At 43.3% G+C, this 59,162-nt stretch overlaps 6 protein-coding genes and 1 long non-coding RNA gene across 12 annotated transcripts in view; 2 read left to right on the top strand and 5 right to left on the bottom strand.

Moving 5' to 3' along the window:
* The window catches only part of LOC111860016 (BLOC-1-related complex subunit 6-like), a 4,009-nt gene extending 2,522 nt beyond the window's left edge, over positions 1-1,487 (bottom strand). Inside the window, exons 1-2 of one of the 4 annotated variants that reach the window (XM_023843258.2) lie at positions 1,366-1,487; positions 90-439 (exon numbers count right to left, since the gene is read on the bottom strand). In XM_023843258.2, coding sequence (XP_023699026.1) covers positions 90-428 — 339 coding nt within the window. In that variant the 5' untranslated portion in view covers positions 429-439; positions 1,366-1,487. Of the gene's footprint in view, positions 1-89; positions 440-1,020 lie in introns of those variants that run through there. The other 3 variants (XM_072715590.1, XM_072715591.1, XM_072715593.1) reach the window with 3 other exon arrangements.
* A 6,598-nt stretch (positions 1,488-8,085) lies between these two features.
* On the bottom strand, positions 8,086-11,983 carry LOC111860004 (transforming protein RhoA-like). The gene is made up of 5 exons (XM_023843241.2): positions 11,828-11,983; positions 10,112-10,269; positions 9,463-9,583; positions 9,224-9,354; positions 8,086-8,795 (listed from the first exon to the last, which is right to left on the bottom strand). The coding sequence occupies exons 2-5, from the start codon at positions 10,265-10,267 to the stop codon at positions 8,622-8,624; spliced, it is 582 nt and encodes a 193-aa protein (XP_023699009.1). The 5' UTR covers positions 10,268-10,269; positions 11,828-11,983; the 3' UTR covers positions 8,086-8,621.
* LOC140592303 (uncharacterized) lies at positions 11,969-15,788 on the top strand. Its single transcript, XR_011992672.1, has 2 exons — positions 11,969-12,047; positions 13,268-15,788. It is a non-coding gene; the product is annotated as an uncharacterized lncRNA (long non-coding RNA).
* Positions 15,789-17,000: 1,212 nt separating this feature from the next.
* On the bottom strand, positions 17,001-27,004 carry LOC111860003 (cytokine-inducible SH2-containing protein-like). Of its 2 annotated transcripts, none has more exons than XM_023843240.2 (3): positions 26,940-27,004; positions 19,415-19,641; positions 17,001-18,755 (listed from the first exon to the last, which is right to left on the bottom strand). In XM_023843240.2, exons 1-3 carry the CDS (start codon positions 26,954-26,956, stop codon positions 18,274-18,276), a joined length of 726 nt encoding a protein of 241 aa, XP_023699008.2. In that variant the 5' UTR covers positions 26,957-27,004; the 3' UTR covers positions 17,001-18,273. The 2 variants fall into 2 exon arrangements, with proteins under 2 accessions (XP_023699008.2, XP_023699007.2); XM_023843239.2 differs by having other exon boundaries at positions 26,542-26,983.
* Positions 27,005-27,826: 822 nt separating this feature from the next.
* On the bottom strand, positions 27,827-43,148 carry LOC111860002 (twinfilin-2). Of its 2 annotated transcripts, XM_023843237.2 has the most exons (11): positions 42,927-43,148; positions 38,434-38,511; positions 34,923-35,101; positions 34,528-34,623; positions 34,214-34,318; positions 33,767-33,781; positions 33,229-33,270; positions 32,868-32,993; positions 31,425-31,575; positions 30,973-31,094; positions 27,827-29,727 (listed from the first exon to the last, which is right to left on the bottom strand). In XM_023843237.2, exons 1-11 carry the CDS (start codon positions 42,949-42,951, stop codon positions 29,560-29,562), a joined length of 1,107 nt encoding a protein of 368 aa, XP_023699005.1. In that variant the 5' UTR covers positions 42,952-43,148; the 3' UTR covers positions 27,827-29,559. The 2 variants fall into 2 exon arrangements, with proteins under 2 accessions (XP_023699005.1, XP_023699006.1); XM_023843238.2 differs by lacking the exons at positions 33,229-33,270; positions 33,767-33,781 and having other exon boundaries at positions 42,927-43,146.
* A 3,826-nt stretch (positions 43,149-46,974) lies between these two features.
* rpusd4 (RNA pseudouridine synthase D4) lies at positions 46,975-51,408 on the top strand. The gene is made up of 7 exons (XM_023843236.2): positions 46,975-47,316; positions 47,414-47,579; positions 48,219-48,423; positions 48,525-48,618; positions 48,854-49,004; positions 49,757-49,854; positions 50,431-51,408. The coding sequence occupies exons 1-7, from the start codon at positions 47,059-47,061 to the stop codon at positions 50,626-50,628; spliced, it is 1,170 nt and encodes a 389-aa protein (XP_023699004.1). The 5' UTR covers positions 46,975-47,058; the 3' UTR covers positions 50,629-51,408.
* A 5,177-nt stretch (positions 51,409-56,585) lies between these two features.
* LOC140592302 (E3 SUMO-protein ligase ZBED1-like) lies at positions 56,586-58,248 on the bottom strand. The gene is made up of 2 exons (XM_072715586.1): positions 58,112-58,248; positions 56,586-57,638 (listed from the first exon to the last, which is right to left on the bottom strand). Exons 1-2 carry the CDS (start codon positions 58,115-58,117, stop codon positions 56,991-56,993), a joined length of 654 nt encoding a protein of 217 aa, XP_072571687.1. The 5' UTR covers positions 58,118-58,248; the 3' UTR covers positions 56,586-56,990.
* Positions 58,249-59,162: the final 914 nt, after the last annotated feature.

Below are 59,162 nucleotides of genomic sequence, written 5' to 3'. Positions count from 1 at the left end.
GACAGCTTAACTGACACATAGCCACACAAAAATAACTTTAACTTGTTTCCCAGAAATAAATACCCCTAGTTACTGAATGTAAACATTACCTCCTCTTCTGCTCCATCCTCTTCACCTGCTCTCATACCTTTATCAAGAAGGGGACACCCCAGAGTGTTCATGGGGGTAGAGTTAGTTGATGGGTGTGGCATCTCCAAGGCCCCTCTCACATACTGCCCTTCACAGTTCTGGACTCCATTCTGCGGGAGTGCTCCATCCATCTGTGCCCTCATTTTGCATTCAGCTGCGGTCCTAGGGATCCCCACCTTGCTCTTCAGGGGTTGCTGAGTGAGTGGACAGTCTTCAGCACTTGGAGGAGAGGGTTCTGGCGTTTCCATCCCGTTTTCTGCCTGCTGGAGGTTCATGCCAGTCCCTGAGCAGTGGCTCATCCCTAAGCCAGCTGAACAAAAACATGCCAACATCATCATCATTTTCACAAAATAGTTATATATTCCAAAATAATCAATAGCTAACCAACATCTACCTGATAACCATTTCACTCAGTGGGCCTTAATGATTTGTATTTGTGTAAGTTAGATGTTTTGTCAGTTATACCATTCAAACTGGTAGTCATTCAGACTCATTCAGTCATTCAGAATGGCATCTCTCGTATAAGACAACACAACCGTGTGAATGAATCAACTTCACTCTCTTATGGTGACAATGAATCCCTTCGCAAGTTTATTGAAGAAAACACTGACGTTAGTCGATTGCGCTTGTTTTCCTCTGATCTTACACACTATACTATTTACATATTTGATATTAAATAAAGTATTCACCAATGTGTTACAACAGCGATATGACTTCATAATTAAGCTAAACTAACGACACAGGATACAAACAGAACTGACGGAAATAAGTCAATAAGCAAGTGTGATGAACAGCTTGGTCTTGTCTCTGGGTGACATATTAACTAAGCATCTACATGAGCAACTTAAAAATCGAGCCATAACGCTCATGTCTACAGCGAGATGAGCTTACTCTGGTGTTTCCTTTTTCTAATAAAAATTGTTCAGCTCTTCCGTGTCCGCGGCACACAAGTTTAGGTTGATGCCATCGGTAATATCATTGCTAATGTAATCAGGCGATGTTTTATTTTAATAACAGCTAGTAGATTGCATTACTAAATAGCAAGTTACCGATAGCTACACAGGGTTCCAAATTAAAAGTTCCCAATTATGATATTTAGGCATACTGAATAAAAATGTCACTGGTCTAGATTAACTCGCTTGTTTTGAGGAAATCAAATGATGTGAGATCCCTGCGAAAAAATATACGAAATTACTCGGCAGGCTTTAAGGTAAACATAAAGAAACACCTAGCTACCACCGGAAGTCTTTTCTGGGTGAACGTTGCCAGGAGACGAAGTCCAACCTAAATAACTTCCGGAGAGTAACAATTTCTTCACAACATAATTCCGCTTTGGACAAACATGGATGTAGACCCGCTGTATGTTTTATTTAAATTTGAGCACCGTCACTTGCAAACTTCTACGAGTAACGTTAATTTGAACAAAAAAATCATTAAAGAACAGCATTTGACCCTTATATATGCATATGTGCCGTGAAATGTAACCTATCCGGAGAAGAAAACAGCGAGAGAGAAAGAAAACGCGTTCTCACTTTCTGTTAGAAAGAAGAGATTACAATAACACATTCAGTCGTAACTCAGGCTAACCATGCTTGAGATCATATTTCAAAAATTCTCAACGCACTGCAGGATATGCTAAGCAAGGCGAGCCGCTGCTGTATTATCAAGATCTGTGGATAATATTTGCAGAACCACCTATTAAATCAGTAGATCTATCTCTACTCTCTATGTTGTTTATGTCACACTAATTATAGGCCTACCGCTATGCCAACAAATACATAGGAATAGACCTGAAGCATATAGTATCGCCACCCTAGTTATAACACCACTTTAAGTTCGGATATTCAGGAATAAAATGCAGTTTAACAAGACACACACAAGATGGCGCCATAAGACTGTATTTCGGGTGCATAACTTAGGTTGGACTGGGTTTATTTCACGCGCTTCATTACTGATTCAGCCACGGTGGGGAACAAACGTAACAGGACCTAATGAAAAAGAATTAATATTTGAAATTATAAATCACAAATATCAAATGTAGCTACAAAGGTGAATACAAACTACAAACCTGTCTCGGCTATAAAGGAGCCTAAATCAGCACTTTGATGTGAGTTTCCAAAGCGACACAAAGCAACTGAGTTCTAAACAATCTAAAGGGCTGGTGCATGAATTGCAGGTGCCTTGGTCACAAACACTGCAAAAATAATTTAATCTTTCAAGGGGAATAATCTCAATAACCCTGACAAGATATGAAGCTGGGGAACAATCGTCTGGTAGGTGAGGAAAAAAGACTACTTGCTGGTCACCCACACAGTCCTTCAGTTCCGGTTCCACCTGTTCGGCCTGAACTGGAGTGAAAATGCACGGAATTTCCAGTTATTCCTTTTGGGAGACCTTCCCAGTCCGAATAACTAGAAATCCCTTGCATTTCCAATGGTTCCTGGGAAAACAGCAAAATATTTCTGTCAACGAAAATGTCTTACATTTCATTGTGAATAATGCTTTTATTAAAAACATACAAACCATATAAAATATAATGTATAAAAGAGATACCAAACTGGAATTAACCTGCAGTAAAAATGACCCCAGGGATGTAGACCCTCTGGCACAGCAGTACCTTTTCAGGACGATGCCCGCCTTGGTATTGGTGCCTGCCTCTGTATCCAGCTGCACACCGTGCATGTCCTGGATGCACCTGGTGTGGCGTTTCTGCACCTACCAGATATGCTTCCTGCGCATCTGGTCCAGCAGCGGCACCCCCCTGAGGTCTCTCCCCTTCCGCCCCTCCAGTTCATGCAGCAGCTTTCACTGAGGTGGATGGCGGCCCCCTCGCCACGCGTCCGCCTGCAGCAGTACTGGCTCAGTTCCTTCTTACTGAATCTCTTGTCCACCAGGAGATCAGTAAGACCTGGTACACCCTCCTACCTGAGCTGCTCTCTCTTCGCCCGCCACAGCAGAGTGAGGTCCCCTGCATCCCACCCAAAGATGCAGGCAGACAGGTGCCCATGAACGTGTGGTAGAGGGGCTGAGCTTCGATGCAAATTCACTCACAACACCTACACACAGTACCATGTTGGGGAGGGTCTTTTGGGGTATAAAGGGGGGAGAAGAACTGCCCTTAATTTGTATCTGACCTGCTTTTCAGTACCCGGTGTATGTCTACACTGTATTATATTGTATTATTTTTACTGTTCAATAAACCATCGTTTTGCTGAAACTAAATTCTGCAAGTGGATTCCTTACAATACTCATGAGTACAATACTGCACTGATTAAATGTTTATAGCATTCAGCTACAGTGAAGACGATTAGTAGCTGTTATACTTAGGTTCAGGTGGCCTAATAAATTACATTATTCTATGTGTACTTCAAATGTATGTCATTAGCTGACTAGACAGATAACTAGTTAATATTTACAGTAAAACAGTAGGTACCCATAATAGCTCTTGCCAACAAGTGAATGTGAACCTGCATTGACCACTGTGACCCTGCAGCCAATAAGCACATATAACGTTACACACTTAAAATATTTTTGTAGAGTAATTTTCAGTGTGCAGACATATCGGCGCCTGTGACCACGTTTTTACTTATTACCGGTGGGTGCTTGTGACATAATGTTATAAGTTTAAACTCTAAGATGCAAAGTTTAATAATCACCGCACATAGCATTTCCCGACATGTTATATGGGTTACTACCGAATAGACAGAATATATACTGTCCCTTATCTATGTTCATGCGCATGAGTAAAGGGTGGCTGCGCATCCCCGATCGAGGATGTTTTAGCGGCGCATGTTTTCAGATGTTGAATTAGTGTAAGGTCGGAATAAAGAGACCTGTTTTTTTTGGCACCGAGTTTGTGTCAGTTGCCTCTTTCCTGTTTTGCCGCACCGCTCCTCCGCAATGTACTCATCATTTCTTGTGGAAGCACAACCACCCAAGTACCACAGAATCGGACACTTCTCAGCAAAGTCATATAATGACAGAGCAAGCTAATTAATTAATCGTCACTAATTAATTAGAGTGAAAATAAAGACATTTTATCAGTGACTTTGATAATTGTCCTGCATGCAACGCACGATGCGCTCACGCTCACTTTATTATGATCATGTTTGATAATTGTAAATTGGAATACGGCAGCTTGATAGGCCGTGCAGATTGGAATACCATAGTGTGATTAGACAACAAGATTTGAACTTTGGGCAAAAGGGGGTGTGTTTTGGAATTAAGTTGTAGCAAACTTATATGATATGTATACAGGCTCATTATGGTGGGTGTCATGAGACAACAAATATTTGGTACAGTTCTTAAAATAATGCTATAATGTAATAGCTTGTAAAGTTTAGTCAGAATATCTCAGAGGCGTGCATTTAACGAAAATGTTTGTGGAATTTGATAGCTACTTCAGTGTATGATGGGCATGATATGTAGCAGCAACTTAAATTTCATCATCCGCAACTGCTGCACCTGGCGTAGGCAGGCCCTAGGTATGAGTTTAGAAAGGGTGGGGGGGGGGCATGGTTCATATTTGCTTCAGGAGCCAATGTACAGTTGTTCCGCCACTGAGTGTGACACAGCTGTCCTAACCTCTGTGTCACTGTGCCACCACATCAAGGTGGTCAAGCGGATAAATTATATACATAAAGTATTATGCCTAGTGCAGGTGATGTGCACAGTGCATTGCAGTGTGCTAGCAAATGGTTAGATTACCGGGGAATGGAGATGGAAGAAAATAAAATTTAAAAGTCAGTCATAATAGATTAACCTCTTGTTGGAAGGGAATGTTTGGGAAGCTCCACACCCAGGGTGGGAGGCATCAGCTGCCATCTTTGTTGCTGGCTTTGTGGTCCCAGAGGTGTGCAGGTCCTGAAGTGATGGCAGACTGCAACCAATCACCATTAATAATGAGCTTTTTCCTGATTCGTCCCTCTTAGTGGCAGCAGCGAACCAGACGGTGATGGAGGAGGTGAGGATGGACCCATTGGTTGCAGAGAAGAAGTGCATCATCATAATTAGACATGATCCCTTTGTATGAGAATAGTTTTAATGAGTGAAGCTTAGGCTTATGGCAGTGTGCCACATTTTGAAATATAACTTTCTAATATAATTTCATTTAACTTAATATGTTCAAATAGCATTTTCATCTGACAAGTAGGGGGTACAACAGCACTCTCTGCACCCCCGGTAAAATGCCATGAGTTTCCTGGGATAAATGGATAGATGGATGGATGGATGCATGGATGGATGGATGCATAGACAGATGGAAAAACATTTTGCAAAATGGGTAATTTGTAGTGTTGCAGTACTCAAGACCGGTCTTGGCCTCGAGACTTCTTTTTTGCAGTCTTAGTCTCGTCTCAGAATCAACTTTATTTTGACTAGGTCTTGTCTCAGTTTCAGTTATTACATACAATGTAATAAGCCTAAAATCAAATGGATAGAAAAATGCTCAAAAATGAATTGGATTCTAAGGGTTAACACTGCCATGGTCTTGGTCTTGTCTCGATCTCACCCTGCCTTGATCTTGGTCTTGACTTGGTTTCGATACACTCTGGTTTTGGTGATGACTTGGTCTCAGTTTAGGTGGTCTTCACTACATCACTTGTAATTTGTACCTATATGAATCTAAACATTTCCATGATTTAGCCTTTGTTTTATTGCAATTACATTTTTACGAAGCTGAACTTCTGTTATTTTGGTTCTTCAAAACAAACTACACTTCTTACCAGTCAGTTTACAGCTGCAACAATGTGATTACACTTCTTTTAGGAATTTTTGTTGTTTTCTGTTATGGAGCATCAGCTATGACTGTGGGGTTTGGGGCCATATTCCTGTATTAATGTATTATTTTGGAAATTAAGTGTCAGTATGTATAGGCCTATAAACTAATAAAAACAAGAATCTCGTCTGATTTTGATCACTATATCTGGTATCCAGCATGACTTTTAATCACAAGTGCGATCAGATTACCATCCATACCAAAGAATATGCCCATGTCTTAAATGGCAGTACATATTGCCCCTCTGTTGCATCATAAAGTGACGCATTAGTCATGAAAAGCCTCACTGGAAAATCCTTCGATGTCCGAAACTTGAAAACATAAGTTCATTGTACATGATTCATTGTAAGTGAATACCCTTTATATCCACAAATCACCAAATCGTTACGGAATAAAATGTCTGTTAAGGATTTGCCCCTGTTACTCGCCTCTGCGGCGGTTTATTGAAATAATTCGAAGGGCAGAAAACCCGAATCATCTCCGAACCGGACGTCCAAACCACCACAGCTGAGACGTGCGGAACCTACGGCCTCGCGCTCGCCTCAGCCTCCCAAAGGTCGCGCGCCCTCTCGCGACTGGTCCCGTCAGTTACTGACTTGCGCGCTGTTAGCCAGTCAGATGAGCTCATTTAGCTTAAAAATAGCTCCAGGCGCAGCGGCTAAAAATAGGCAGGTATATAAAGCCACGATTTGTGGAGCGTTCCACTGATTTCAGCACAAGCCGGAGCAGGGGAAGGATCGCTGTAGCTGAATGTTGGCTCTGGTGGGGGCTGGGGGGAAGGGAAAAGAAAAGAAAACCATTAGTTTTCCGAGCCTCCTAGTCACGGGACATCTTGGTAAAGGCAATGCGCCGGAGAGAAAAAGCGTGCGAAGAGCCCAGATTACATTTCCGTCACTTTTTAAATCCAAATAACGAGTAATCTTGTCGGAATTCCTGTTTCTTTCCTTCGGAAATTACTATATACAGTGCAAACGGACGTCGCATGATAGCGATCGAATCGTCGGGAATATTAGTTGGGGGTTATTAGTGTTATAGCGCGAAATATCCTGTCAAATCGAGCAATAGTGTTAAGAGTAAAAGATACACGATGGTATTATGTACAATTTTAATGTGCCACGAAAGCATGTACATCCGCCAACAGAGTTGCAAAAATTCAACGCTTTTATTCCATTGGATCGCCCAGTGTACCAGCTAAGGTGAATTATTTAGGGTGACCAGATAATCCATGTCAGTGAGGACACTCTGAGCTAGGACAGGAATTGTAAATTACCATTTCAATTAAACGGACCTGGATTTCACTTGAGCACTGAGTTCTTGCTGTGTGCTGATTGGTCAGTCTCCTATAATCATGCATGTGTCACTAATGTTAATGTGAAACAGCTGGATGAGTCTTTCAGTCAAGGAAATAAACCAGTCAAAGCACAAGAAGAGCTGAACTAATTAGCCGAGCACAGGAGCCTTTCAATTTGAAAGTAGTTTGTAAAACCTGAAGTAGCTCAAAGTGTCCTCCCTGACATGGATTATCTGGTCACCCTAAATTACTAATCACTTGTAATGCAACTTAAAAAATATTTAATGAATGTATGATTGATTACTTACTTACTATACACTACTATAGCGTTTCCCTTTAAAATATTTGGCGAAAGAAAACGATTTTCCTTAACCCCGTTTTAAATTAATTGTACTAACATCATTCTCAAAATGAATGAAACCATTTCCTGCTTATTCAATTAGTTTAGCTGGCAATCCTTTGGATATTTCATGATTGACGGTTTGTTTGAACGAAACGGACTATAAGTGAGATCGCAATGACATTACCTTACATAAGCCCGTGTTTTCAGTAAATTACTCAATTAGTTACTAATCTGGCACATATCACGGGAAACGGATAATAAACCAGGCTATACAACACCTGGGGTGAGTATCCATCTGAAGGGACCAGAGATAAATCAATTCATATTGTATTACTAAGATGCACTTCTAGTTAACCTTAAGCGCCTTGTGCATGATGCCGCTCAACTGAGGTACACACAATAGAGTATGTATCCCAAAGAGCACAAATTATTTGCAAGAACCAGCCATTGGCCACAAAGGTGGAGTGGTTCAATGGAAAAGCTTCAGGCTGGCATTCAAAATGAAGTGCACATGAAGCCATTCCCCCTTAAATCACAGATACACAGTTTCAAAGTCAACACACATTTAAACATTTATTACACCAAGCAAATGTAGATTTAATTAAAAAAAAACTAGATTCCAGTCAAGTCCTTATGACAGGCATATGAACAGAAACATGCCTTTTATATACATATCTTTTTTAACACCATTTGCTTAGCAACCCTTACCCTGAAAAAGAGTTTTAAAATCTCTGTACACATAATATAGGTGAAGCAGCCGGGTTACCCAAATTACAGCTGCATTAAGCAGCACCAGAAGGGCCAGTGGCCAGAAGCCTGGGCACCCAATTGGCACTTGAACCTGTCAGCGATCCTCCAAGGACAGGTATGGAGTGGCACTTGAGTGAATTTGCATTTTATTTCTGTTTCCCCTTTAAACACTGGAAGGTTTACCTCGACCATCATAAAAACATAAAACAATACAGTTCTAAAGTGAATCCTCGATAGGAGTATATGCACGTGGGAAACCAATGGAGCAGATTATCAGGTCACCGTCAGCTGACAGAGCCCAACCACTGTCTCCCAGAGTCCTCTAGTAAAGTTTACAGTAACAGGCACTTGTTGGTCTTCTTCCCTCTCCTCGCTTGCAGTGCTGCCCTGGTGGCCAATTCAAACACCTCCCTGACCCCATCATTCATCTTTGCAGAGCACTCCATGTATCCAAATGCGCCAATTCGGTTCGCCATGTCACGCCCATCCTCTGGCAACACAGGCTCCTGCGGGGGAGAGGCAGTCATGGGAACAACTTGAGTGGACAGTAATCACGGGGGGGGGGGGGGGATCATCTATGAAGAGAGCAACATTCTCCACCACCCAAAACACTCAAGCAAGTCACCTTTGTGCCATTCCTTACTAACTTTCTTCCATAGCTAGTTTATGCTTACCTTTCAGTATCAAAGGATATTTCAAATAAAAGTACCATTTGCAAGCTTAACAGTGAAAAGATTTTTTTACATCTCGATAAACGACATTATTATTCAAGATTCTTTGTCACATACACAGTTATACAAGTATAACATGTAGTGAAATGTACCAATCATTTAAACTACTGACTGATTGTAGTTATATCCACACTGCAATCCAGGCAAAATAAATCACAAAGGGCATGGAGACATTGTGGTTATACAGGGATGCGCCTTGATACCTGCTTCATCTTGAACAGCTCCCGGCGTGTGTGCTCATCGTTGCGCAAGTCTTTCTTATTGCCTACAAGGATTATGGGTACGTTGGGGCAGAAATGCTTCACCTCTGGGGTCCATTTCTCTGGGATATTTTCTGAAAACAGAGTGATAACATTAGAGGACACGTGATCAGTGGAAGAGGGGGAAAAAATGACACTAATGATCACTCACAATGTAGGGAGGAAATGGCCTGAGTGCTTACCCAAGCTATCAGGGCTGTCAATGGAGAAGCACATGAGGATGACATCAGTGTCTGGATAGGAGAGGGGGCGGAGCCTGTCATAGTCCTCCTGACCTGCTGTGTCCCAAAGTGCAAGCTCTACCTAGGAGGACAGAGTTAGTGTCACACTGGGTTTCCATGGTTTACAACAGTACACAATCTCTTACATTTGTAAAGTAGTAGCCTGCATGTAAGTGGCCTACAATCATTCTCTTAAAGTCATGCCATGAAGGAAGAGCCTCAAGTTGACATCTTCTAAAACTTAAATTTCCCTGATTTTATAACTTGTGCTGTGTGGGCCCACTGAAACATTTGATAAATGCTGTAATGAGACAAACATTACATTGAGCACCTTGGGCAACAAAGTCTGTACTATTAGAACAAGCAGTTTTTCCCAACAAACTACGAAAAACTGCCTCAGTTTTCTAAGCTGGAATCAGAGTTAGTGTAATATGAAAGGCGCACACATTTGGGTTCTAGCCAGGAGAATTACCTTCCAAGCTTCAAATGAACTGAAATAATAAAATGTTTGCGTTTCATTATCCTAACCTGAACCAATAAAGCTTAGATGGGTGCTACTCAGCCCTCAAAACCGCACCCTGTAACAGAACAACTCACAAATGCAGCTCACCTGTTTACCATCCACCTCGATGTCTGCCACGTAGTTCTCAAATACAGTGGGCACATAGACCTCAGGAAACTGATCTTTGCTGAACATAATGAGCAGACAGGTCTTCCCACAGGCACCATCTCCCACAATCACCAGCTTCTTTCGGATGGCAGCCATGCCTGCACCAGAGTGATACACACAATTAGAAAAGTAAGAAACAGCAGATTACAGATGTCCTGTCCTCTCATCTTGAGGCGTTAATACATGTGTGGGACCAGGGGGCACTTCCAAAGGCATCTATTTAAGCCAACATATCTAATAGTCCAGACAAAAAAAATCTTGCTCATACAGATCACTCATAGTAAAGTTTTATGAAAATTTTACAATACGTTGCTTTCTAAAGTACATAAACTGAATGTCTTTAGTAAAACTATCCCCCAGGAATGGAAAGTTAAATTGTCACACCTGAGGTTTATCCCCCCCCCCCCCCCCAAGTCAGTAACAGAAAAGTACTAAAAAAAAACGGTGGAAAGAGTGTTTTGGGCGGTTTTGGGGAAATCGGTCAATATTTCAGCTCTACGAACGGTCTCCTCTCCCAGTAGGAGTGCTATCGGCGGTGCAGTCTCAGCGGGCGGGGACCCGCAAGATGGCGGCAGGCAGCAACAGATGGTAGCCGGAGGACGAGAGCTTGCCCCGGGAAAAGGGCATTAGACAGCGCTCCGCTACTACCGGCAAAGTTTTAATCAAGCTTGGCCACTGATATAAGCAAAACCGAAATTAATACTGCGTTAAAGCATTTCAATAGAAAGTTACCGGTGTCCTTAACGAGTACGTCCCCGTCTGCTCATAGACCATTATCAAGTTGTGAATCTTTAACCACCTACGCTATGTATCTAGCTGCAGTTACTACTACTAACCCAGTCAGAATAACACGACATTAACTAAAATTAGTCATTAGTTATTTTAGTTACGATCGTACATTTACCGCAGTTCTTCTCTATGCAAACAATATCGTCGATGACATCACTTTATTCCTTAGTACCTATTTCACTTTCACAACTGGATAGCTAACTATGGAAGTCGGGCACAGCTTCTTATTTACTAGATAACTAAGTGAACGTCTAAATTTTATGTACTTTCAGTCATCATTAACTGCTACCAACAAGACAAACTGTCGTTTGACTATCTAACCAGCTTCATAGACGTTAATGCGTTCTTAACTCACCTAGTTGTTATCTGGCGAATATCCATTTTCTCGCCAAGACCTTTGTTAGGTAGTACCCTAGTTTGTTGTTACCACTGGGTGATGTAAATAGTAAATCTATGGGAGCATTCAGTTAATTATACGTGGCCACCGTTAAATGTTATTTCCACAAAACGCAACAGACATTATTAAACTGATAACGGGGTCGGTCTGTGGGGAACAAAGTTAACCCGAAGAACTAGATAGCTCGTCAATAAAAGTTACGGTAAAAATTTACCAAAGATCTCTGCCCGGGTGGCTAAATTGGGTCAGGAAAATAACTACCCACAAAACCAAACGGCGGAGGGACGTTAACCGACGTCTCAGGGCGGAAGCACTACAGGCTGCGGTCACCGAAAAGGAATCAGCCGGCGCCCCAAACACAGAAAAACGAGACACTAACAAAACCTTCTTCTTGAAGGCTCTAATTAAAGCCACAAACACCCACTAACGAGCGACTTTAACCAAACCGAATAAGACGAAGAGCAACGTACCTGCAGCTTCGCGGTGATGACTTCCAGCGGCTGAGATTCCCTCCGATTAGATCCGCCCGCCCCGAGGCGCGTTCCCTCATATGTGTGTGTGCGCGCAGCGGACGGTAGCGCGCGGTGCGTGCTTGTGTGCGCGCAGCGGACGGTAGCGCGCGGCGCGTGCTGATGCGCCTGCCCAGTGGGAGGCGTGGATGGGAAAGGAAAAAGGAGGGGGAGTTGAGAGGTGAGTCAGGCGGTTATAAAATAACGGGGGGGGTGGGTTACACCCACTTTAACAGAAATTAACGTTTTTCCTGGTAGACGTTGGGTAACGCTAGAAATATGAACTGAAATGGCACCAGATTGCCAATTTGTGCTTCTTTACGACAGTGCTGTATGGACGACTCTCGGATTTAAAGTTGATGGCTTGTACAGGAGTCCTGCAGTTTTAAAGAATACATTTCAAATACTTGTTTTACACCTTACATAGCAAGTTAGGTCCACGAAAGATTCTTAGAGCCTGCGCTATGTGAAAACCAAACAAACCGGCAGATTTCAGTTTATTTCTAAATGATGGCCATGTTCTGTGGCCTACCTATCGAGACGTGCTATCGAACCTTTTTGCGCATGTGCAGTTCCACCGTTTTGGGATTAGGGTTAGGTTTTAGGGGTTAGGGTTAAGGTAAGGGTTTTAGGGTTTTTGGGGGGTTAGGGTAAGAGTTAGGGCTATCGATTAGCACTACGGTAGCATTTTTCGACAAGGCAGCATATATCGACAGAACAGCCATTTCAACCGAGATATTAAATAATGTTTAATTCGATTTAAGACAATAGCTCAGTATGGTCTTCAAGGGTTTTATCCGTCACATGCAAGGTACAGTCAGACCGTAACATGAAGTGTTCAATTCTGCCATAAAAACAGTTAAAGCAAAAAAGACATTAAAAGTAATAATATAATAGTCAAAAATGAGTACAATTATATTGTTAAAATAAATAGACCAAAGATGTGCAACACAGACCAAATAAAGTGTGAGGTGCATATGTAACGATACAGGGGTGTGTAACAGAAAGTACTCAAAATACAATATTCAAACAGAACGAAATAAACACAAAACTTCCCTATTAACTTACAACCAAATGACAATAATTGACAGCCAAAACACCATGTTAAACAGTAATACCTCTCGAACATAATTCATAACCTACCTAAAGTAAACGGAGCAGTCAGTGACGTACAGCCTCTCCTCAGTTTACACTAATCGCGGGGAAAGGAAGAAGTTTATTACAAATTTTACCAAAGTTCCTTTCCATATACTAATAAATTATAACGTGTTGGGGGGGGGTGGGTGGTATAATCAATATAACCTAAGGAGATTTTATTCTAATAATTTAAACAACAGGATTTACAAATGATCAATTTTTTGGGTTAATGTTGGCGCTGAGCTGAACTGCATGTCTTACCAGCGCCAGATCCAAGCGGATTCTGATGGGTGTTGCTGATTGCAGCCACACCTACAGTGCTCAAACAGGAACCTTTGTGGCGGAACCAAAAAGTACAAACCAAACCAACGAAATACATATGTAAGTATAAACAGTCACAAATAATACACGTCATAAATAACAAGTACATTTAAAATAAGAAAAAAACAAAGGACTGGAGGAGTTAATAAGATCAACAACTATACCTTAACATGGCTACATATATACAGATAAGGAGGAAATATCACCTAGAAATATATTAAGTGTTAAGCAGTCTGACGGCCTGGGGGTAGAAGCTCTTCCTGAGCCTCACAGTTCTCACTGGGAGGCAGCAGAAGCGCTTACCAGGTCTCTTACCAGCCTGCTAAAGAGGTCGTTGTTTGGGTGGTTTGTGACCCTGCAGATTCTCAGATCAGACTTACAGATGCATTCGGTCGAACTTACCAACCTCTGCAGAGCTTTGCGCTGCAGGGCGGAGGTGGCTTAATGGTTGAATTGAAAATGTGTTATACATAGGGAAAAAAACGAATTTTCCTAATATGTTTAAAGAATTGCAGGTTCAAATCCCCGATCAGCAGGGCACCACTGAGGTACCCTGAGCAAGGTACTGTCCCCGAGCACTGCTCCCCGGGGCGCTGAATTAGTTGTCCCCTGCTATGTCTCATATGGGTTAAATGTAGAGAACACTGTGCTGTGGTGTGTCAACAATAACGCTAAATTCTAAATTCATTTACCAAAGCAGGCTGTGATTCCCGTAATGAGGATGCTCCCTAAGGGCAGAAGGCTCCAAGATAGTACAGCCAATTCCTGGCTTTAGCTATCCGAGTCTGTACGTGATTCGACCGGGTGAGGTAATCAGAGATATCAGATACACTCTGAGATATCTAGATGTGTTTCTTATTGCCGCATTATTGCCCCCTGCCCCTAGTTTCCACTATTCTTTCTGCAGTTTGTATTCTAGCTTAAAGAAACATGTAACTCTGTGTAGACACACGAATAATTTGCTTTGTACACTTCCATAGCCTTCAACAGAAACAGTAAAAATGTGTGCCAGTTTAATGTAAAACCCTCAACACATCCCAAAATGTCAAGTACACTCATAGCACATATGGCACATATAATCTCAACCATATTTGGCCAATAAAGAGATTTGATAGCACATGAATAGTTAAAGTTGTTTTTACTGGGGTGTACTTGTCACCGGCCAACCAAAAACCAGGTTGTTAAAGTAAATTTAGGAACGAGTTGTACTTAGCATGTGAAAGTGAATGTGTTTGTCGACACATTAAAAAGAAATAATTAGAAAAAAACCCCGGTTTGATCCACTAGGGGGCTGTATTTCTGAAGAAAAGCAACGGGAACATAACGCGTCTTCCTCAGACTGCTTCTGCTGGAGAAACATCACATATTTCCAGAAGAGTATTTTTAATATTATTCTGTTTGTGTGTGAGAACGGATATTTAATGAGTAAAGACTTGATGTTGCGTAATCATTAAGCTAATGCCAATACTGCTAATACGCTTTCAGAGCTGCAGCAAATGTTAAAACCAGTGGTTCTCAGTGCTGTTCCTGGAGGACCTCCTGACAGAATATTTTCATTGCAACCCACACTGCTTTCAGCCTGCCACATTCAAACTTCATCAAAGCCTTTGAGCGGGTGGGTAAACAAGCTATTCTGCATCTTTAAGGTGGAGCAAGGACTTTGACAAGGTGATTTTTTTTAACAATACGACTTTAATGTGAGCAGAAGTGCGAAGAGAGGCATCAACAAGATGAAAGATCACTTGAAACCAAGGGATAGCATTCTCATCAACAGTTAAGTATGCAAGTACTAAAACTGGTGATCTGGTTAGTAGTGCTGTAGTTCTCGAGACCGGTCTTGGTCTCGAGACCGGTCTTGAGACCAATTTTTTGTGGTCTCGGTCTTGTCTTGGTCTCGACTCTATTTGGTCTCGGTCTTGTCTTGGTCTCGACCCTATTAGGTCTCGGTCTTGTCTTGGTCTCGGACATAGTGGTCTCGATGGGATGAGGAAAAAAAGAGAAAACAGCACATCCTCACAGAACAGTATCATTATTCATTACGTGCCTCAATTCAAATGCAACCAGTCAGATGCATCTACTTTAAAAATGTTACATTGTATACATTTTCTCAATGGACACTGCCAGTGCACAGTCCACACACTTCATACACATCGCATGATATCGAAGTCGGCAAAGAAATGTTCCAAAACGTCACCATGAGTCACCATGTCACATGGTACAAAATCCTCGCGAGAGCAAGACGACTTGAGACAGACCGTGCAGCACAAACTGGAACCGCCTCCATGACGACACAACTTTGCCCTTATTGGCTGAAGATTTTAGTCACATGCATGACGCTTGTATCCCAGGAAGTTCCATTGCTTTATCTGCTATTTCTCCCGAAAAGCACATAAAGCAGTGAGAACTGGTTTCAGTTCATTTACCTGGTAAAATAAAGTTTAAATAAATTACATAAATGCTCTAACAGTACAAGTAAGTTAGTGGTTTATTTATTGTTAGTTACTGTAATGTTGTGCTGCTTTATTTGTTTAATCGTCCAATCTGTGAAGAAGGCATGCAGGTGATATTTGTATAGATTTATCTACACACTTCTGGAAGTGCTGCCATTGCAGTCAGGTCTCACAGACTACGAGGAGTAGAAGTTGTCCGACTTGGCTGCAGTCAGTTTATACTCCACCCTTGCAGCCGCCGGCAGATCGCGCTCCATGTTGCGTCAGCTGCAGACAGACCTAAGCCCAAGTCGAACGCACCCATTGCTTCTTTAAGGGAGGATGGGCAAAATTACAACGTCGTCGGTGATTGGCTGTTGTGCTGGCGTTCAGTAAACCTCTGCTCGATAAGCCATCGAGTTGTCTGTCTCAGCGCATTCTCTAAAACGGAGAAAATTTGGTTGATCGAGTTTTATAGTCTGTGTGTATCAACGTGATCGTCCTTATTTTTTATCGATAAAAAAATCGAGATCGTTTTATCGCCCAGCACTAATAGCATTCTCTTCAATTCAAAGCAGAGGATCATTACATAGCCGTATTCATAGCTTACCCGAGGTCTCTCTCCCTGGTATAAGAGACTTAATATGAACATCTTTCTGGTACATCCCATCTCTTTCCCTTGACGAGGTCTGATAAAATGGTTATAGGAGAGGATTGCTGAGAATATTATTTTCCATCAGGCCTCGTAACTATGACAAATCTGGGAGATTTTAAATGAGAGACATATGGACATATGGACAATATAATTGAAAAGATAACATGAATTTGATTTAACGAGTAATGACACTTTACAGCAATGCCTTTTTTCTCTACAGTTGATCTGAGTAATGTGATGTCCATTCTAGCCCTAGTCTGTTTTCGGTCTTGGTCTTGGTCTCGACCAGTCTTGGTCTTGGTCTCGCCTTAGTGTGTCTTGGTCTTGGTCTTGGACTTGGTCTTGATCTTGGTACCCTCAAGTCTCGGCAGTGTCTTGGTCTTGATACCCTCCGGTCTCGGCAATGTCTTGGTCTCGGTTTAGGCGGTCTTGACTACAACACTACTGGTTAGGGGCTTTCAGTTAATACAGCTTCTGTTTTTTCTTTGAGGAGCATAGGGAAGTGAATGAACATTCATTTCAGGAAATATACAGTGAAACTGGTAGTCTTTGAAAGCCATGTGATTTACAGTAGAGGTCTGATTAAATTCAGTTTAATTCAAATCACTTTATTTATACCCAAGGGTCAATTTAAAAAGGCAGGTGGAGTAGCATAACAACCATTCACACATAGCAATAAATACTGAATAAAAGGACACACACACACAAAAGGCATTAATGCTGTGTTCTAATAAAGTTCCATTAAAAGGTTCCATTAAAAGTCCCATTAATTCCTCTACAAGCACCATCGCCTCCATTTCTGAGTCTTCGGGATGCAGAGTTCTTCTGTAAACTATTAATGAACATCTGAAGGATACAGTCTGAGTTTTCAGAGGGGCTACTGAATGTAGAGCGGAGTTAATGATCATCTGTTTGACACAGGCAGAGCTAGACTCCAGAAAATAAGAGTTATTAAGACCCTTGAGATTATTTAATTGTATGGATCATCTAATACACCAGAATGAAGAGTGAGATTCTTACAAACAATTTTATAATTGGACTCCAGAAAATCAGATTTATAAAAATAAGAGAGAGGTGCATTTTAAACTAGTAGATCAAGGGTTTGTCCTTTCTTATGGGTAAGAACTATAATATCATGTATCAGATTAAAACAGGAAGTTTCACAATTTCACATTAAGGGATTTTCTAGGGTTACTAGCATGAACCTGCAATATCATAGACATTACTAACACAGAAAATTAAGTTGGAGAATCTGAGAATTCTTCTACAAAACCAGAGCTTGGTCTAGGAGGACAACGATTAAACAGTATTAGAAGAAATTCTCTAGTTATTTTCAGGGCATTGGATTCAAATGTCTTAGCAACAGGAAGAATATGGTACAGATGAAGTAAGGCTTGAAAATGTTTGGCAGAGAACAGCAAGGCTGCCCCTTCGGCCCTGACATTCCCATTAAAAGGACCACGCCCTGGCATTAATTCAGACCTAAGCAAGCCAGTTAGTGCATCCGTTAGTGAGCTCACCTTTTATTTGATCTAAACATGCCCTCAGATCACAATGCAGAGGGGAAATGTTTTGTCATGCTGACTGCGGACTATGCAGTGAGATACCCAGAAGCAGCAATATCTCAATTCCATTTCATTTTTTTCCTCCTGGGTTGGAATCACAAACGAGAGAACAAGGTACATCTCACACTACATTTCCCATAATGCTGTATATAGTAAACTGGTTTTCTAGGTATTGTTTATTGCAGACTTCTAAACCAGTTAGTAATACAAATTCGTACAAGATGCTTCTTATCCTTGCTGCGGCCACTTAGGAATCAGGCCTTTGACTTCTGCCCCCATCGCGGTGAAGCCCTGGCAAAGTTAGAGTTGGAAAGGGTAGTCCTGTAAGTATTGTACCAGCAGACGTGGCAGGGGCAACTGTGCGGGAGCAGGGGCAGCACGGTTAATCGCGAGGCGTGCGAGGTGCTGCAAGGAGGGACAGGTCTCTCGTATCCGCAGCGGACGCACCAATCTGAGTGGCACGGTGGCGTCACTGAGCGTCAGGCCAGGCGGGGCCATATGTCCTCCAATGCTGAGCGGGCGTCGGGGCCTGGCATAGCTCTGCACCAGCTCACCTACGCTGCCAAAGCCAGGCAGAGACTGTTTGCTCTGGCAGCTGGAGTCCAGGCAGAAGTGGCCGTGGCTGTACTTGATGCGCACGTTGGTCGGACCTCGGGCCGTCTTAAGAGACAGAGTCAGCATGTAGAGCGGGTGGCAGCTGTCCCGCACCAGGAAGGTGCCTTCCAGCTCGTCCCGAAGCAGCGCCTGGGCCTCACCAGCCGACACAGGCCCCCAGTACCAGCCTACAGGAGAAGACAGGCTCTAATGGCCTTGTTTCCATGGTCACCTCCATTCCCATTAAATTGCACCAACCAGGAAAAACCAAATATATTAAACTGCAGGAATTTGTAGGTGACACAACATTTTGTGCTAACAAAAAGAAGATTCATAGAATGACCTCAAAACTACGCCGAGATAAAATTGGCCATCATGAAGCTATCTTCTGCATGCAAATTATTTGTAGTGTGTGTCCGGAACACCTACAGAGGCAATCTGGTCCTCTGTACCTTATTTATACAATTCACATGGAAGGTAGGGCACTATTAAATCTCTTATGGCATTTACATGCAACAAGGTGCCCGAACAGATGCTTGGGTGTGAGGAATCAAGAAGTGCAAGAACAGCAACGGTAATGGACCCTGAGGTTAAAAGGCTGCTATAAAAGATTGGTCCTGAGCAGCACTCATTCAAGAACCACTTACATACGGAGACATATATACAGGTCATGAACAACCAGAACATTTCTGTACATTTGGCAGTGGCTTCCGAGCATAGGATCTGCAGTGTAATTAGATTTATTTAGGACAGCTCAGTAAAATAAATTTTTAGAATAACTGTGAATTTTAGCCAACACAAATTCAATATGCCAATGGGCGTGGTAGCCTCAGGTTTAAGGCCGTACCTGAGTCATGAAGCTGGTGGAAGGTTCGAGTGAGGCAGCGGAGGTCCTCTGTGGGGTCCCAGAGCAGGAGGTTGCTGTCTAGTGGGCTGTCTGGGGTGTCCAGCTGAGGTGCAGGTGATGGTGTGTCACGCAGCATCTTAGGTTCTCCTACCCCATCGCTGTGATTAAATGTGCTCACTTCCTCAACCGCTGGCTTTGGGTATGTGGTCTGCAGCAAGGTTCTCAGGCTGGGGACAAGTTAAAAGTCAAATTACTTTTAATGTACTGCCCTTCATAACATGGTGGCTCTATGTCACTTAAAATATCTAAATAGATGAAAGAGAAATTGAGGATTGTCAGGGTCAGTGCCCATCCATCCCTGTGCTATGTATTTTGTCCCTGTTTGGCCAGCAGGTGTTGCTAGACATCCTGTTCCCCCTGTCTTTGTACTAGTCCCTAGTGTGTTTTCTGGGTTCCTGGTGTTGCTGCATAGCTCAGTGGGTTGGGTGTGTAGTACAAAGCCCATAACCTGGCAGTTGTGTGTTCAAGGTCACTCTCACTCATTTTGTTGTTTATTGGTTTATCCTTAGTTTAATATTGTTTATCCATATGTTTAATTTGTCTTCTTTATGGCTCTCTGCCCCTGCCTTGGTTGTTCTGTTTTACTTGTTTCTTGATTTTCTCCTGGTGTAGTATTTCCTTCTGTTTCCTTAGTGTCAGGTCTTGTAAGTTCCTTAGTTCTGTGTTCATTAGTTTCTTCACCTGTGTCTTGTTGCCCTGTGTCCTTGTTTGGTTGTTTTGATGATTCACACCTGCCTTTTTTTAGTCCTCATTATCATTGTATTTAAGTGCCTGCTAGGGGTGAGCAGTACACTGGTGTCATAGTCATTACTGGTGTGATTCTGTGCCATGATATGGATTTGCACTATATTGGTAACTAGGGCTGCAACAACTAATCTATTTAATCGATTAAAAATCGATTATTAAAATAGTTGCCAACTAATTTAATAATCGATTAGTTGGGTCTACGTTATTATACACAAGTACAGTGGCAACCTCCTAATTTGGGAGCAGTAAGCTAACCAAAGCCGCGGTGGCAGTAAAGTACCATTAAGCTGGATGCTGACCGCCATAAAAGAAAAAAGTAAATGCACATAAACGCCATTTACGCACCTTTTAAATTTACAAAACAGCTTTTACTCACCTTTTTTAAGATCACTAATGTTAATGATATAGTTACCCACCGTTTTTACTGCTGTGCATATAGTTTACCCACCTTAAATTTCTTGTTACCACTACACCACTGCTTCATTTCTTCACGATAGAAATTTATAGTAATATCAAATGTTGTAGTACTCAAGACCAGTTTTTGAAGGTCTCGATCTTGTCTTTGAATCAGCCGTATTTGTACTCGTTCTTGTCATGGACTCGGGATTTTATTTCGAGACCATAACTCTGAGAATATTCTTATTAATGAGCCGTTTACTACATGTCGGATTGGATAACTAATAACTGCAACCAATGGCGTTACTGCCGGCCGCGTTACCCGCCCCGTCCCTTCACACACGCACATGTGTTTAAATGAACGCAGGGGAAGTCGTGGTTGTCAACACAATCAGCTATTATGTGGCTACAAATGTGGCTACATATACCACAACGTGTTTACCCTACCATTCTATTAGGTGGGCGCCCCAAGTTAATTTTATTTAATTTCATTTTCTATATAGCTCCAGATCGCAACAGAAGTCATTTAAGGCTACCTTTCCGATAGAACAGGTATATATCTTGTCCTTTTATTAAACAAACTAAATAGCCTTATGTTATTTATCTAATTTACAGTTCATCACTGTAGTATGCTGAAACAACCGGACACGTTTTAAAACAAAATTTGCCGCCTGCCGTTCACGGGTTTTTCGTCACCAATCGTCTTATTTGCGTTGCTAAGTAATTTTTAGCGTAAGATGCGGAAAAGGCTTTTTCTTCGCAATAAATGTTTACTTTATTTGTCCGTAATAAATGCAGACAGACTCGCTGGCGTGCTCTCTCCCCCTGTCATATATGTGTATCAACATTAAATAACATTAGACAATTATTTAATAATATTCTTAGTAGCAGCAGCGGTAGTCTGTGCTTTTACATTAAAAAAACTGGAGTACTGAATACATTATCTAAAGCACCATGCTGTTTGCACTTTATAAAACAAGATTTTGTGTATTTCATTACGTTTATTCACCTGCTACAAATTATTAATTTTTTTTGTATACTCTTAATGTAGCATACATTTGTTTTTTATGTGAGTTGCTGGAAACAACTTTTGTACAAAGACAGACTGGGTTATTAAAACTTGCTGGAAATCAAATTGTTTTTTGCCCCCCCCCCATCCGATTAATCGATTAATCGAAAAAGTAATCGACAGATTAATCGATTATCAAAATAATCGTTAGTTGCAGCCCTATTGGTAACACCCTGAGTCTACAGCCTAATTATACAACAGCCTACTTATAAAAAATAAAGTATTTTGTTTTCTTCAAAGCTTCAGTTGTAATCCGAATACTTGTCTTTATATAGTATATGTAACCAGTTTATCTGCATTGTGTGATTTTTTTTCTATTACTCACAAATTAACAAATTCAAAATAAACAGATTTTGTGTAATTATAGGAAAAGAGCTATATAGTGTCAGCACCCATCCAACCCTGCCTCTCATGTCTCCACCCCGTTTGGCCAGCAGGTGTTGCTGGTCATCCTGTCTTCCTCCATGTCACTCTCCCTTCAGCCCCTATGTGCTTCCTTTGTTCCCTGGATGCCACATAGCTCAGTGGGCTTACCATGTGGCTCAGATGGTGAATCTGAGTTGTGGATTCAAAGCTGGCTAGAAACAGGTCTCATCTGTCCTGCATCTGTTGTTATGGGTTATCAATGCTTTCCTGTTTTTTTGTATTTCAGTCGGTTCGTTGTTTTTTGCTCCTTGTCCCCTGTTTACCCAGTTTTCCTTGCTTTAGTTAAGTTATCAGTGTTTTTTCCCCTGTTTAGTTCTGACCCTTCATGGTCCTGTTGTTTTGTAGTTTACCCCAGTGTGTTCCGTTTACCCCCTTTGTCTTGAAACCAGCCTGTGCTCTGCCTCGGCATGACAATTATACAAATTAAACAAAGTAATCTGGTTACACAAATGAGAATAATTAAGAATTATTAAATTAAGAATAGCTACATCAAAAGCATTGGAGTAGTTTGTAAACCCTAAAATTAAAATCTATTTAGTAGTAGTAGTGATTGTAGAGTAGTAGTTATTGTCATCTCAACCATATACCTTAAAGCACACAGTGAAATGAAATAATGTCCTCCAGGAACCAAAGGTGCAACATACAAGACATCAGGACAACAGCACACTCAGACAGATCAACAACGCAGAAAACTGGGGGGGGGGAATAAATAACACCTGTACATATATCTCTAAATATACATATACTGTACCTAAAAAATAAGATAAAACTATCTAAAAAGACTTTTAGGAGGGGGAGCACATCAGAGGGGCTGTGGCAATACAATATACAACAATAGACTATGGACTATGAAAAACAGTGCAAATATGCTGGCAGTATAGTTAGTGTAGTTAGTGTACCGCTGTGCAATTTCCTTGTGCAATTACATTGTGCAAATATGAGCAGTTATGCAAGTATGCAATGAGAATAAAACATTTGTTTGGTATACGGGGAGTTAAGGATGTTAAGGAGACAGCCCAGTGTGGAAGGGGGCAGCATGGTGTTCAGGAACTGGTCTGCTTGGGGGAAGAACCTATTGCATAGTCTAGCAGACCTGCTAGTGATGCTGCAGAATCTTCTTCCTGATGGAAGGGGGGTGAACTGCATCAATGGCGCCACAGTGGAGACAGTGAAGAGTACCAAGTTCCTTGGTGTTCACATGACAGAGGGCCTCTCCTGGACCATCAACACCAGTTCCCTGACAGAAAGAGGGATGTAAGGGTCAGCCATGATGCTGGTGGCCATATAGATGCAGCGGGAGGTGTAAATGTCCTGCAGGCTGGGTGGAGAGCTACCGATGATGCACTCAGCTGTCCGCACAATCCTCTGAAGGGCTCGACTCTTCAGTCGACGCAGAAAGTGCAGGCACTGCTGGGATCTTAGGCCCTCGGTCATGTGAACACCAAGGAACTTGGTACTCTTCACTGTCTCCACTGTGGCGCCATTGATGCAGAGCGGGGAATGGCCAGCCTTGGTCCTTCTGAAGTCAACAATCAGTTCTTTTATCTTACCAACATTAAACAACAGATTATTGTCCTTGCACCTGGCTGCTAGCCGTCGCACCTCATCTCTGTACAACATGTCATCATTGTCCTTGATGAGGTGGTGTCATCTGCAAACTTGATAATATGGTTCTGGAACTGGAGGTGCAGTAGTGGGTCGGCAGCATGAAGGGCAACGGGCTCAGCACACAACCCTGGGTGGCACCCGTGCTCAGCGTGATGGTGGTGGAGCTGGTGTTGCCAATCTGGACCGTCTGGGGACACTCAGTGAGGAAGTCCAGAATCCAGTTGCCGGTAGAGGTGTTCAGTCCAAGCAGGTCCAGCTTACCGATCAGCTGCTGAGGGATGATGGTGTTGAATGCTGAACAGAAGTCGATGAACAGCGTTTTCACATGGGGGTTATGGTGTTCTTGGTGAGACAGGGCCAGGTGAAGTGCAAGTGACATCACATCATCTGTAGACTGGTTTGTGCACAAATTCTAGTGGGCCCAGTGTGGGGGGAGCTGGTTCCTGATGTGGCGCAGGACTAGCTGCTCAAAGTACTTCATGATGGTTGGTTTAAGTGCTACTGGGCGGTAGACGTTGAGCTCTGAAACTATAGCCTTCTTTGGAACAGGTCTGATGGTGGTGGCCTTGAAGCACTGTGCGACAACAGCCTGGCTCAGGGAGGTGTTGAAGATGTCCCTTACGAAGACAGTCAGCTGATTAGCACAGGCTCCGAGCACTCGACCAGGTATCTTGTCAGGTCTGGCAGCTTTGCGTAGGTTGACCCAGGCGAGAGTCATTCTCATGCTAGCTGCTAACAGGGACAGCACCTGGTTGTGTGGAGGTGGGGTGGTCTTCTGCGCTGGCTCGGTGTTCTGGTCCTCAAACCTGGCATAGAAGGTGTTGAGTGTATCTAGTAAGAGGTGTTGGTGTCCTGTAGTCCGTCATGGCTTGGATGTCCTGCCACATGCACTGCGCATCTCTCGAACAGGAGAAGCGGTTATTCATTTTCCGCGCATAATCACGCATTGCCAACTTGATGCCCCGGGACAGGCTGGTTCTTCCTGCTCTGAGCATTATGTCATCATTCGCTCTGAAAGCAGCCTCCCAGGTTTTCAGCAGTTTATGAACTTCTGCTGTAAACCACAGCTTCTGGTTTGCTCTCTTCAGCAGTGGGCTGTATGCTGGAGTCAGCATTACTGTAGTGTGATCAGAGAGTCCTAGGTGGGGACGGGGTGTTGCTCTGTATGCGGATCTGATGTTTGTATAGACCAAGTCCAATATGTTAAGTCCTCTGGTCGGAAACTCAACATGTTGGTGGAGTTTGGGCAGTACAGTCTTTAGGTTTACATGATTGAAGTCCCCTGCGATGATAAAAGATCCATCGCATTGTGCATTGTGTAGCACTTCCTTAGCATTAGCTTTGGGGGCAATATACGATACAATACAATAATAATGAAGGTGAACTCTCGTGACAAATAATGTCTGCAATTCTCTGCCACGAATTCCACCAATGATGAGCAGTGTTTGGAGATCATACTTGTGTCTCCACACCATTCTGTGTTGATGTAAACACACAGTTTTGAAGGATGATTCAAACGTCATCTTGGTTCAGACTGCTTTTATCCATAAATAATTTATGAAGTTCTGATGTACAGCTTTAACAGAAATGCTAAGGTACCCCTTGCAGTGAAGGGAGACCCAAAACTCTTATTCTGTAGCGATCTCGCGGACCGTGGTCTTTGCGATGTACCTGGGCAATAACAGACGGCACCCCTATAACCCAAGTCAAACGGAATACGAGCCGCTTTCTGACTTCTTTAGACCAACACAAATAAAGGCAAAGATAGACATATCCGTGGAACTAGCTGACACTCAGGGGCACTAACAGATGACCCACAGACACGGTCGTGTAATTCTATATATGACTCATTTTAAAAGTGTTGTATGTCCTGTGGTTTACCAAGAACTGAGACTCTAACGGATGCCCTCAGGTAATAATAAAGTTTTCTAATATGACACAGGCCAGAGATTCCTGCGAACCGCTCGAGTTTATGAGCAACTGAATTCCGATCTCATTCTGCGGATAGTTCAGGGTGGCGTTCTTTCCAAGCTACATTAAAACTGAGTATGAATTCCAATAAACAAACAGATAAATAAATAAATTAATCCAAACTGATCTCAATACAAATTAGCATACTTTGTATAAATATTCGGAAGCATAATATTCTAAATGTTGTCCAAATGTAGGAAGGCAATCTGTTCAACAAAACGGTATAATTGGAAAAAAATCTGCAGCACCTACGTTTGGCAAAAAATCGCACTGTGAACCATCAAAATACATATAATATAAAAAGCAGTAACTCTTATTATTTAAAAAATTAAATTTACTTCCACGGGCCAGAAAATGTGCTATATATTATCTTAAAATTAGTATTAACAGTATTAACATAGGTGGACATCAGGGAGTCGGCCTATTTGCGAAGCACATTTTAGTATTTATATTATAGAGAAATTCAGCCAAGGATTGGCAGTAAAATACTGAGAAACCAACAAATCTGCTGCTAAACAAACTCAGCAGCTTTCGCTTTCTGTTTTCTTATTCCTCTGCTGTAATTCTCAGAAACCCCCAAATATTATAGGCATACTGATCGTATTACACAGGTTAGATCTACTTGTTAACTTTCATAAATAAAGCACAATTCAGTTGTGGCACAACTTTTGGTGGTAGCAGGACATTTTTGTTTTTGCCGACTGTATATGTAAAGAAAATAAAAATCTTAAGAAAAAATATACTACAAATGGGATAAGGTGTAGACTACGTGCCGTTTAAAAAATTACACAGAATTTACCACCTTACAACTATTACAACTATCTATTATCACGATCGACCAATTGCTTACCTCTGTATGCACATAATCATGACGGATAATATAATCCAAGTTTGAGATCACGCAGAATACGTTTCCTTTTTTTAGAGAAAATATTAGAACGCTGATCGGATAGACCAGCATATAGGAACTACTTAGTAGATAAAAAATCATAGGGTTAACAGTTAAATCTTTCTATAAAGTTTATATAACCGATCCCATAGCTCGGTGGGTCCGGAAAGCCTTATCTTTTGGGCTGCTGAGAGTAAGAATAGCAGACGGAAAGTGTTCGTGAGCAACTGACCATGCACTGATTTGGTTTCATGTGAGTCGGCTGAAATTCCTGGAACCGGGTTCTCGGTACCGCTTTGTACGTGTGGCCCCCGCACCCCATGGGGGACCTCTAGTCCCGTCTGTTTAAATTGACTCACAGTCCGCAATCTCTCATCTGATGGGCTCCACAGGCGCCCGGATTAGTACTGCCGGAGTTATTTTTTTTTTTACGGAGCTTTGGTTCTAGGAAAACGGGGCGGTTCTGCAGGTCATCCCCCCGTCTTCTCGGAACTTGCGGATTAAGTATACAGCCCTGGCTGCAGGTGGCGCCATTTTAAGCGCAAAGGAGGTCTAAAAACAGCACTTTCACCCAGGGCTGCCCCATGTATGAATGGTATGAACCATCCTTATAATGAAGTGTCGCTTGTTTTAATACGCGTGTGTAAGGTTTCAGCCATAATTTGAGGACCTTATTTACTCTTCATATAAATATGTGAGTTGATTTAATCTGAAAAATAGATTTGTATAGCAAGAACAAGACTCTTGAATACTATAATCTTGAACCCCCACCTGAACGTTGTGTTATATATATATATGCTTAGTAGAACTGAGAATTGCACCTTTTATAGCATTTTAAATGTAGGCTTAAAAGTAGCATTGTTTGTTCATCTCCACGGATAAATTATTTCGTGCCATGTTGTGAGAAATATGGCAACTCTAACCATTTTAAATTTGTATAAATATCGATAAATACCAAAATGTTCTTTCAAGTTTTTTTAATGCTTACTATAGTTACAGCCTTAAAATGTATGTCTTAGATGAAGCGAAGAGCACCTATGTATACCGTCGTTTGCTAAAAGACACGAGGGTGAAATAATTTCCAACTTATTGTCCTAGATTTGTAAACCAGACTTAACTTAGAACCCATTCTTTCTGCAAGCTTATACATGTCTTTTCTGTTTAGGTTAAGGTTTTCTACTGGTCTTCCGTTTAGCATCCCCATGTAGGAGACTAAATAAGTAAACATCATATTGACAGAAAAGTGTACGGAAAAAAATGTTTTATTTCGAAGATCCTTAGCTCATAATTTGCAAGTATAATGGCTTCAACTCTTCATATGCTCTGAAGTATCCAAAACAACATAAGACATTTTAACATGTAGAAAGGTTGCGTGAGAGAGCGAGAGGGGACGCGTTCGACGAGGAGCACTTGGGGGAGGGCGGGCTGGGATTTAGGCGGAACAAACCGGGGGGTAGGGGCTACATATGAATTCCACTGGGAAGAACAAAGAGGAAACAGTGATTAGGAGTGCCTACTAAAGGAACTATGGGTAGGCTACTGTGGAAGCACAGGGAAGTCAGGGATCAACTTAAGTGTTTGTCAGATATATAATAATTTATATATTTTGCCAGGGCCGGGTAAAGGCATATGCGAACGATGCGGCCGCTTAGGGCCTAGCGTCCACAAGGGGGCGCCCCATCTAATCAGCCTATCAGAATAGGAAGGGCGATGACAAATAAAAACTAGGTTAATTAAATTCGGCTTAGGGTCAGCCCTGTGTTTTGCCCTATAATTTTTGCCTCCATACTTGGAATTAGTGATAAATGGGGGTTGTTTTGCACATAGGTTGGTCACCGATTTAGTGATGCACTGCACTGCTGGTTTTTGTGACCCCTATGGCTGCATGTGCAAGACCCTGTTTCCAGTAGGTATGTACACTTCCAGTTGAACATGGTTGTCTGTGGATCCACAAAGCCACAATCCCATTCGCCTGAATGGGCGAGAGGGACACTGACTGCCAGGAAGAGCAGCAGTAAGTCGTGCAAAGCAGATGCTCTGGAGTTGGGGTTGCAGCTTGAGGTTACCCCTTCACCCCACTGGCCTTATTGGTGTGAGCCCCACTGCCCTTCCTGTTCACAAACATCCGTCCTCCACCACCATACCTGTGCCACTTTCATACACCCAGTAGTACAAAATTTCTAAAAAAAAAAAAAAAAAAAAAAAAACAGAAGAAATGTTAACTCCAAACACAACATGAACATGTCAAGGATCAGAGACTGGGTGTCAGGGAGGTGTGTTAGCAAGCAGAAGAGAGAGGAGGTGTATGTGTGTGTGTGTGTGTGTGTAGTCATAGTCATGTATATATTACACTGTGGGTTTTTTATTAAAAACTGTAAATAAAATCAATCTTATTAAAAACTAATTGCAAACAAAAATCTATAAATGCCAAAGTCTTTGTATTTTGTTTAGTTACTTATGGTTAAGGTTAGGGCTGGGTAGGGATTAGATTAATCATAGTTAGGATTAAGGTTATGCTCATAGTAATAAATGGGCAAGATATAAATGGCTAGTTTGTCTGTGTGTGTATGTGTGTGTGTGTGTGTGTGTAAATTTCATAGAAAGCAAAGAAAATTTCAGCCAGTGCAGGGTTTAGAGTCCATGCAGCTGACAGTACATCATCCAGCACCATCGTGGATGGTTCAAAACACACTGGGCTCGTTGGTGAGGCAAGCAGGAAATACAGTAAAAATAATTATTAAAAACGTCAGTAACTCATAGAAAGCCCTTGAGATTTACAGGGAATTAGTCATAGGAAAAAAGGGAGGTGGTGAACACACGGAGGGAGCGCTGATTGGCTTCAGCTCCACTGAATGAAGAGGTGTTTTGTGGGTGTGTCCATGAGAGCAATAGGAAGGGCAGTGGACCAAGAGCAGTCTGTATAACCAGAGCCTGTAGCCCCACCCGCTATCTCTCCTTTTGAGCCTGTAGCCCTGCCCTCTAGCTCTCCTCTCCATTCTCCCCCGGTCCCCTGATGAGACGCTTGTTGCCCCGCTTCCCTGCCGGCCCCCGGGGCTTGGCAAAGGCCTGCTTGAGAGCGTGCTGCTTAGGATGGACTTCCTCATACAGGAACTCTTCAGTCAGCTCCTCGCCACTGTCAATCTCCATCTGTTTATACATACAGGAGGGTGAACAGGCACGTACACGTAACGGAACAGTGCACAGACAGAAATACAAGCACACAAGCACAGGAATAAAACCAGAAAACATCACATAAAAATTTGAGTGAAATACAAACAGGCATAAAGTTATAACACATAAAAACACTGGTTATCAGGGTCAGCGCTTCTGACCACGCCCTCTGTGACCATTCCCCTTTTGGCCAGTCATTGCTGGTCATTCTGCCTTTCCCCCTCTCTGTCATATAGTCCATCTCTGTCCTATATGTTCAGTCCCTGTTTGGCCAGCAGGTGTTGCTGGCCATGCTGTGCTCAGTCCTTAGTATCTCAGTGGGCTGGGTCTGCAGCTCGCAGACTGTTAACCCTCTGGTTGTGGGTTCAAGCCTGACCTCAGGCCAGCCTTTACATTAGTTTTATTCCATAGTGTTTCATGGTTCCTGTTCTTTTCCCAGTTATAGGTTTTACCTGCTCGTTTCCTGTTCACTTCTGGTCTTGTTTGTATCATTTGGTTCTGTAGATTATCCGAGTGTATTCCCAGAGTGTAGGTTAGTGTTTGTAGTATTCCCTAGTTCTGTGCTTGTTAACTGTTCTACCTTTTGCTCATTGTCCTGCTCCTTTTGTGATTGGTTCATTTGATTGTGATTTACACCTGTCCCTTGCTTGCCCTGAGTTTCTATGTGTGTTTGAGTGCCTGTCCTGTTTCTGTTATTTGATGGTTCATTGTAGTTGTATGTTGGTGTTCAGAGTGCTTGGTACTGTGTGTTATTTGCTTTGCTGCCTAGTCCTGCTCCCTGTGTTCTCTAGTAGTGTTTATTCCTAGTTCTTGTTTTCAAAGGCTTGTTTTGATCCGTTGTGGTCCTTTTCTTTTTGTGCCTTCCCTGTTGTGTTTTTTGGTAATAAATCCCTTTGTCTTGGAGCCGCAAGTAGATCGTCACCCTTTTCCTGCCTGCGCCATGCCATGCCATGCCATGCCACAACACAGGGAGGAATACAAATAAACAGTAACAAAGACAGAAATATACAAACATGAAAAAATACAGCAATAAACAGCAATGAATACATACACCCAAGCAGGAATTCAAACAACCATGAAAAACATGCAAATAAACACACAAACAAACATGAATAAACAGAATTCTAACATGCAATCAAACGGGAAAAAAATACATATGCAAACAATACACAAATTTATGGGGAAAAAAACCCTATTGGATACAGAGGACCCCTATGTGACCTTTTTGGTAATCTCCAGATGGTAATCCCTCTCCACCTCCTCCAGAAGCCGACTCTTACAGCTGGAGTACAGCATCCGCTCCTTTATGCTGCAGCTGTACCCCGGCATGGAGTAGATAAAGACTGAAAGAACAGGGGGGAGACAGCTTGTTAAACGACAGGGCATATGGGCACCGAGGAGGAGGAGGAGGAGGAGGAGGCAATGCGATAAGGCTTTAGCAAAAAGGTAATGGAGTGATGGAATGGGGCAGGAGGAGCAGGGGAGGATGCTGAAAGGATTGAGATGGTTGTCAGTCTAGGACCCCTAGGATCCCCTGGCAGAGATGGAGGGCAGGCCTGGCAGAGATGGAGGGCAGGCCTGGCAGAGATGGAGGGCAGGCCTGGCAGAGGAAAGTGGGCGCTGAAAAGCGGAGCAGGAGCACAGAATGAGAAGCGGCAGGCAGCTTCCCTCACCCAAGGACTCCAGCAGGTCGCCCTCATGGTGGTGTTTGTAGAGGAAGAAGTGGTAGCGTGGGGTGTCCATGGGTATCCGGCGGGGCAGCTCGGAGACCTCCGTGGGGTTGGTGTGGACCAGCTCGATCGTCTCCCTCTCCGTATCCAGCCGCTGCCTCACGACAAACATGGCTGCTGAGGGGGCGTGTGCACTCATGTGTTTGCGTGTCCTATAGAGCACGCTGGGTTTCTCAGTGGTCCATAATGCACTTCTTGGAAGGAGACTTTAAGGTGAAAATGGTGGTAACAGAGCTAGACTAGTTTTACCAGTTTGGTTAGCTGCCTAACGAATCTCATATTGTAATTTCATATAAATGAATCCAAATACCATTAAATATGAACTGCAATACATAATCTTAATGCAAGGATGTGAGTCAGATTTAGGGTGGGCAATCTTATCCGCAAAGAGCCGGTGTGTATGCAGGTTTTCGATGCGACTCCCTAATTATATTACTAATTAGAGAACTAATTGACTGAAGAGTCCTCACATCTGGGTTTGAACAGCTGACCTAAAGGTTACCCCAAAAACCTGCACACAAACCGGCCCTTTGCGGATAAGATTGCCACCCCTGGATTTAATAGTGTTAGCTATATGAAGAGCCACAGACTGACACAGAAGACTTCCTTCTGCGCTGATAATTCTACGTGCTGCTGGACCTCAGTTGAAATGGAGACACATAACCAGACTTATGCCAAATTAATCAAATACGGAAAATCACTGTCCTGATGAGGGAAATTCCTAAACAGAATGATGAAATAGGTTTTAACTGAGAAACAGAGGCATGTTAACATGGTCAGAGGCCCCTGAGCTATTTGAGTTGTTGGTTGTTGACCGGGGGGGGGGGCATAAAATTGTATTAAACAAGATCCAATGCCTCATTTTAGCGGAGGGCCCTGGGCTTCAGCCTCGGTAAGCCCATGCAATAACGAGCCCCTGCCAAGGACGAAACGAGACCTGGTGAGCGAGGACTTGTTTTGGTATGTTCCAGGTTCCAGTACAGCTCAACTGCGATCACATGACATGAGCGAGTGTGTGTTAACATGTAGGTGTGTTAGGGTGACCGCCTAGTCCATGTCAGGAGGGACACTATGAACTACGGCAAGGTTTGTAAACTACGATTTCAACCATTTTAATTAAAAGGACCCGGATTTCACTTAAGCACCGAGTTCTTGCTGTGCGCTGATTGGTCAGTCTCCTATAACCATGTATGTGTCACTAATGTGAATGTGAAACAGCTGGATGAATCTTTCAGTTATGGAAACAAACATTTTAGCTGAGCACGGGAGCCTTTTGGTTTTAAAGTAGATTGTAAAAGCTGAAGTAGCTCATAGTGTCCCTGCTGACATGGATTAGATGGTCACCCTAACGTGTGTCTGCATGCATCTGGGACTTGCAGGCCTCACCAGCTGGATGTAGTTGATGCGTCTCTGCATGAGCTGCTGTAGAGCATGCCGAGCAGCTTCCTGCAGCGGGAACGCCAGGCCCTGCATGGTCTGGTGCTTGCTCTCCATGCTGATCTCCGCCTTCACCTGCAGGGGGCGACATGCACAGCGGCCAAACGCATTATACTCAATTTAGCCTGAACTGCAGCTTACTGCCAAACCTCACCTGCATTCATGATCAAATAAATATGCACAATGGACACGAGTTAAGATGTCTGGCAGCAGAAAGAACAAACACATAAAGGAGAGAGAAGGAATCGAGTGAATCAGAAAAAAGAGGGAGAGTGTAAAGTAAGTGACACACAGCCGAAAGGTGGCAGACCTTTACACGGCCTAAAGGTGCGGGGGCCCTCCTTCGCTCATCCTGTCGGCATGGGGTGAGGGGGGGAGACATGAGTGAGACGCACGCTCACACTGACGCTTGGGAATGTGTAAACCCACGCACGGGCATGCACGGACACCTTCTGCCAGGGGGAACCCCACAGAGCCAGAGAAGTGACCAGAACGACCCTAACCTCTGCCTCTTGGTCTAAAAGGCAGTCATTAAGCTCAGATTGGCAGGTTAGATTCATTCTTTGCAAAGCTACTCTTTGATTTCAACACATCCTCTGTTAAACTCCCCCTGGCAGACAGAGTAAAGCTGTTCAGGGAATATCCAGCACAAAAAAAACACGAGTCTTTAGTTCAGTGATGATCCATCAAATCCCTACTTTTAATGAAATGTATCCCTAGTTGTCTAGCGACAAGCAAAGTGTGACAAAGGTGATGGTAGATTGGGCGGGGGGGGGGGGGGGGGGATGGGGGTCTGATGCAGGGTGACAAACCCCATGACACACAGGGGGTGCTGCAAATGGACTCACCCGCACGACTCTGTCCTGGAAAAGATAATGTTATGGTTGAAGATTAGTATGCTGCTGATTAAAACAGGCATACCACCACACACACATAATTGCATACATTCAGATATACGCACATGTGTACAGACATGCACACATCTTAACACACATTCTTACCCACTGTGCATACACACAGAAAAGCATCTGGGAAACAGACTGGATTTCTCAAGATATAATGCTTCAATCACTCACCTCATAGGTTGTAATACCTAGGTTCACTCAGCTCATTGGCTGTAAAGTCCTACCTGGTTTCTCCAGGTCTCACCTCATTGGTTGTAATACCCAGGTTCACTCAGCCCATTGGCTGTAAAGTCCTACCTGGTTTCTCCAGGTCTCACCTCATTGGTTGTAATACCCAGGTTCACTCAGCCCATTGGCTGCGAAGTCCTGCGAAGTGTCTCCAGGGCTCACCTCATTAGTTTTAATCCGCTGCAGCTCCTGCTCAGCAGCGGTCAGGGGTGCAGGGCCGCAGCACGAGGACATGTGACGCAGATAGCCTTGGAACGAGACGTCTTCCTGCCACAGACGGGAAACACGAAACGACCACCAGGTTGGAGGTGACACAACAGTATACTCAACCCTGGACATGGCGTACCATAGGATCGACAATGTTTAAATCAGCTCTAATAGCCAGACAAAGTATTAATGAGCAGGGTTCTGTTAAGATAACTGCTCAGTGTGCTGCAGAATCTCCTCATCTCTGCTGGAAACTGTTGGTTCCATACCTCCACCGTGCCAAACATTTCATCCTTGACATGGCCTCCACCAAACTCTTTCTTCACGGTGGCACGAGTTGCGGCATACAGCATCTTTTGCCTCACCTGTTGGGGTATAGCCACCTGTCACCGGCGGTGTTAAGTGTATAAATGGGGCAGATTTAAGGGTATTTTTGAGAAAAAAATGTAAGTATAGGAGGACCATAATTATACTAGTGCAGAGTTTTTCAGCTAAAGTGCTGAAGATTTGATGTTTTGCATATTTTGTTTGTATTAGTACAATTAATTGAATTAATAAATGAGCCATTTTGGGCTGTTATCTGATTGGTTGAATCCACTTTGTTACTGCCCCCTGAAAAATGTGGCAGGGTGCACATGTGTGTAACTTGTCTTGTTGCCAATACCGGTGACTGGTCAGGTGACCAGGATATGAAGAGCCACTCGTAGCCCTGTGCATTCTGGGAATCCAAGCGGTACAGGACGTAGCAGGGCTCCAGGGGGTCCAGCAGAGGAAGCAGGAAGTGGTCGTAGTCCCGGTCCCAGGTCTGTGACGGCTCTCGATACGCCCCGAGCACCAGCTGCTCTGAAACACACAACACATCTCACCTCACTCCCAGATGACATCTCACTTAATACGCTCACCTCATACATTTTCAAGCAGATACTCATCCAATGCGACATACAAGCAAGGATCAGAAAACAGGGTGAGTTAAGGGCCTTGCTCAAGCCCAGTGCTGATATAATCACTCTACCGGGTTTGAACTTACAACCTCCTGGATATGGGCACAGATTCCTAAGCTCCACGCCACCCCAGGTCACTGTCCCATCCAATGAGATGCAATGAGAAACAATGACTCTCAAACTGAGATGGACTGAGCCTGCCTGAGCTGCCCTCTGGATGGAGCCCTAAGACGGCCTCACTGCCGCCTCTCCTGTTATCTAACCACATGCTCCCTATTCTCTGATGTCCCTCTACCCCTGCGTGTGTCAGCGCCGGGCTTAAATGACAGCCCTCTGCCCCTTCATCTGAATTTCTGTCTCTGTACATCGTTCAATTATTTACAAGCCCCATTCCTCATCTCCTCTGTCTACGGTCCGTCAGCAGGGATCCTCCATCATGCACGCACAATGCAGGCACACACACCACGATCAGGTTTAAGGGCCGGCTTGGACAGGGTTGCCCAGACGATGCCAACACATCCGTCTACAGTTTTTGCTGCTCGTACTTATAGCCCATAACCATAGCACAGCTTCCTCGAAGCCCTACATTCCCTACTTTATATCCGTCGCCGCCTTTTGTATATTCACACTCTGACTCTCTTTATTCATTGGCTGCCGCTTTTAATCAGGGAAGCTCAGCAAGCCAGCAACACTGAGGTGTGGGTGACACTGTCGACGGGGAGCGGTGACAGTTTGATATCAGCGGTGATGTGAAATGTGGCATCTGTCTTGGAACGGTGAGTGACAGCACGGACGCCCAGCACTGAGGTAATGAAAAATAGCCCAGTGCCAGTCCAGTGATCTCTGAAGTAGTCTGCATCTGGTCTGACTGACACCATTGAGTATTTTGAGTATTTTCTGGACACCTTGATCTGCTGATTCAAGTGTCTCTAGATAGATTAGATAGATTAGATAGATTAGATAGATAGATAGATATAGATAGATAGATAGATAGATAGATAGATAGATAGATAGATAGATAGATAGATAGATGTTTTATCGTCATTGTAAGTACAATGAGATTTAGTTTGGAACACGCCAGCAGATGCACAGTATATTTACAATTAAATAGATTTGAGGCTTAAATAGAATGGGAGAGTATGTACAGTCACTATATATATAAAAGATATACATACAAGGTGCTTGTAAGTAAGTTTGCAGAAGTAGAGTTTCAAGTGGACTAAATGCACATAAATATGGGGTCTTGCTTCATAATGTTTGAGATCAGTGCTGCGAGTTCAGTAGTGTGATGGATGTGGGGTAAAAACTCTTCCTCAGCCGGGTTGTGCGGGTGTACAGGGTTCTGTAGCGTCTACCAGGTGGCAGAAGTGTAAAGGGTTTGTGTCCAGGGTGGGTTGGGTCCTTGATTATTTTTCCAGCTTTGCGGCTGCACCGGGTGCGGTGGATTTCTTCCAGAAAGCTGGGTGCCAGTGATCCGCTGGGCTGTCTTGATGCGCTGCAGGGTCTTCCTGTTCTCCAAGTGATATCCAGAGTACCACGCAGTGATGCAGTATGTGATCACTGACTCTATGGTGCACCTGTAGAAGTTCACCAGGAGCTGCTGTGGAAGTTGTGCTTTCTTCAGGCTCCGCAGGAATTGGAGCCTCTGAAGTCCTTTTTTGGCTATGAATGAAGTGTGAAGTGTGTGAAGTGTGTGATGTGTGTGTAGTGTGTGAAGTGTGTGATGTGTGTGTAGTGTCGATAACAGTGCGGTTCTGGTCCACCTCAGCGCTCCTCATAGATGGTCCCAGGCTGTGTGTCCTTGGGGGGTGCCAGGACAGGGGGGGGGTGGTGGGGGGGGGGGTCATACAGCAGGTGCTATTCCAAGCTCTGCGCATTCCAGCACAGACTTTCCACCCACCATTTGTACAGCTAAAGCACACACGCATACACACACACATTAACAGCCTCTGCAAGGTACACGCTGACCAGCTAAAATCCACACGACATGTGCGTGCTCATAGTTCTGTCATGGGTATTTGTAGCCGTGACACGAGTCACCGAGGGCTAAAGGATCGACGATGACATCGATCTTCGAAGAGCTGAGTACTCACCCCAATCAAATAGCGGCACCCTGTTTACAGAGAGGTATTGTTACTATGGCAACGAGACAGCTGTACACTACGTGACCTGAACAGCAAACTGATCTGGCTGCATTTTCACCACAACTTCAGCTGTTTGTTCCCTAAGTGACACAGCTGAAAAATAACATCAATAAGCAGGTCCGTTTCCCTGGGACCCAGAAATAAACCCAGCGGCACCCCGTGTCTGTTATTCCCTGTGTCAGCCATGTGACCGCATGGTCACAGGGACAGTCATGTGACCACTGTGTGGTTTTATAGAATGCAAAAAAAAAACAGTTGAATTTATATTTGCCTTTGATGAGCTCTTGTGTAGCCGTGACAGGGTTCCAACGCTGCTGGAATCTGCTCCAACATTGTTCGATCATTCGTTCACTGTCAGCTGTGCCTGCAGGTGGCATTTCACAAGGCCAAGAGCACGCAGGAGCTCTGTGCTGTCAGGTGGGCAGTTGTATCATGACTGCTTCCCCAGGCCTCACTGTATCAGACAGCCCTCATGATGAGCCCAAGCGGAGATACCGCAGAAGACACTAATCAATGCAGGTCACATGACCTGTTGCCAAGTGCTCTGTGTATCGGGGAGGTCATTATTCATCCACAATATGGAAATGACACTACTGAAATGTTCAGAAGTTGAACAGAAGGATCAATAGAGAAACTTTACAGTTTCAATAAGTAGCAGTGGACCAATCATTAGCTAAATAGCCAGTCTATAGCTAGATTAGAATTAAAATTAACATTGAGGGGAATCTGGTGTTAATCATATAGAACTACACAAGCATGTACATCCAACATGGACATAAGCACATTGAAACAGACTCATAAAACTGTAAGCCATAAAACTAGCTGTGAAGAGGGAACTTGTTGGAAAACTCAGATCCACTCTTAGAAAGGAGAAAACGAGCTTTCACCACAAACACACAACGCATATTCATTACCCACAAAAATATAAACACAGAAATAGACATTCAGATATTCATCTCAAAACAAGAAAAATACATGGGACAGACATATAGAGTCAATGCACACTGTCCTCAGAAGCAACAGCAAACAATAAGCCGTTCACACAGACAGACAGTGCCGCAGCCAGTAGCCAGTGCTCAGCCACACTCACCGTTCCTGATGACCACCTTGATGAGACGCACCGCGCCACACCTGGCCTTGGCCAGGAACTCCCTCAGCTCGGCCGTCGCTACGAGAACCAGAAACATGGTGGGGTCAGTCTGTACCCCCCACAAGACTGGTACAGCCCTCCGGGGTAGGATGGGGTAAGACGAGGGAGAGATTGAGAGACACAGACGGAGGAGAAGGATCAGTAGGCCTAGGAGGTGCAGAAGTGCTCACGGTCTGTAGGGCCGGCGTATGTGAGCGAGAGAGATGTGGTAACTAGGGCAGGAGCATGTGATCTAGGGGACAGAACCTGATCCCCCACACCCAAATTTAGCCAGCAGGCACTTCGGTCACCGCCTCGGGTGACAGAGGTGGGGGTGGGGCGGTGGGGGTCACAGGACTTAGTGGCCTTGTCCCCGACAGCCCTGTTTCTTAGCGCAGAGGACTCGCTGGCCATTGGTCATGTTGGGATTTGTTTGTTTTTGCTGGCTTCCTAATGTGTCTCATGTGGTTTCATCACAAACCAGCTGACGGATGATCTCGAAATAAGACATCTAACCCGGCCATCTGACAAATATCACAGTGACTGATGTTTTGTACATCAATAATAAAATGCAATCAGAATGTTTAATTCAAAACTGAGGCATAATAAGTTGCCAAAGAATTCAACAATTTGCTTAAGTTTTATTTACAATCTTGTTATGGCTAAATACTACTAATTGTTTTACCAGTTAAAGTGCTCATACTGTATTAAATTATTAATTGAACAAATTATTTAAATGATAGTTTTAATTAAACCTGATATTATGGTAAAGTGATATTATTCATATTAAACTTAAACTTGATTTAAAATACTTTGGTAAAGTTAGTAAAATCATACATCCAGAGACACCCTGCATTCCCGGGACCTGCCACTTGGTGGACCTCACTTGGGTGAGATGACCACCTCCACCTTATAAAAGGCCAACAACTCAGAAAATTCAACCACTCCCAGATTTTGATTGTACATATCCATACCCCCATCAATGAATCCATAATCACTGTATCTGTCACAGTCCATGGGTATCAATCAGCCACTCCAAGAGCAGCCTTCAACATATCGTGGGCTTTACAGCGGAGATCACAATTTTACATACATACTAGGGATGCTCATTTCGATTAATTTTCCCAACCGACAACCGCCGTTCGTTAACCGAACATTAACCGTTAACTGATTAGATTAGAATATTAAATTCCTCTGGGGTCGGCGGTCCCGCCGGCGGGATCTGACAGAAATTTCGCCAAACCATTTAAATAACTCTGCGAGGTTTTATCATATACACATTTAAAAAACACCCTCAGAAACCTTGGACGGTCTACTTTTCAAATACATATATAGGTAGAAACTAAATATATTTTTATAGCTTCGTGATACGAATAGAAAGAACAAGAGTGACTGACTTAAGCGTCTGCGTCTCGAAGCAGCTCTGATCGCCTTCCCACTTGCAAATTGCGCTATTCGCATGATAACAACACCATAATCCGACAGTTAGTATTGGATAAAGAAATATGTGAATACGCCCATTGTAACCGAAATAAAACAAGAGCACATGTCTGGGTAGTGTTTACACCGATCGGCTACAATATGGCACACGGATACGTCTCTGCCGCTGAAGCTTTGCGCCAATGTTTCCATTTTCAGCAGCAAAGCTCGTACCTGTGTTCATGGCTCAGTGGGCTAAGCCTGTGTGCCTGTAATCACAGTCGCCGATTCAAACCCAGTGTATTTAGAACGTGAAAAGCGATCTTCAGCTGAGATGCCACAAAACTTCATACTACTACTAATAATTAAAATATATATAAAAACATTTTAAACCGTTTAACTGATAGTAATATTCGGTCAAAATTAATTATTTCGGTTAACGGTTAAACGGTCAAAAGGAGCATCCCTAATACATACATACATACGCACATACACACACACACCACGGTATAATGTCTGAATGGTGTGACTGTATGAAAAATTACACAGTATATATACTAGCAGCTGAACTGCCTGTCTCGCCTGTCCTGCCGGCACCTGCCGGTTCCTGTTTTGTTCCTCTGTCCTGTTTCCGGTCCCCGCCTTTGGTTGATGTTTTGCCTTTTGTCTTCCAGGTCCTGTTCCCCGGTTTCGTCCCGTCCGTCGCCTCCTCTCGGGCGCGCCCGGTGTGCGCGCCTTTGGGGGGGGGGTTCTGTCACGCCCCGCTCCGTCCGCTCCTAGTGTGTGCCACGCCCCCTCATTATCCACGTGTGCTTCCCCGATTGTGCCCAGCTGTTTCCTGTTTCGTTTGCCTAGTCTTGTGTATATGAGTCCGCGTCTCCCCATGTATGCCAGATCCGTCATTGTATTGTCCGTACCTGTCCGTCTGTCGTGGAATAAACCCCATTTACCTGACTTCCTGGCTGCTTTCGCCTGCTTCCCTGCTCGCCTTACGCCCGAGCGTGACAATATGCACCTGTATGTAAGTTTCCACATGTAACACCGGCCACCAGGAAAAATCCCATGTAAATTCCTATCCTTAGTGAACAAATGGGTTTCTGATTCTCATATACTGTGGATCTTCCGTTTTCCCCATGATCCAGTCAGCAAGAAGGAGCTGGAAGAAGGATGGATGGATGGATGGATGGATATTTAGTATCCATGAAATGTATTGCTACGTTTGTTATGTGCCTTGGGGCAACTGTGCTATGAAAGGCACTACTTAAAAATACATTGAAATAAGTATTCTGTTTCATCTCACTTTACAGTGTTTTTACTACAAAAGTACAAACAAGCTATGCTTCAGTCCCATTAATAAATGTGACTTCCCAGAGATCTGTTGTTGTGGCCCAATGAAATTGCACTCGCCTCTGTCCTCCGTGAGATGCAGCCCTGTAGGCTGCAGATGTCCAGTGCACCTGAGTAACAGGACCCTACCTGAGCATGAATGATTGAGGTGACGGGGGGGGGGGAGCGTTACTGAGTTAGCACAGGGGACAGGTAGCACCCCTCCCCCAGCTCCCATTACTGCTGAGAACAGGAGTCAGGTTCACATGTGCACACAGACACACACGACTCACACACACATATGGCATTCATAACTCACACCAACACACAATTTCACACACCCAGTCATACATACCCAGATACAGACATATGCGGGACAATGTACAGAAATACACATGTTGTATTACACAAATATCCTGACAGTAGCTCTGGTGTAGCACAGAAGGGCTTGTGAGTCCTTATTAAACATTTACTGTATGTTAAGTAAGTCTAACAGTGCACAGTTCATTGTTCTAACCCCCTACCTCACACTGCTATGCTCGGGGCTGCAGTTTACAGCTCTAATCACTCATTGGTCCAGCGCAGAAATGAGATAAGGGCTTCTAGTTAATTAATTACTCAATCCAATAATTCATTCATGGGTGAAGTTTCTTATCAGTCACTTGCACACAAAATTACAGGAGGGGCGCAAAACAATATATCTCTGTACAGCCATAATTTTATTAAACAGCAGGGTTGTGTATGGAGCTTGACCAGCCAATTTTCTGGTCCCTGTAAGTAACTTTTCTGGAACACCCTGTCCTCTTTCATCAACTGACACCGTAATACACAGCTTGCCTGCAACCCATGAACTTCAATCAAATATGGATCAAAATTGTCAAAAAATTATTTACTTTGCAAAGAGTCAATGATCTACCAAAAATCCATGGCAAAAATCATCCCCAGGACAGACTGAATATTTCTTCATAGTTATAGTTAAAGATGAAAAAGAGATTTATATTACAGACCTGCTCCTGCGCGCTTGATAAAAGGCACTTTACCTGAATACCTTTACAACAACAAGATCAAGCAGCATAAATGCAGAAACATGATCACGTCGATTTAACGCGATGTAGAATGGACCAAAACCGCAGCTGCGGAAGTGGTTGGAATTGATCCATCCATCCATTTACTTTCACACAGCAGGGCAAACAACGACCACAGGTCAACCACGCAAGACTTGCAGAGCCGCTAGCGTCCGCAGGTGCGCCCGAGTGCCCTTCCTGTGTCTCCACAGACAAAGATACCTAAAAGGGCTCGGCATCGACCCCTCAGAAGGTCCTCCAACTAGAGCCACTCGCCTATACTCCAGATGGGAAATAAACTCTTTCACAGCATTTGCACGTGTCAAGTGTGAAACCCTCCAGGTCTACAAGGCAAAAGAGACCTCCTCTAAATCTGACAGCTTTCATCGAACGCAAGTCGTTTAAGACGAATATCTGATGTTTTATTGCTGTTGTTATTTGTATGTCTTGATAAATAATCAGCTAGCTTAAGGATATTGAGCTGATTGAGAACTGTAATCTGCAGACCAGCACTTTGTCTACGCAACACAAGAAGGATTGAAACTTATACGCAACTTTTGCAACAATGCGCAGTCTACGGGATCCGAGAGTTGCAAAAATTCCACATCCCATTCCTATACAGCACGCTAACGGGGGTTGCCTTACCGTGAATTCCTGTCTGGTGTGACATTTCAATGCAAGCTTCAAATTACTTCGCGGCGCAGATAATTCACACTTTTCCCTTCCTCTTGCTTTGGCGCTTACGTTTCCTTTAGTAGCTCCTTGTTTCCCCCAATCTGCCTACACACCGATTGCCCAGGACCCGGCACGGCTCCTACAAGCGGCAGCCAGGAATGAAGCCGGCTCAGGCTTACTTCCTGGTGTGTGACATCACAGCTTCGGGGATGAATTTGGGGATCCCTGATGCACTTCAGAGCCGTGAAACGCGATCCGCGTAACGGCGACAGATCTGTAATAATGCCAGGCAGAGTGTTCACGCAGCGAAGAGGCGCTTCCTGTGGGATAGGGGGTAGCCTCTCTCCATACTTGCCTGTCAAAACAATTAAAAGTGGCTTCTTGGCATGATATTCAATACTGGCATATCAACAAAGTGGATAACTCAATATCTGCGTTTATTGCCCACATAAATTATGAACACCAATACAATCGTTTAGAATAGTTATTTGACAAAGGTGTGCGTGATTATCGTGAAGGTGAAATATTTCTAAGCTATTTTGAACATCCATTATCTTAGAAAATAAAGACAAAAGCTGCTCGTGTACATTGATGATCGTCGCTGCTGTGTGAGCTGTAGTAAAAGGCAGCAGGCTGCCGGCTGACACCCTATCACACAAACCAGATCCGCTCTGCATTCAACCGAAGTTACGGGTTCAAGTTTTAAGCCAGTGGGTCAGGGAAACCTGACACCTGCTGGATGGGGCAGATCCCGCGGATTTCAGCACATCAGCATAGCCTGGGATTGAGAGTTACGTTGCCAACAAAGAGCAGAGACGGACAAGCTTAAGCAGATGTCCTGTAATTAAGTAACGACACAACTGATCTGTGGACATTTACTTGAAAGCTTGGATCCCTTGTAGAGTCTGCATTGGTTCATTGTCAGCTGATTCAAGCTTTTCACTTCTCTGCCCAGTTTCTTAGCACACGATGCTTGTCAGCACATCCATAAGTGTGCATGTTGAAAGTGTGTCATTCAGTGTTTAAGGTCTGTCATCCAAGTGTGTGTATGTGGGGTGGGGGGGGGGGTGAGTTTGTGTGAGAGGTTCTGCTGAATAATGGATTGCCATCTGGCCTCCTGGCTTCACTACATACTGGTGAGTGAATTATAGATGACTGTCACAGGTTAACTCACAGGAGGTCGCAGAATCGAAATATGATACTCAATATGAACACATCTATACTACTGACTACAGGTGTGTTATAGCCAAGGCATCTGTGGTCTGTATCCAGCAGGTGTGATCTATTTACACAGATGCTGATGTGACACTGGTGTGGTGCGTGTCAGGATCCAACCCACAAGTAAGGTAGACAGCGATCTGTTATGATACAGGTGTGGTATACATGAGATTCTGTTTCACAGCTGAGGTATACAGAGAACTCTATCACACAGATCTGGTATTCAAAGAGATCAATCACACTCTGTGATCTCGGTGACATCACTTAGTCAATGATGATGACATGTGTGTTGCAGCCACATGGGAGACAATGCTCAGTAAGAGATGCTGTCATTCAAACAGTATATAGGTACCTGTGTTCAAACACATACCTGTGTTCAAAGGCAGACATAAATGGAAGGTTGATATCCCATTAGGGTCCTGTTATTGCATTCTTACATACAGTATTTAATCATTGTGTCATATGTTGCCTGAGATAAGCTCTGGGTCCTCTGCAACCCTCTTCAGGATAAAGTGCATTGTATGTGAGTGGTTGACAGCAAGACATTGTGTACTGTGTACAGGCAAAGCAAACAGACATTACATACCTAACTTGTAGACAGAATGTCTGTTTTATAACCTGATTTTAAATAGCTGTAGATGCACAATCTGACTGGGCTACCACTTTGCACTATGTTGCCCCTTGTGACTGTTGCAGTATCCATCCATCTTCCAGGTGCCTATCCTCATCAGGGTCATAGGCAGTGGTGGTCCATTGGTGCCCTTGGCAAGCTTCAATGCACCCCCGTTCCCGAAAGCTGCCAACCCCAGCCCATATTGCCCTTTACAACATCCACCACTGGGTATGGGGTCAGCCTGAAGCACAAGGCTGGGGTACAGCCTGAATGTTAGTCACTGCATTATATCAAAGCAAAATGTACAAAATGAAGTGAAAGTATAAGCAGCCCCATGGTTAAGAACGTCCGACTTACGGACAACTGAAAACTCTGCATGGCTTCAGCGGTTCGTCGGCTCAAGGTTTCCGACTTAAAGACAAATTTGACTTAAAGACAGACTTAGGGAATGTATCTCGTTCGTAACCTGGGGATTGTCACAACACTTGGGATTTGTTAAGTATGCCTACAGATGAATGGAAAAACTGCACGAGTTCACAGCGGCAAAATCGTGCAAATAGGAAATATGTATAAAAAGTGCTAGATATGAATACACATACATTTCACGAAGTGCAAATCATGTGCACGTGTCAATTCAGTTTAATTTAAATATGTTTAATTCATTTGTTACATTCAAAAAGCAATCACATTAATAAGAAAGCATATCCAATATAAATAAATTAAACAGATCCATATATTACATTTAATTAAATGATCGATAAATGATATTTATTATTATCAGCTTACTTTTACAAGTGCTTACTTATTACACAGTGAAAGTAACTATGGAAATCCCGTTAGGTAGTTCATATGGGACGCATATACACTCACCTAAAGGATTATTAGGAACACCTGTTCAATTTCTCATTAATGCAATTATCTAATCAACCAATCACATGGCAGTTGCTTCAATGCATTTAGGGGTGTGGTCCTGGTCAAGACAATCTCCTGAACTCCAAACTGAATATCAGAATGGGAAAGAAAGGTGATTTAAGCAATTTTGAGCGTGGCATGGTTGTTGGTGCCAGACGGGCTGGTCTGAGTATTTCACAATCTGCTCAGTTACTGGGATTTTCACGCACAACCATTTCTAGGGTTTACAAAGAATGGTGTGCAAAGGGAAAAACATCCAGTATGCGGCAGTCCTGTGGGCGAAAATGCCTTGTTGATGCTAGAGGTCAGAAGAGAATGGGCCGACTGATTCAAGCTGATAGAGGAGCAACATTGACTGAAATAACCACTCGTTACAACCGAGGTATGCAGCAAAGCATTTGTGAAGCCACAACACGCGCAACCTTGAGGCAGATGGGCTACAACAGCAGAAGACCCCACCGGGTACCACTCATCTCCACTACAAATAGGAAAAAGAGGCTACAATTTGCACGAGCTCACCAAAATTGGACAGTTGAAGACTGGAAAAATGTTGCCTGGTCTGATGAGTCTCGATTTCTGTTGAGACATTCAAATGGTAGAGTCAGAATTTGGCGTAAACAGAATGAGAACATGGATCCATCATGCCTTGTTACCACTGTGCAGGCTGGTGGTGGTGGTGTAATGGTGTGGGGGATGTTTTCTTGGCACACTTTAGGCCCCTTAGTGCCAATTGGGCATCGTTTAAATGCCACGGCCTACCTGAGCATTGTTTCTGACCATGTCCATCCCTTTATGACCACCCATCCTCTGATGGCTACTTCCAGCAGGATAATGCACCATGTCACAAAGCTCGAATCATTTCAAATTGGTTTCTTGAACATGACAATGAGTTCACTGTACTAAAATGGCCCCCACAGTCACCAGATCTCAACCCAATAGAGCATCTTTGGGATGTGGTGGAACGGGAGCTTCGTGCCCTGGATGTGCATCCCACAAATCTCCATCAACTGCAAGATGCTATCCTATCAATATGGGCCAACATTTCTAAAGAATGCTTTCAGCACCTTGTTGAATCAATGCCACGTAGAATTAAGGCAGTTATGAAGGCGAAAGGGGGTCCAACACCGTATTAGTATGGTGTTCCTAATAATCCTTTAGGTGAGTGTATATTAAGTTAACCATACTTAACAAAAACTTGCAGAAATGCAGTTTTAAGGAGCGGAGTTGCCCACTGGTGCCCGTGGTATTTTCTCCAGAACACTAGATGGCGGTATAGGCATTTGTCAAATTTTTTTAACTGACCTTTAACTGAAGGATGAAATCTGCACCACGTTTCAAGTCGTTTTAGTGTCAGTAACTATGAAAAGCGTACGGACTTTTGCAACTCTCTGTCTCAATGACCTGTTTTGGATTAAAAGTCTTCACTGCCGATCGGAGAAGGTACGGCCGCTGTGCGCGGTAAAACAACTTGTTTATCCGGCCGTGCGATCACATGCTGCCGCTACCAAGAAGAAAGAGCAGCCGTCAGATACTGCAGCGGCCACCAAAACTTGTCTAAAGGCTATAGATTTAGCCCAGAGATATCGGCGCGATAAAAACAAAGCAGCGGAAAGCGAGGTATGTCTTTTCTGGGTATTAGGAGCGATGTTGGGAGACTCCGTTTTTCATGTAACTCCTTGGTTACTGTGCTGATGGGTGATGCGTCTCTGCGCAGATTACGGTGTCCCCAGCGCAAAAGCGTGTCGCTGAGCTCCGGCAGCTGTCCCAGCAGCTGCAGTCCGTCCATCCCAACGTCCTGGCCAAAGCATTGCACCGGGGCCTGCTTTTCCACAACCAGGACATCGTCGCCATCAACAAGCCCTACGGCGTGCCTGTGCATGGTACTTTATATATCATCCACTCTGGTGTCATCACATGGAATGACAATATTTACGGCTATTTACTCGGTATTTTGTAGTGTGTGTCAACATGTACAGACTGTTACAGCCTAAGTGAAGTTTGCATTTACTGTCAACGTGTATGTAATGTGTATAGTTTGTAATTTGTACTTGTTGATTTATGATACATACGGTATGTTAGCCAAAAGAAAATGTAGTTTACTTGTTTCGTGCTTCCCTGTTTGGAAAACAAGGTGGTCTGAATGTGTTCTCTGGCTTGCACAGGCATATTAAACTAGTTTGATTAATATTTGGTAAATGTATTTTCGTTAGTAATTATTTAGTTGAGTAGCACTTTAATTCTGACTGACAGTAGCAGTGTAACCACAGTGTCAGTGTAATGTCAGTCTAACAGCTGTATTGGATTGCCACTGCTGTGTATTATGTATAATATAACGGTTGTGACTTTAACTCCTAGTTTGGCATGGTCACTCCAATTCACACACGCTTTCACTTATTTGGGTCGAAACGGAACATGTACTGTTTATACTGTCCATTAATTTAGATTGTCTGCATGCACAGCAAGGGAATGCAGGTCAGTCCTGTTTTCCTCTTTGACCTCTGGGCTTTCCAATGTCTTAGGCGGCCCCGGTGTGGGAAATAACATCAGCGACGTCCTGCCGATCTTGGCCAAAATGATCGACGGGATTCGGGCGGAGTCTAACCTGTATCTCTGCCACCGACTGGACAAGGAAACTACTGGGGTGATGCTATTGGCCAGGAGCGAGGAGGCAGCCAATTACGTGCAAGAACTTTTCAGAGCTCATCAAGTGGAGAAGAAATATTTGTGAGGGCAAGAGAAACACCCAATCATCTAATAAGAGTTATGATCGCTATAGCTGTTCTGTTCTCACTTGACCTGTATGCTCTTGTTTTTTTTTTTTACAGGGTACTAAGTGTTGGGGTGCCTGTTCCCTCAGAGGGTGTGATTGATATCCCTATCATGGAGAAAGAGGTCCAGGGGTCACAGCCACATTACAAAGTGAGTTTGTCCTCTCCTGCTGGTCACACCCGGTATGACACTCTTTATCTGACTCAGTTGAAGATGAATTGCCCAAAACGTGAGTTCAAACACTATACACACAAGATTCTGTACTACACAACAAAGACATAATTATTAGCATGTGTGTACTGTATTAAACTGTCTGCCAGTCAGAATTGTTATGAATTCGTAACAGCACTGTTTTACTATCTCGCCCCCATCCCTCTTCCTCCAGATGACCGTGAGCCCCTTATACAAGGTGTCGGAGAGTGGTGATGAGGTTACGCGTGTCCGAGCCAGTCGACAAGCCCACAGCGCTGTCACCCAGTACCGCGTGCTGGACAGCTCTGGAGGTTGCGCCCTGGTGGAGCTTCAGCCCATTACAGGTATGAAGGAGATTCCTCTGTTTTATTTTGTTTAGATTTACGGTGCTGACGTTGTCTAACAGTCTAACGTTTTGAATTTTGGAACTAAATGCTAAAGTTGCTCTGAGTTTTACAGCCAAAGTAAGTGTACCTACGTAAACGTAAATGATGGCAGCATTCATGCAATTTGGATATTACTGAATCTTATACTGTGATAGAAGCTCACATAACAATAAACCGCATTTACCAGCCTAAACTGTTAGTTTTAATTTTGGGCTGTTTTTTTTTTTTTAAGCTGCGCTTTGTGACGATGTCAGTCAAGGGCGGTCACTGATGATGTCATTTGGTACCATTTTTTACTCAAGTGGGTAACAGACACTAAAGAAATACCATACTTTCGGCACTTTGTGGAAGTACCGAAAGTACGGTACCTGGTGCGGTGGAAAAACACCCTTAGTGTGGTGGAAAAGCGCCCATAGTGATGTACAGCTTCACAGATATGTCACTTTGTATAAGTACCTGCTAAATAAATAAATGTAAATACCCATTTTTCCCGAGTAAGTTGTACAATGTTCGTCTTTTGCATCTAGATTCATTACTTCATTATAAAATTTACATTAAATTCTTGACCATACCTTACGGCAAAAGGAGTTCCCAAAGAACACAAATATCCTGCAGCCTGGTTTACTAAAGCTTCATTACTTTGTACATTTATTTGTGAGTCTATTATGGATCCTACACACCATAAAATCACTGCTTTTCATGTCCCTTAGGAGTGAAGCACCAGATCCGTGTCCACATGGCATATGGGTTGGGTTGCCCAATCCTCGGGGACCATAAGTATGCCCACTGGGCCAGACTGGCACCACAGGTAAAGCTGTGGGTAATCATTCTACACGCACTACTGGTTTAGCGACCGAGTTCCAATCCAGCTACCAGGTCGCTAAGTGAAAATCATACTACTAGAGGTGCACCAAGACAATATTCAAATCGGTACAGGCACCGATCTAGACCTATTAGACGGATTGGGTATTGGCCATATGTGATCCAGCGTAAGAGCATCAGATAAGAGGGTGACAATTTAGAAACATTGTATATAGCAACTCGTAGCATAGCAATTTGCAGTCTTTGTAAACACAAAGTTTTGAGTGGTGGGAGTAGTGTTTAGTGGAAAATCCCACTAAACAAAGCACGACAATGCAATTAATATGAAAAAAGCAATGGATGATTTGAGAGCCGCTAGCTTGGGCTGTTTTGCGCACTAGCCAGAGCTTGTGATACACGAGAGGCTGCAATTTACTGTCGTATTTGCGAATGGTGGCTAATGGAGGGAGTTGTTACATGAGGAGTGTTATGCTGTGAAGTACCTGGATTGGCTTTTAAACAGTGTTGAATAGCTTCTTCCACTACTGAGCTGCTGTGTTGTGTTTTTCCTCCCCTTCCACAGAAGTTGCCGGAAGGTGTGCTACGCCGGCTGGGCCTGGAGCAGAGCAAAGCGCGGCACCTCCCCCTCCACCTGCATGCCCGGCAGCTGCTGCTTCCAGGCAGGAACGGTCATGGGGACATCAGCCTCTACTGCCCCCTGCCTAAATTTTTCATCAATACTTTGCACAAGATGAAGATTGCCCTCCCAGAGAAGCCGTGATGACCATAGCCAGGCTTCCTGGGCTGGGGGGGAGGCTTGGGGGGTGGGGCCGTGTGGACGTTTGTGTGCAATCCCAGCATCAGTCCAGTGGGGTTTGCTTGTGGCCCGTTTGGAAGCTGCTCGGGGTCCACCCCTCATATGCCTTCACAGTGAAAATTAAATGGCAGTGGAACTTTATTTTCCCTCCTTTTCAAGACATACAGACATTGGGAGAGCAAAACTTTGGGTCTGAATTAATTGTACTTTTTGATCCCACTAGATGGTGCTCTTGGTTTACTTTGAAACATGCTTTGACAAAATGCTCCCATTTATGAAAACATAGCACCATTTAGTGGGGTCAGAAAATACAGTAATTGATTCATGAAGCTTTATTTGCTAATCACTACTAGGAGCTACAGCTCTTGGATTTATGCGGCAAAATTGTTAGTAAATAAATACAGAAGTTATTACTGTGAGAACTGATCCTCTTTTATGGGTGGGTGACACTGACAGACAGATTCAGGTTCTGTTTATTCATCACTGGTAGAACAAGCTCTCCTTCCTGCTGGCGTGGCTCCTTGGATCTCTGCTCAGATCTCTGCTTCCCTGCTCTGAAGCCACACTCCGCTGAGATGATCTGTTACCTAAAACAGTTGTGGCGTGTGGTTTTTGTATTTTAGACCCCAGAAAAAATCCCAACAGTGTCTGTGTCACCTGAAGGCTGTCCCTGTCTTTGATAAACATGAGTGAACTTCATTTTTGAAGTACCAGTTGGAATAAACCATTCTTTTTATTCTCAGATTTCATTCTGGTGTGCGGCGTCTCTCTTCCACAGCAGACGGTGTGGGTGGGGTCAGGCATTAGTGCACTATATGCTACTGTTTCAGTGTGGGTTGCTTGATGGCTTATAGCTGTAATTTGGTCTAATATTGGGGGGGAAATAAAACTCCAGGAATCCTGTTCAGGGAGCCCTCCTGTTTAGTGGCCAGTGCTTCCTGGGAATAGCTCCAGGTTCACTGTAACTCTGTAAAACTGCTATACACTATATCATCAAGTCTTCTCCCAATTATTCATAGTATATTTAAATTCCAGAAATGGCACATGGACACAAACACCCTAAAGAGCACAAATGGTAAGATGGATAAGTGAAAATAACAGTAAATCTATACTTGTGTTTCTGTCCTCGTGTTGCCGTGGCTACAGTTGTCTTTCTGAATGGCTACCTAGAGAGTTAAAAATTGCTGTTTAACTTTGCTGCCCTCGTCTGTCCAGATCAGGCAAAAAAAAAAAACAAGATAACTGCAGAAAAGTGGGCCTAACCTCACGATAACAGGACATTACAGTAATTAAACCATGTGTGGTGAAAATGGAGCACTTCTCTCTGGTGGTTTTGGTTTGAAATCACCAAGAAACACTATGGTCAATGGTAGCCTGGAGCTAAATGTGGGTGTGGATGTCATGCATGGTGAGTTTTCTGTCTGTTGTCATCTTTTCTGCATGTTTGGAGAGACAGACCTACTGTTAACCACTGTAATATTAAATCTAGTGGTAAAAAATCTAAATTTCTAGCTTTCTTGTTACCTTGTCTGGGAATATAATGTTTAAACTAACTTCCTTTACAGTTTGGCCAAGGCTCTTATAGACCAATGCAGCCTACGAAGTTGCTGTGATATTTGATTTATTATTGGTATATGTGTCATATTGCTTAGTGTAATTACATTCATATTGTATCCTTTGAGAAAGTGGCTTGTATTCCTGTTAGTCAAGATCTATGTAAATTGTGCTTTGAATAACAAAGGACTGCGTTAACACCCAGTAAACCTGGTTTCCTGAATTCTGAAAATGGATAGTATTTAAACACAAAACATGCAGATTGTATAACAGGAACTACAATATAATATTACATTTTCAGGTCTGCATTTGGATGTGAAGCATTCTGAATGTTCCCAGTCCAATCTTATATTTTAACTGCTTATATTTTTGACTGCTTCACTAAGAATGAGATGCCATTATTATTATTATTATTATTGTTGTTGTTGATGTTTGTTGTTTTTCTAAGTTTTAAGTATTTTTTCATATGGATGGAAGTATTTTCCCAAATAATCATAATTGCAATATGCAGACTAATAGGTAAAACATGACCTTAACAATTCACTCAGAGTTGAACGTTGCTGCAAAATTGTGTTTCTTGCATTTTAATCCCAAATAGAAAACGGCTGTGTTCTGCCAAAGTCCAAGGAGGCGACGACCATGTGCTGGATGGACATTCACTAAGTTCCTCTTGGAATTTACTGATCCACAATGATGAGTGCCAACGAGAGGCCTTCACCGCCGCTTAAACAAAGAGCACCTCACTGTGACCCCTATGACCACATACAAGCATATCACAGACCTAACAATGGCTAAACCTTATTTTATTTTAGCTTTATTTCAAATGTACACTAAAGCAGTTTTTTCAGACATTTTCCAGTAGATTTTTTACAACATTTTTAAATAAAATACATGGCTTGAAGTCACAACCTAGTGCCCTGCCTATGTCCTGAACTAGCCGCCATTTTTTCAGATGCCCAGCTCCCTAAGTGCTCTGCCACCCGTGGCCAGTACTACGAAGCGGGGTTACTGGCTTATTGGGGTAACTTGCCGGATTTAAGGTACCACAGTTTAAATGGACTTCATATTCGCTCACTTACATTTTGCCCAGACTACCTTAAATCCAACAAGTTACCCCGATAAGCCAGTAACCCCGCTTCGTAGTACAGGCCACTGGTGTCCAACCAGACTCTGGCACTGTATGGGTTGATAAATTAGCGCTGACACACATGTGTAGTACTAAGAATTATGTAATTATCTGAGCTGAGCTCCACGGGCATCGTCCAAAAGGGTTTCGTTCCTTGAGGCTAGACTACGTGACTACCGTAGCAGAGGGTAACTTTCCGTAACTTTCGGTTGGCTGGCTTTCCATAAAAAACACTGCAAACAATGTAAATATAGTTCAATCTTCTTTGGGATTCAGATATTGAGTGTCAAGTTGTTTTGTATGTGAAGTATCGTGCTTCTATTTCTGTAATTCTTTTTTACCAATACAGGCAGAGCTATGAACAGCTTTTACGGAGCCCAAGATGAGCCCGTTTCCTAGCGCTCCCAACCCAACGAACCGTCACAATCCCCCAAGCAAAGCCACTGCTGGGTGTGTATGTGTACATCCCCCCTGTAGTTATCATTTCTATGCTGATCTCACAGTATAGAGCATAGACGTATAGAGCAAATGATTTTTTTTATAATAGGTAACTTCAAAGAAAGAATAATTCGTAACAAACGTCACCATTTCCAGGCGCCTTTTCCGGGTTATCCGACACTTATTTGAAAGTGACCTAAAATTTCCGACACTTTCTCCTTTTCACCTACGACTTTCGTATAATCCTAGTATACCCAAGTAAATTGCTCGGCTGTTAGCTTTATTTGGTTGAATTATTGGTTTTGTGAGTATCCACAACATTGGGGCAATTCTAGGATTTAACCCTTAGAGGCGTACAGCGCTGTGAAGAAGTATGGGATGCCATCCTCGGGTTGCCCAGTTAAATTTGCAGAGCGGGGGGGTGGATACGAAATATATATGAAAGTTCAAATTGCTAGATAGCTTTAGAAAAATAGGGGGCTTAAACCCCCAAAAGTAGACTCTAGCCCCAAATACGATCCACAGCATGATGCAAAACACAATAATGTAGCATGTTACCTATTGGAATGAGGAACAAGACAAAACGCTTGTTAAAACTGTATAGTTCCAGAATGGGTCACTAATTAGCCAATCTAATGGTATTTTCGCTCTTTAGGTTAGGTTTATGGTTTGACTGAACGTGCGTTTGGTTTGAAAGGATCATTCCCATTAGATCTGATTCAAGAGATATTCCAGGTGTGGCGTGTGGGCCGCAAAGGAATTTCGGGGGGCGGCGCAGGTCATGGAAAAAACAAAGAACAGTGGACGCAGACTTATTTTGAAACTGAACCTGTAAAAAATATTGCATTATTAAAAATATTAACACATTATATGCCTATATACATATCACAATAACAAATGAATTTTATTTAATACAGTTTATTTGGGGTCAGGGTGTAGGGGGGACGAGGACAAATAATATAAGCTTTAGGCAGCAAGGTTCAGTCCCGCAACGGCAGCCGGAAGTGACATCACTGGCACCCGGAAACGGCAGGTAGCAGCAGCCGCCACTTATGCCTGTCGCTAGTGGTGCTTAACAGTGGCAGGTGCCGTTCAGATACAGTGCCTGCCGCCGTAGAGAGGCACCTACCAACCGCTCCTGGAAGAAACCAGAGATTCTGTGCATCAGCTACGCCAGAGAGGAATACGAAAAATAATAGAGCACTTGTGTGATGTTTGTAAGGATGATGTTATTGTTGCTGATTGTAAATCTCTTTAAGATCATATATCAGCGTATTTATTAAACATTTGAGAAATGTACTGTCGCTGGTGGCGCTTAACAGTGGCACGTATCATTCAGATACAGTGCATGCCGCAGTAGAGGAGTGACACCTGCCAGTGATGTCCGTCGCTACACTTAACAGTCACTAACTGAATGTGCAGCCAATGTCAGCCACGCTTTTATCGAAACAGGTGGTCACTGTCACCTGCCACTCACAAGTGGCACGAGTCTTTCACTTACCCAGTTCAAAGTTGTACCAACCATAGCCGTACTCAGGTAACTACCTTAAGTTCAAATATAATTTTAATTAAAAACTGACACTGCGATTAAAGATTAAAACAAATAATTTATTGTGCAATACAATTCCAAAGAACTTGGGACGTTGTGTAAATTGTAAATAAAAAGAGCTGCAATTATATGGAAATCTCATAAACCCATATTTTATTCATAACAAAACATAGAAAACACATCAAATGTTAAACTGAGAAAACGTATCATTTTAAGGAAAAGATAAGGTAATTTTGAATGTCATGGCAGCAACACGTCTCAAAAAAGTTGGGACAAGTTCATGTTTACCACTGGGTGGCATCCCCTCTTCTTTTAACACCAGTCTGTAAATGTCTGGGGACTGAGATCAGTTGCTCGAGTTTTGGGAGAGGAATGTTGTCCCATTCTTGTCAGATACAGGATTCTAGTTGCTCAACTGTCCTAGGTCTTCTGTGTCGTAATTTTCGTTTTATGATGCGGCAAATGTTCTCAATGAGTGAAAGATCTGGACCACTGGCAGGCTAGTTCAGTACCCGGACCCTTCTTCTACAAATCCATTATATTGTAATTGATGCAGTGTGTGGTTTGGCATTGTCATGCTGGAAACTTGAAGGTCTTCCCTCAAAGAGATGTCGTCTGGATGGCAGCAAATGTTTCTCTAGAACCTGGATATACCTTTCAGCATTGATGGTGCCTTTCCAGATATGCAAGTTGCCCATGCCATATGTACTAATGCACCCCCATACATCAGAGATGCTGGCTTTTGAACTGAGCGCCAATAAGAGAAGGACCACCCAGCGTGTTTAGTCTGGATGATACGGCACTCCTTGGTTCAAATTTAGATTCGTCTGACCACAGAACAGTTTTCCACTTAGCCACAGTCCATTTTAAATGAGCTTTGGCCAAGAGAAGACGTCAGCGCTTCTGGATCATGTTCAAAGAATTGTGTTCACTGATAACGTTTTCTGGAAATATTCCTGAGCCCATTTAGTGATTTCCATTGCAGAATCATGCCTATTTGTGAGGCAGGGCTGCTTAAGGCCCGAAGATCATGGGCATCCAGAATACTTGTCCCTTACACACAGAGATTTCGCCAGATTCTCTGAATCTTTTGATTATATTTAGGGCTGTCAAATGATTAAAATTTTTAATCAGATTAATCAGAATATTCAGTGGATTAATCAGGATTAATCACTATTTGCGACTACACCTGAATCCTAACCATTTTTTTTCCTGAAATGCATACCAAAAGATAAATAACAGGACACAGATACATAATTTTCATATTATGTCTGTTTATTAACACAGCCAAATAATGGTGGTTTAAATCAAGCCGAAACATACTACACATCATAATATTTGTCTTTGCAATGTCCCACCGCTTCCTCTTTGGCATTCCTCTTAACCAGGATGTACAATTTACAGTATTCAATTGAACAGAAAGCAATAAATGTAGTCAAATCATAACAGTGGCCTACCACATTTTTATCATGCACAATTTGAGTCATCTGTTGTGTTTTTGTGTGGAAAAAAATATTTTCAATAAAACTTTTGAATCAAACCAAAAGAACAATCTTTTACCTTTACCTCCATTCTTTAATCCAGTTGCTCAAGCAAGCCTAACTACTATAACATGTTGCACTGAAACTGGTCTTTTTGTTTGCACATCACCTTTCAAATCTACTGAGCTTTATCATCTTTCAGCCAGTTGCTGAGGCAAACTAACTTGTTCACATTTTCCGAAAGTAAAGCTGACCTTTTCTTGTTCACAATGTGACCTGCAACTGAGAAAAGTCGTTCACAAGGAACAGTGGTTGCAGGAGAGGCTAGATATTTGTGAGCTAGTGAGGCCAGCTTCTCATGGGCTCCTGAATGAGATGCCCACCACCTCAAGGGGCAGTCCTCCAATTTAATGGTGGGCTCTGCTCTGTACCTGTGTATGGCAGGTTGGACCTCTTCATCTTCTGGTTCTGAATCTGAGCACATTTGCAGAAGGCTGATTTTCTTCCTGGGTGGCCCATCATCATGTGTCTGTGAAGACTTTCTGGGTGATTCTTGTTGCAGCATTCCTTCAAGTGTGGTCCACACCTCTTCCCTGTCTGTCTTGGGCAGGCATTTCAAGTCTTTGAAATGAGGATCCAATACTGTAGCAATCTGGAGCCATGCATTGTTGAGTTGTTCTTGACGGGATGCTAGGTCCTCCTTGAACTTGGTCTTGAATCTCACCACATATGCAGGGTCCTCATCACAGGCTTCCATCTTGAGACGCAAGTGGCAGAGAGAAGGTAGTACCACAGACCAGGAGACATAGTCCTCCAAGTTACATACCTACACACACACACACAGACAGAGACAGTGTAATATTAGAACAGAGGTTAGCAACATATACATATTATTATTATTAACATTATTTTTTTACATACATACTGTCACGCCCAGCTCTGGCCGATCCTCGTGTGTGCCACGCCCACCTCGTTACCTCGTGTTAATCCCGGATTGTCATCACCTGTGTCCTGTTCCTTTTGATTTGTCTGGTGTATATTAGTCCGCGTCTCCCACTGTCTCCCAGATCCGTCATTGTATTGTGATGTTTCATGATGCTAGTTGGTGTGTGTTCATTGTCTGCCCTGCTAATCCTATTAAACCCCGTTTGCCCGTATCACCGACTGTGCTCGCCTGTTTCCCCGCTCGCCTGTCAGCACGCAACGTGACACATACATGTTATTGATATTTAACTTGGTTTAATTTATTCCAGAAAATAATCAAGGCAATGTTATTTGATAGGCTACAGACTGATTTACCTGCATGACTCTAGAAGTGTCTCCAGCTTCTGCAGTTTATCCCACTCTGCTGCGGTCAGCAAAACGAGTTTGTGCTCCTGATTGTCCTGGGCTGCGATGACAGCCTCTTTATTGCTGCTCAAGCGCTTGACCATTTCCAGCGTCGAATTCCAACGTGTTGGAACATCCTGGATCAATGGCTCTTGCTTCTTTCCAAGGCTGACTTGTTGTGTTTGAAGCTCCGCAGCATTTGCTGGGCTGTGCTTAAAATGACCAACTTTGCGAGCCTTGACCAAAGCATTCACAAAGCCGCTGTCAGCAACACTCACGGTGACACTTCTCTGCAGCATGTGAGTGACACAGTTCATGTGTTCATAGCGTGTAAGTCGAATTGCGGCAACCATGTTGCGTGCACTGTCAGTCCCAATGGTTGTCGTTTTGCCCTCGATGTCCCACTTACGTGCAACAGACAGGAACTGTTCTTTACAAGCCTCCGCAAAATGACGCTCCTCAGTTTTTAATATAGTCCGCGCAAAAGACTTCAGTTCCCACGTGTCACTGATGTAATGTGCAGTTACACCAAGGTAATTGTTGTTACTCACTGATGTCCAATGGTCTCCTGTCAGGGCGATATAATTTACTTGAGCCAAGACCTCTTTCCTTTTTTCTTTTTTGTTTTCATAGAGCTCGTGGATTTTCGTCATAACTGTGGCTCTTGACGGTGGCTTATAGGATGAGTCTTGAGACGCCACTTGCAAAACATCCATGAAGCCTGAGTCTTCTACAATGCTAATGGCTCTACAATCCTTTGCAATCCATTTTGCTATTGTGTCGGTCAAATTATCTGAGGTTGATTTTGTTAATGGCCTGCGAAAATCGAGCGTGGTCTGGCGCAAACCACTTGCTGAACTTGACAGCCCAGCAAACGCATGTTTGGCGTTTACATGGTACCTCAAGCTTGAACAGCTCCGGTGAAATTGAAACTCCTTGTTACAAATCTTGCAAAAAACCTTGTACTTGTTAACTGTACCATCATCATTCTTTTTATATTTGAATCTGTCCATGGGCCCAC

Source organism: Paramormyrops kingsleyae, chromosome 8 (assembly GCF_048594095.1).
Source record: "Paramormyrops kingsleyae isolate MSU_618 chromosome 8, PKINGS_0.4, whole genome shotgun sequence".
In the NCBI taxonomy this organism is placed as follows: Eukaryota; Metazoa; Chordata; class Actinopteri; order Osteoglossiformes; family Mormyridae; genus Paramormyrops; species Paramormyrops kingsleyae.
Note: the sequence above shows the minus strand (reverse complement) of the source record. Positions and strands in the feature narration are given on the sequence as shown.

Coding starts and splice junctions, on each gene's coding strand:
- LOC111860004 (XM_023843241.2), bottom strand. CDS start 10,267: ATGGCTGCCATCCGAAAGAAGCTGGTGATTGTGGGAGATGGTGCCTGT. Junction 9,584..10,111: donor TCGAGGTGGATGGTAAACAG/GTGAGCTGCATT, acceptor CTGTCCTCCTAG/GTAGAGCTTGCACTTTGGGA. Junction 9,355..9,462: donor TGACAGCCCTGATAGCTTGG/GTAAGCACTCAG, acceptor CTCTGTTTTCAG/AAAATATCCCAGAGAAATGG.
- LOC111860003 (XM_023843239.2), bottom strand. CDS start 26,561: ATGATTATGTGCATACAGAG. Junction 19,642..26,541: donor ATGATTATGTGCATACAGAG/GTAAGCAATTGG, acceptor ACTTGTCCCCAG/CCTGAGAACCTTGCTGCAGA. Junction 18,756..19,414: donor CCACCAGCTTCATGACTCAG/GTACGGCCTTAA, acceptor CTTCTCCTGTAG/GCTGGTACTGGGGGCCTGTG.
- LOC111860002 (XM_023843237.2), bottom strand. CDS start 42,951: ATGTCACACCAGACAGGAATTCACG. Junction 34,319..34,527: donor AAATGTTTGGCACGGTGGAG/GTATGGAACCAA, acceptor CGTCTGTGGCAG/GAAGACGTCTCGTTCCAAGG. Junction 31,095..31,424: donor CGACCTGCTGGAGTCCTTGG/GTGAGGGAAGCT, acceptor CTGTTCTTTCAG/TCTTTATCTACTCCATGCCG.
- rpusd4 (XM_023843236.2), top strand. CDS start 47,059: ATGAAAAGCGTACGGACTTTTGCAACTCTCTGTCTCAATGACCTGTTT. Junction 48,424..48,524: donor CAAGTGGAGAAGAAATATTT/GTGAGGGCAAGA, acceptor TTTTTTTTACAG/GGTACTAAGTGTTGGGGTGC. Junction 49,855..50,430: donor GGGCCAGACTGGCACCACAG/GTAAAGCTGTGG, acceptor CCCCTTCCACAG/AAGTTGCCGGAAGGTGTGCT.